Source organism: Balaenoptera physalus (assembly GCF_965194825.1).
Source record: "Balaenoptera physalus genome assembly, chromosome: Y".
In the NCBI taxonomy this organism is placed as follows: Eukaryota; Metazoa; Chordata; class Mammalia; order Artiodactyla; family Balaenopteridae; genus Balaenoptera; species Balaenoptera physalus.
In genome coordinates, this window is record NC_138904.1 from 9,531,057 (window position 1) to 9,603,145 (window position 72,089).

The following is a 72,089-nucleotide window of genomic DNA, read 5'->3' on the forward strand; positions in this document are numbered from 1 at the left end:
TACCAGCACACAAACACACACCCATCACTGTGACTTAACGGTCAGCCTATAGCAGCACACACAAACACACACACCCCTCACTGTGACTCAATACACAGCCTATACCAGCATGCAGACACACACACACACGGCACTGTGACTCAATGAACTATCTATACCAGCACACCCGCACACACACCTCAGTGTGACTCAATGCATAGCCTGTACACACACACACGGGTGACTCTTACTCAGTGCACAGTCTATACCAGCAAACACACACACACACACACAAGAACAGCTCAGTGCCACTCAATGCGCAGCCTATGCAAGCACACACACATGGCTCACTGTCACTCAATGCAGATTCTATACCAGGACACACAAACACACACACACGCACACAAACACGGCTAAACACTGACTCCATGAACATTCTATACAAGCACACACACACACACCCCACTGTGACTTAATGCACAGTCTATACCAGTGTACACACACACACATACGGCTGACTGTGATTCAATGCAGTGTATACCAGCACACAGAACCACAAAACACACCTGACTGTGACTCAATGCACAGTCTATAAGCAACACATACACACATGCACCTGACTGTGACTCAATGCTCAGAATATACCAGCACACACACACACGGTTCACTGTGACTCAATGCAGGGTCTATACCAGCACACACACACACACACACACACACACATCGCTGACTGTGACGCAATGCACCATCCATACCTGCACACACACACACACACAGGTCAATGTGACTCAGTCCACAGCCTATAACAGCACTCACAGACACACACCTCACTGTGACTCAATGCACAGTCTATACCATCATGCACACACACACACACACGGCACACTGTGACTCCATGCACAGTCTATACCAGCACACAGACACACACAAACACACCTGACTGTGACTCAATTCAGGGTCTATACCAGCACACACACAGTCACACACATGGCTGTGACTCAATGCACAGTCTATACCAGCACAAACACACATGGGTTACTGTGACTCAGTGCACAGCCTATACCAGCACACACGCATGCACACACACACACATGAATCACTGTGACTCAATGCACAGATTCTAATGGCACACACACACACAAACACACGCACCTCACTGTGGCTCAATACTCAGCCTATACCAGCACACACATACACAAACACTCCAAAATGTGACCGAATGCACAGCCTATACCAGCGTGCACACACACACACACACGGGTGACGGTGACTCAATGCATCTTCCATACCTGCACACACATACACACACACGAGTGACTGTGACTCAGTGCACAGCCTATAACAGCACACACACACACACACACACTCACACACACACACATAAGGCAAGCTCACTGAGACTTAATGCATAGTCTATACCAGCACACACACGGCTCCCTGTGACTCAGGGTAAAATCTATACCAACACACACACACACACACACACACACACCCATAGCTCATTGTGACTCAATGCAAAGCATATACCAGCAGATGCACACACACATACACCTCATTCGGACTCAAAGTCAGCCTAGAGCAGTGCACACACACACACATACACACACGACTGAATGTGACTCAATGTACAGTCTATCCCAGCACACACACACACACACACACACAAACACCTGTGACTCAATGCACAGTCTATACTAGCACACACTCACACACACACACACATGCACACATCTCAATGTGGCTCAATGCCCAGTCAATACCTGCACACACACACACACACATCTGTAACTCAATGCACAGCCTATACCGGCACCCAGACATGCCTCACTGTGACTCAATGCTCAGCCTATACCAGCACACACACAAACTCAAACACACACTCACAGCTCATGGAGCCTCATTGCAGAGCCTATACCACAACACATACACACACACACATACAGAGACACACACCTCACTGTGACTCAATGCTCAACCTATACTAGCGCACATAAACACACACAACTCACTGTGACTCAGTGCATAGCCTATACCAGCACAGACACACAAACAGCTACTGTGACTCAATGCACAGCCTACACCAGGACAAACACACGCACACATATATGGCTCAATGTGACACCGTGCACAGTCTATACCAGCACAAACACACAGACATGGTTCACTGTGACTCAAAGCATAGCGTAAATTAGCACCCGTGCACACACACACACACACACTGTTCACTGTGATTCCATGCACCATCCTTACTTGCACACACATACAAACACACACAGACGGCTCACTCTGATTCAGTGCAAAGACTATACCAGCACACACACACACACAACTGACTGTGACTCAACACAGAGTCTATACCAGCACATACACACACACACACGTCACTGGGACTCAACGCACAGCCTGCACCAGCACACACACACACACACATATACCTGTGACTCAATGCACCAAGTATACCAGCACACAAACACACTCCCCTCACTGTGATTCAATACACACCCTATACCAGCGTGCAGATACACACACACACGGCACTGTGACTTAATGCACTATCTATACCAGCACACCTGCACACACCCACACATCAGTGTGACTCAATGCATGGCCTGTACACACACACACACTGGTGACTGTGACTCAGTGCAGAGCTTATACCAGCACACACACACACACACACACACAAGAACAGCTCACTGCAACTCAATGCACAGCCTATGCCAGCACACACACATGGCTCACTGTCACTCACTACTGATTCTATACCAGGAGACACAAACACACACAGAGAGCTAACTGTGACTCCATGAACATTCTGTACAAGCACAAACTCACACACACACACACCTCACTGTGACTCAATGTGCAGCCTATACCAGCACATACACACACACACACACCAATCACTCAATGCACAGCCAATAGCAGCACAAACACACACAAATACATGACTCACTGTGACTCTTTTCACATCCGATACCTGAATACACACTCACACACAAACCTCACTGTGACTCAATGCACTGCCTATACCAGCACACACACATAGCTCACTTTGACTCAATTCTCAGTCTATACCAGCACACACACACACACACATGCACGCATATGTTACTGTGAATAAAAGCACAAACTATACCAGCACACACACACACGCATGCACACACACCTGACTCTGACACAATGCAGAGTCTATACCAGCACATACACACACACACAGGTCCAGCTCAGTGTGACTCAATGCATTATCCATACCAGGACATACACACATACACACACTCGGCTCATTGTGGCTCAATACAAAGTTTATATGTGCACACACACACACAAACCTGTGACTCAATGCTCAGCCTATACCAACACACACACACACACATGCATGGCTCAGTGTGACTCAATGCACAGCATATACCAGACCACACAAACAAACACAGCTCACTGTGACTCAGTGCACAGCCTATACCAGCACACACGCAAACAAACACACCTGACTGTGATTCCATGCACAGTCTATAAGTCACACACACATACACACACACATGCAACTCACTGTGATTCAATTCTCAGGCTATACCTGAGCACTCCCACACGGCTCACTATGACTCAATGAGCAGCTTATACCAGCACACACACATGTCTCACTGTGACTCAATGCAGAGTCTCTACCAGCACACACACATGCACACACACACACACCCCCCACTGTGACTCAAGGCACAGTCTATACCTGCATTCACACACACACACACACACGGCTGATTGTGACTCAGTGCAGTCTATACCAGCACACAGAAACACAAAACAGAGCTGACTGGCACTCAATGCACAGTCTATAAGCAGCACATATACACACGCACCTGACTGTGACTCAATGCTCAGACTACACCAGCACACACACACACGGCTCACTGTGACTCAATGCAGGGTCTATAACAGCACACACACACACACACACACATACACACGGCTCAGTGTGGCTCAATGCTCTTTCCATACCAGCAGATACACACACAAACACAAACACACGCACATGTCTCACTGTGGCTCAATGCCCAGTCAATACCTGCACACACACACACACACACATACACACATCTGTGACTCAATGCATAGCCTATACCGGCACACACACAGGCCTCATTGTGACTCAATGCTCAGCCTATACCAGCACACAGACACACAGAAACACACAGTCACAGCTCACGGTGACTCATTGCAGAGCCTATACCACAACACATACACACACACACATACGCACACACACACCTCACTGTGACTCAATGCTCAGCCTATACCAGCACAGACACACAAACAGCTACTGTGACTCAATGCACAGCCTACACCAGGACAAACACATGCACACACACATGGCTCAGTGTGACTCAGTGCGCAGTCTATACCAGCAAAAACACACACAAACATGGCTCACTGTGACTCAAGGCACAGCCTAAATTAGCACCCGTGCACACACTCACACACACACATACACTGCTCACTGTGATTCAATGCACCGTCCACACCTGCACACACATACAAACACACACAGAAGGCTTACGGTGATTCACTGCAAAGCCTATAACAGCACACAGACACACACACTCACACACACATGGTGGTGACTCAATGCAGTCTATACCAGCAACCACACACACACAACTGACTGTGACTCAATACACAGTCTATACAAGCACATACACATACACACATACACGGCTCAGTGCAACTCAATGCACCGTCCTTACTGGCACATACAAACACACACACACCTCACTGTGACTCAATGCACAGCCTGCACCAGCACACACACACACACCTGTGACTCAACACACAGCCTGTACCACACACACACACACACACATACCTGTGACTCAATGCGCAGCACATACCAGCACACACACACACACACCTCACGGTGACTCAATGGTCAGCCTATAGCAGCACACACAGACACACAACCCTCACTGTGACTCATTACACAACTTATACCAGCGTGCTGACACACACACCCACACGGCATTGTGACTCAATGCACTATGTATACCAGCACACATGCACAAACACACACCTCACTGTGACACAATGCACAGCCTGTACCAGCACACACACACACACACACACACACGGCTCATTGTGACTCAATGCACCATCCATACGTGAAACACAAACACATAAAAACACACACAGATGGCTCACTGTGATTTAGGGCAAGACCTTTAACAGCACAGAGACACAGACACTCACACACACAGCTGTGTTGCCATGCACAGTCTATACCAGCACACACACACAGACTGTAACTCAATACACAGTCTATACCAGCACATATACACTCTCACACGGTTCAGTGTAACTCAGTGCACCATCCATACCAGTATATACACACACACACACACCTCAGTGTGACTCAATGCTCAGACTATACCAGCACACAGACACACGCCTCACTGTGACTCAATGCACAGCCTATGCCTTCTAACACATATGGCTCACTGTGACTCAATGAAGAGTCTATACCAACACACACACACACCTCACTGTGATTCAATGTGCAGACTGCACCAGCACACACACACACACACCTATGACTCAATGCGCAACCTATACAAGCACACGCGCACACACACCTCACTGTGACTCAATGGTCAGCATATAGCAGCACACACAGACACACACACCCCTCACTGTGACTCAATGCACAGCCTATACCAGCGTGCAGACACACACACATGGCACTCTGACTCAATGCACTATCTATACAAGCACACTCGCACACACACCTCAGTGTGACTCAATGCAAAGCCTGTAACAGTACACACACATACATACACACACACAGACACACACAAAGCTGTGACTCAATGCACACCCTATAACAGCACATAGACACATCCTAATATAACTCAATGCACAGCCTGTACCAGCACACACACACACAAGCACAGATACAGGGCTCACTGTGACTTGATACACAGCCTATACCAGAACACACACAAACACATACACGCACTCACACATGGCTCACTGTGACACAATGAATCACCTATACCAGCACACACATACACGGCTCATTGTGACTCAATGCACAGCCTATACCATCACACACACACACACACACACCTCGTTGTGACTCAATGCACCGTCCATACCTTTGCGCACACACACACACACACACAATGAACACCTCACTGTTATTCAATGCACATTCTATACAAGCACACACACACACACGTGGTTCTATGTAACTCATGCAAAGTCTGTACCAGCACACAACACACACACACTGCAGACTCTGACTCAATGTAAAGCCTTTCCCATTATGCACACACACACACACACACCCATCACTGTGAGTCAATGCACAACCTATACCAGCACACTCACACACACACACGGCTCAGTGTGACTCAATTCACAGCCTTTACCGGCACACACACACACTCCCACACACACGTCACTGTAACTCAATGCACAGCCTGTACCAGCACACACACACACAGATACCTCACTCTGACCCAATGTGCATCCTGTATCAGCACACAGACACACACACACACCCTCAAACACGTCTCAATGTGACTCAGTGTACAGCTGTACCAAGACACACACACAGATGAACAGCTCACTGAGACTCAAAGCACAGCCTATATCAGGACACACATACTCACATGGCTTACTCTGACTCAATGCACAGTCTATACCAGCACACACACACACAGAAACACACCTGACTGTGACTCAGTGCACAGACTATGCCAGCACCACACAAAAACACACACACACACACACACAAGGCTCAATGTGACTCAGTTTTCAGGCTATACCAGCACTCACACACACACACACACCTCACTGTGACTCAATACACAGTCTATACCATTTTGCACAAACACACACACACGGCTGATTGTGACTTAATGCACAGACTATACCTGCACACAGACACACGCAAACACACCTGACTGTGACACAATTCAGGGTCTATACCAGCACACAGACACACACACTGCTCACTGCGATTCAGTGCACCATCCATATCTGCACACACATACAAACACACACAGATGGCTCACTGTGACTCAGTGCAAAGCCTATAACAGCACACAGACACACACACTCACACACACATGACTGTGACTCATTGCACAGTCTTTACCAGCACACACACACACACACACACACACACACCTGACTGTGACTCAATACACAGTCTATACCAGCACATACACATACACACATACACGGCTCAGTGCAACTCAATGCACCATCCATACCAGCACATACAAACACACACATACCTCACTGTGACTCAATGAGCAGCCTATATCAGCACACACACACACACCTACACATCGGTGTGACTCAATGGTCAGCCTAGAGCAGCACACACAGACACACACCCCTCACTGTGACTCAATACATTATCTATACAAGCACACATGCAAACACACACACCTCAGTGTGACTCAATGCACAGCCCGTACCAGCACACACATACACACACAGACACACACACGGCTCACTCTGACTCAATGCACCATCCATACCTTCACACACACACACATAAAAACACACAAAGACCTCTCACTGTGATTCAGGACAAAGCCTATAACAGCACATAGACACACACACTCACACACACACAGCTGTGACTCAATGCACAGTCTATAGCAGCTCATACACACACACACACGGCTCACTGTAACTCAATGCACCATCCATACCAGCACATACACACACACACACGCACAGACACACCTCAATGTGACTCAATGGTCAGACTATACCAGCACATAGACAGACGGCTCACTGTGACTCAATGCACAGCCTATGCCATCACACACACATGGCTCACTGTGACTCAATGAAGAGTCTATACTGACACATGCACACACACACACACCTTACTGTGCTTCAATGCACAGCCTGCACCAACACACATGCACAACCCTGTGACTCTATGCACAGCCTGTACGAGAACACACACACACACACACACCTGTGACTCAATGCACAGCCTATAGCAGCACACACACACACACACACCTCACTGTGACTCAATGCACAGCCTATAGCAGCGTGCAGACACACACATGCCACTGTGACTCAATGCAATATCTATACCAGCACACCCACACACACACCTCAGTGTGACTCAATGCATAGCCTTACCAGCACACACACACACACACACGCACAGATACAGGGCTCACTGTGACTCAATGCAGAGCCTATACCAAAACACACACAAACACAAACACACACTCAAAATGGCTTACTGTGACTCAGTGAATCGTCTATACCAGCAGACACACACATGGCTCATTGTGACTCAATGCACAGCCTATACCAGCACACACATAAACACACCTCACTGTGACTCAATGCAGCGTCTATACCTGCACACACACATGCACACACACACACACCTCACTGTGACCCAATGCACAGTCTATAACTGCGTGTACACACACACACACACACACACACACGGATGAGTGTGATTCAATGCAGTCTATACCAGCACACAGAACCACAAAACATACCTGACTGTGACTCAATGCACAGTCTATAAGCAGCACATACACACACGCACCTCACTGTGAGTCAACACTCAGAATATACCAGCACACACAGACACGGTTCACTGTGACTCAATGCAGGGTCTATACCAGCACACACACACACACACACACACACATCGCTGACTGTGACTCAGTGCAGCATCCATACCTGCACACACACACACACACACACACACACAGGTCAATGTGACTCAGTCCACAGCCTATACCAGCACGCACACACACACACCTCACTGTGACTCAATGCACAGTCTATACAATCATGCACACACACACACACACACAAACACGGCTCACTGTGACTCCATGCATAGTCTATACCAGCACACAGACACACACAAACACAACTGACTGTGACTCCATTCAGGGTCTATACCAACACACACACACTCACACGCATGGCTGTGACTCAATGCACAGTCTATACCAGCACAAACACACGCGGGTTACTATGACTCAATGCACAGCCTATACCAGCACACACACATGCACACACACACACATGAATCACTGTGACTCAATGCACAGACTCTAAGGGCACAAAACCTCACACACACACCTCACTGTGGCTCAATGCTCATCCTATACCAGACCACAGTTACACAAACACTCCTAACTGTGCCTGAATGCACAACCTATCCCAGCGTGCACACACACACACAGGTGACTGTGACTCAATGCACCCTCCATACCTGCACACAAACACACACGCACACACATAAGTGACTGTGACTCAGTGCACAGCCTATACCAGCACACACACACACACACACACAAGAAAATCTCACTGGGACTCAATGCACAGTCTATACCAGCACACACACATGGCTCCCAGTGACTCAGACCAAAGGCTATACCAACACAAACACACACACACACACACACACACACACAGCTCATTGTGACTCAATGCAAACCATATACCAGCACATGCACACACACACACCTCATTCTGACTCAAAGTCAGCCTATAGCAGTGCAAACACACACACACAGACAGCTGACTGTGACTCAATGTACAGTCTATCCCAGCACACATATACACAACACACAAACACCTGTGACTCAATGCACAGTCTATACCCGCACACACACACACACACACACACACAGACACGGCTCAGTGTGACTCAATGCTCTTTCCATACCAGCACATGCACACACACAAACACAAACACACGCACACGTCTCACTGTGGCTCAATGCCCAGTCAATACCTGCACACACACACACACACACACACATACACACATCTGTGACTCAATGCATAGCCTATACTGGCCCACACACAGGCCTCACTGTGACGCAATGTTCAGCCTATACCAGCACACACACACACAGAAACACACACTCACAGCTCACGGTGACTCATTGCAGAGCCTATACCCCAACACATACACACACACACATACGCAGACACACACCTCACTGTGACTCAATGCTCAGCCTATACCAGCACAGACGCACACACCAACTGTGACTCACTGCACAGTCTATACCAGCACAAACACACACACACATGGCTCACTGTGACTCAAGGCACAGCCTAAATTAACACCCATGCGCACACACACACACACAGACACACACACACTGCTCACTGTGAATCAATGCACCATCCATACCTGCACACACATACAAACACACACAGACGGCTTATTGTGATTCAGTTCAAAGCCTATAACAGCACTCAGACACACACACTCACACACACATGGTTGTGACTCAATGCAGTCTATACTGGTACACACACAGACACAACTGACTTTGACTCAATACAGAGTCTACACCAGCACGTACACATACACACATACACGGCTCAGTGCAACTCAATGCACCGTCCTTACTGGCACATAGAAACACACACACACCTCACTGTGACTCAATGCACAGCCTGCACCAGCACACACACACACACCTGTGACTCAACACGCAGCCTGTACCACACACACACACCCACACATACCTGTGACTCTATGCGCAGCATATATTAGCACACACACACACACACGGCAAACTGTGACTCAATGCACCATCCATACGTGACACACACACACATAAAAACACACACAGACGGCTCACTGTGATTTAGGGCAAAACCTTTAACAGCACAGAGACACAGACACTCACACACACAGCTGTGTTGCAATGCACAGTCTATACCAGCACACACACACAGACTATAACTCAATACGCAGTCTACACCAGCACATATACACACTCACACGGTTCAGTGTAACTCAATGCACCATCCATACCAGTACATACACACACACACACACACCTCAGTGTGACTCAATGCTCAGACTATACCAGCACACAGACACACGGCTCACTGTGACTCAATGCACAGCCTATGCCTTCTAACACATATGGCTCACTGTGACTCAATGAAGGGTCTATACCAACACACACACACACACACACCCCACTCTGACTCAATGTGCAGACTGCACCAGGACACACACACACACCTATGACTCAATGCGCAGCCTATACCAGCACACATGCACACACACCTCACTGTAACTCAATGGTCAGCATATAGCAGCACACACAGACACACACACCCCTCACTGTGACTCAATGCACAGCCTATACCAGCGTGCAGACACACATATATGGCACTCTGACTCAATGCACTATCTATACAAGCACACTCGCACACACAGCTCAGTGTGACTCAATGCAAAGCCTGTAACAGTACACACACATACATACACACACAGAGACACACACAAAGCTGTGACTCAATGCACACCCTAAACCAGCACATACACACACCCTAATATAACTCAATGCACAGCCTATACCAGCAAACACACACACACGCACAGATACAGGGCTCACTGTGACTTGATACACAGCCTATACCAGAAAACACACAAACACAAACACGCGCTCACACATGGCTCACTGTGACTCAATGAATCAACTATACCAGCACACAGACACACACACTGCTCACTGTGATTCAATGAACCATCCATGTCTGCACACACATACAAACACACACAGAAGGCTCACTGTGACTCAGTGCAAAGCCTATAACAGCACACAGACACAAACACTCACACACACAGAACTGTGACTCATTGCACAGTCTACACCAGCACACACACACACACACACACTTGACTGTGACTCAACACACAGTCTATAAACGGCTCAGTGCAACTCAATATACAGTCCATCCCAGCACATACAAACACACACACACCTCACTGTGACTCAATGAGCCGCCTATAGCAGCACACACACAAACACACACATCACTATACTGGCACACACACAGGCCTCACTGTGACTCAATGCTCAGCCTATACCAGGACACACACACACAGAAACACACACTCACAGCTCACGGTGACTCATTGCAGAGCCTATACCACAACACATACACACACACACATATGCAGACACACACCTCACTGTGACTCAATGCTCAGCCTATACCAGCACAGACACACAAACAGCTACTGTGACTCAATGCACAGCCTACAGCAGGACAAACACACGCACACACACATGGCTCAGTGTGACTCAGTGCACAGTATATACCAGCACAAACACACACACACGGGTCACTGTGACTCAAGGCGTAGCCTAAATTAGCACCCGTGCACACACACAAACACACACTGCTCACTGTGATTCAGTGCACCGTCCATACCTGCACACACATACAAACACACAGAAGGCTCACTGTGATTGAGTGCAAAGCCTGTAACAGCACACAGACACACACACTCACACACACACGACTGTGACTCAATGCAGTCCAAACCAGCACACACACACACCTGACTGTGACTCAATACACAGTCTATACCAGCACATACAAACACACACATACACTGCCCAGTTTAACTCAATGCACCGTCCATACCAGCACAAGCACACACACCCACCTCACTGTGACTCAATGCGCAGCCTGCACCAGCACACACACACACACACACACCTGTGACTCAATGCGCATCCTGTACCAGCACACACACACCCACACATACCTGTGACTCAATGTGCAGCAGATACCAGCACACACAGACACACCTCTCACTGTGACTCAATGGTCAGCCAATAGCAGCACACACAGACACACACAACCCGCACTGTGACTGAATACACAGCCTATACCAGCGTGCAGAAACACACACACACAGCAGTTTGACTCAATGCACTATCTATACCAGCACACCCACACACACACCTCAGTGTGACCCAATGCACAGCCTATACCAGCACACACACACACACACACCTCACTGTGACTCAATGCTCAGCCTATACCAACACACACAAACACACACATCTCACTGTGACTCAATGGAGAACGTATACCTGCACAGACACACACACAGCTACTGTGACTCAATGCACAGACTACACCAGATCAAACACACACACACGGCTCAGTGTGACTCAGTGCACAGTCTATATCAGCAGAAACACACACACACGGTTCACTGTGACCCAATGCATAGCCTAATTTAGTACTCGTGCACACACACACACACTGCTCACTGTGATTCAATGAACCATCCATACCTGCACACACATACAAACACACACAGATGGCTCACTGTGATTCAGTGCAAAGCCTATAACAGCACACAGGAACACACACTCACACACACACAACTATGACTCATTGCACAGTCTATACCAGCACACACACACACACACACACACATCCCTCAGTGTGACTCAATGCTCAGCCTATACCAGCACACACACACACGCATGGCTTAGTGTGAATCAATGCACAGCCTATACCAGCCCACACAAACAAACACAACTCACGGTGACTCAGTGCACAGCCTATACCAACACACACACACACAAATACACCTGACTGTGACTCCATGCACAGTCTATAAGTAACACATACACACACACACATGCAACACACTGTGACTTAATGCTCAGGCTATACCTGTGCACCCCCACAAAGCTCACTATGACTCAATGCAAAGCTTATGCCAGCACACACACATGGCTCACTATGACTCAATGCAGAGTCTATAGCAGCATTCACACATGCACACACACACGGCTGATTGTGACTCAATGCAGTCTGTAACAGCACACAGAACCACAAAACACAGCTGACTGTGACTCAATGCACAGTCTATAAGCAGCACATACACAACCGCACCTCACTGTGACTCAATGCTCAGACTATAACAGCACACACACACACGGTTCACTGTGACTCAATGCAGGGTCTATACCAGCACACACACACACACACACGCATTTCTGGCTGTGACTCAATGCACAGTCTATACTAGCACAAACACGGACGGGTCACTGTGACAGAATGCACAGCCTATACCAGCACAGAAGCATGCACACACACACACATGAATCACTGTGACTCAATGCACAGACTTTAATGGCCCACAGGCTTTTACGGCACACAGACACACACACAGACCTCACTGTGGCTCAATGTTTAGCCTATAGCAGCACACAGAGACACACACACCCATAATGGTGAGTGAATGCACAGCCTAAACCAGTGTGCACACACACACACACGACTGACTGTGACTCAATGCACCATCCATATCTGCACAAACACACACACACACACACGGCTCAATGTGACTCAGTCCTCAGGCTATACCAGCACACACACACACACCTCATTGTGATTCAATGCACAGTGTATACCATTGTGCACACACACACACACACACACGGCTGACTGTGACTCAATGCACAGACTATACCTGCACACAGACACACACAAACACACCTGACTGTGACTCAATTCAGGGTCTATACCAGCACACACACAAACACGCATGGCTGTGACTCAATGCACAGCCTATACTAGCATACACGCATGCACACACACACACATGAATCACTGTGACTCAATGCACAGACTTTAACGGAACACACACACATGCACACACACCTCACTGTGGCCCAATGTTCAGCCTATACCAGCACACACATACACAAACACCCCTAACTGTGACTGAATGAACAGCCTATACCAGCGTGCACACACACACACACACACACTGGTGAATGTGACTCAGTGAAGAGCCTATACCAGCACACACACACTAACACACACACACACAAGAACAGGTCACTGGGACTCAATGCACAGTCTATACCAGCATACACACATGGCTCCCTGTGATTCAGTGCAAAGTCTATACCAACACACACACACAAACACACAAGGTCATTGTGACTCAATGCAAAGCTTATAGCAGCACATGCACACACACACACACACACAGCTCACTCTGGCTCAAAGTCAGCCTATACCAGTGTGCACACACACACACACATGGCTGACTGTGACTCAATGTACATTCTACACCAGCACACACACACACACACAAACACACCAGTGACTCAATGCACATTCTATACCAACACACACGCAAACACTTATGGCTCAGGGTGACTCAATGCACTTTCCATACCAGCACATACACACACACACACACATCTGTGACTCCATGCACAGCCTAAACCGGCACACACACACACACACACACACACACACACACACACAACCCACTGTGACTCAATGCTCAGCCTATACCATCGTGCACAGGAACACACACAAGGTTCACTGTGACTCCAAGCACAGTCTATACCAGCACACAGACACACAGAAACACACCTGACTGTGACTCAGTTCAGGGTGTATACCAGCACACACATACTCACACGCATGGCTGTGACTCAATGCACAGTCTATACCAGCACACACAAACACACACATCTCACTGTGACTCAATGGATAGCCTATACCAGCACAGAGACACACACAGCTACTGTGGCTCAATGCACAGCCTACAGCAGGTCAAACACACACACACACGGCTCAGTGTGACTCAGTGCACAGTTTATATCAGCACAAACACACACACACAGCTCACTGCAACCCAATGCACAGCCTAAATTAGCACCCGTGCACACACACACACACACACACACACACACACACACTGCTCACTGTGATTCAATGCACCGTCCATACCTGCACACACATACAAACACACACTGATGGCTCACTGTGATTCAGTGTAAAGCCTATAACAGCATACAGACACACAGACACACACACATGATTGTGACTCTTTGCACAGTCTATACCAGTACACACACACACACACACCTGACTGTGACTCAATGCATAGCCTGCACCAGGACACACACACACATACACCTGTGACTCAATGCGCAACCTATACCAGCACACACACACCGACACATACCTGTGACTCAATGTGCAGCATATACCAGCACGCACACACCCCTCACTGTGACTCAAAGGTCAGCCTATAGCAGCACACACAAACACACCTCTCACTGTGACTCAATACACAGCTTATACCAGTGTGCAGACACACACACACACACGACATTGTGACTCAATGCTCATCCTATACCAGCACACCCACACACACACCTCAGTGTGACTCAATGCACAGCCTAAACCAGCACACACACACACACAGACACACACACATACACACAAGAAGAGCTTAATGGGACCCAATGCACAGTCTACACCAGCACACACGGCTCCCTGTGACTAAGTGTAAAGTCTATACCAACACACACACACAGCTCATTGTGACTCAATGCCTAGGTTATACCAGCACATGCACACACACACACACACCTCACTCTTACTCAAACTCAGCCTATAACAGTGCACACACACACACACGGCTGTGACTCAATGTACAGTCTATAGCAGCACTCACACACACACACAAACACACCTGTGACTCAATGCACAGTCTATACCAACACACACATACACACACAAAAACACAGCTCAGTGTGACTCAATGCACTTTCCATACCAGCAGATACACACACACACACACACACACCTCATTGTAACTCAATGTAGAGTCTATAGCAGCACACACACACACACCCACATCAAAGTGACTCAATGCACAGCCTATACCAGCATGCACACACACGCACACACAGACACCTCACTGTGAGTGAATGCACAACCTATACCAGCACCCACACCCCCCCACACACACACGGCTCACTGTGAATCAATGCACAGCCTATGCCAGCACACACAGACACACTCGGCTCAGTGTGACTAAATGCACCACCCATACCTGCCTGCACACACACACACACACACAGTGACGGCTCAGTGTGCCTCAGTGCACAGCCTATACCAGAGCACACACACACACACATAACTGTGACTCAATGCTCAGCCTACAGCAGTACATACACACACACACACATGCATGGCTTAGGGTGACTGAATGCACTGTCCATACCATCACACACACAAACACACATGCACACACACACACACATGCATGCACACACACACCATGATGTGACTGAATGCTCAGACTATACCAGCACAGACAAACAAGGTTCACTGTGACTCAATGCACAGCCTATGCCAGCACACACACACACCCACATGCACGGCTCAATGTGACTGAATGCACCATCCATACCAGCACATGCACACACCAACACACCTCATTGTGACTCAGTGCTCACACTATACCATCACACACACACATGGCTCACTGTGACTCAATGCACAGCCTATGACAGCACACACACACACACATACACACACAGACGGCTCAATGTGACTCAGTCCATAGCCTATATCAACACACACACACCTCACTGTGACTGAATATTCGGCCTGTAGCAGCACAAACACATACACACAAACGCACAGGTGACTGTGACTCAATGCACAGCCTATGCCAGCACACACACATGGCTCACTGTGACTCAATGCAGATTCAATACCAGGACACACAAACACACACACAGACACACACGGCTAATTGTGACTCAATGAACATTCTATACCAGCACACACACACACACACACCCACATCTCACCGTGACTCAATGCACAGCCTATAACAGCACACTCACATGCACTCAAACACATATGGATCTCTGTGACTCAAAGCACATTTTCTAACAGCAGACACACACACACACGCACCTCAATGGGACTCAATGCACAGCCTATACCAGCACACACACACACACACACACACACACTGCTTACTGTAATTCAAAGCACCATTCTTACCTACACACACACACACACACATTCACAGCTCACTGTGACACAGTGCAATGCCTGTACCAGCACACATACACACACACACATGGCTCACTGTGACTCAATGAACAGCCTATGCCATCACAGGCAGACGCAGACACCCCTCACTGACACTCAATGCACATCGTATACCAGCACACACGTATATACACACACACACACAGCTCACTGTGACTCAATGCACCATCCGTACCTACGCCCACACAAACACACACACACACACGGCTCAATGTGACTCAATGAAATGTCTATACCGGTACACACACACACACACGGCTCTCTGTGTCTCAGTGCACACTCTATACCAGCACACACGCACTCACAAACATCTCACTGTGCCTCAAGCCTATGCCAACACACACACACACTGACATCACTGTCACTCATTGGTCTACCTATACCAGCCCACGAACACACACACCCCTTACTGTGACTCAATGCACTGCCTATAACAGCGTGCATGCACACACACACACACACACACACACACACGGTTGACTGTTAATCAATGCATAGTCTATACCAGCACACACATGCACAAAAACACACCTGACTGTGACTCAATGCACAGTCTATACCAGCACACACACACACGGCTCCCTGTAACTCAGTGCACAGTCTATGCTAGCATGCTCACACACACAGAGAAACACACATGGCTCACTGTGAGTCAATACACAGCCTATACCCGCACACACACACACATACAGTCACTCAAACACAAACAGCTCACTGTGACTCAATGCAAAGCCTATACCAGTAAGTTCACACACACACACACACACACACACACACACCTCACTGTGACTCAATGGTCAGCCTATACCAGCAAACACACACACACACTCGTCTCTGTGACTAAATGAACAGCCTATACCAGCATGCACACACATCACACACATGCTGACTGTGACTCAATGCCCAGCCTATATCTGAACGCACACACACATAAACACACCTGTCTATGACTCAATGCACAGTCTATATGAGCACATACACACACACACACACACACACGTTTTTCTCAGTGTAACTCAATGCACCATCCATAACAGCACATGCACCCACACACATGCACCTCACTATGACTCAATGCTCAGACTATAACAGCACACACACACACGGCTCACTGTGACTCAGTGCATGGTCTATACCAGCACACACACACACACACACAGGTCACTGTGATTCAACGCGCAGCCTGCACCAGCAAACACACATACACACACCTTTGACTCAATGCACAGCCTGTACCAGTGCTCACACACACACACACAAACCTCACTGTGACACAATGTGCAGCCTATACCAGCACAGACACACAAACACAGCTCACTGTGACTCAATGCTCAGCCTATACCAGCACACACATACACACACAGCTCACTGTGACTCAATGCACAGCCTATACCAGGACAAACACACACACACACGGCTCAACGTGACTCAGTGCATAGTCTATACCAGCAAAAAAACAAACACACATGGTGCACTGTGACTCAATGCCCAGCCTAAATTACCACCTGTGCACACACACACAGACCTCACTGTGACTCAATGCTCAGATAATAGTAGTAAACACACACAGACACATGCAACCCTCACTGTGATTCAATGCAAAGCTGATACCACCACACTCACACACACATGAGTATGACTCACTGTTCAGCCTATAGCAGCACACACACACACACAAACACACACACATCACACATGGCTAATTGTGACTCGATGCACAGTCGATACTAGCACAAACAAGCATGGGTCAATTTGATTCAATGCGCACCCTACACCAGCACACGGGCATGCACACACACACATGGCTCACTGTGACTCAATGCAGAGTCTCTACCTGCACACAAACATGCACACACACCACTGTGACTCAATGCACCGTCTATACCTGCGTGCACACACACACACACACACGGCTGACTGTGACTCAATGCAGTCTATACCAGCACACAGAACCACAAAACACACCTGACTGTGACTCAATGCACACTCTATAAGCAGCACATACACCCCCGCACCTCACTGTGACTGAATGTTCAGACTATACCAGCACACACACACGGCTCTCTGTGACTCAATGCACAGTTTATGGCAGCACACACACATGGCTCACTGTGACTCAATGCAGGGTGTATACCAGCACAAACACACACACACACACATCACTGACTGTGATTCAATGCCCTGTCCATACCTGCACACACACACACACACAAACACACACGGCTCAATGTGACCCAGTCCACAGCCTATACCAGCACTCACACGCACACACCTCACTGTGACTCAATGTACAGTCTATACCATTGTGCACACACACACACACACACATGGCTGACTGTGACACAATGTACAGTCTATCCCAGCAGACACACACACACACACACACGTTTCACTGTGGCTCAATGCCCAGCCTATACCGGCACACACACACACACACACACACAAACATCTGTGACTCAATGCACAGCCTATACTGGCACACACCACACCTAACTGTGACTCAATTCTCAGCCTATACCAGCACACTCACATACACAAACACACACACAGCTCAAGGGAACTCAATGCAAAGCCTATACCAGAACACATACACACGCACACACCTACGCAGACACACACCTCACTGTGACTAAATGCTCAGCCTATACCAGCACACACAAAATAAACAGCTCACTGTGAATACATAGCCTAAACCAGCACAGAAACACACACACACACACACGGCTCCCTGAGACTCAATGAACCGTCCATACCTGCAAACAGAAACACACACACACACAGACGGCTCAGTGTGGCTCAGTCCATAGCCTATATCAATACACACACACACACCTGTGTCTCAGTACTCAGCCTGTAGCAGCACATATACTCAAAGATGCACAGTTGAGTGTGACTCAATTCACAGTCTATACCTGCACACACAAACGCGGTCCACTGTGACTCAATGCACAGCTTATAACAGCACACTCGCATGTACTCAAACACATATGGCTCTCTGTGACTCAATGCACAGGCTCTAATAGCAGACACACACACAAAAATGAACAGCTCACTGTGAGTCAAGTCAGAGTCTGTACCAGCACACACACACACACACACACGCACACCTCACTGTGACTCCATGCTCAGCCTATACCAGCACACACAAACAAACACAGCTAACTGTGACTCAGTGCACAGCTTACACCAACACACACAAACACAAACACACCTGACTGTGACTCATCACACAGTCTATAAGCAGCACATACACACACACACAAGCAACTCACTGTGACTCAATGCTCAGGCTATACCTGCGCACTCCCAAACGGCTACCTATGAATCAATGCACAGCTTATGCCAGCACACACACGGCTCACTGTGACTCAATGCAGAGTCTCCACCTGCACACAAACATGCACACACACCACTGTGACTCAATGCACCATCTATACCTGCGTGCACACACACACACGGCTGACTGTGACTCAATGCAGTCTATACCAGCACACAGAACCACAAAACACACCTGACTGTGACTCAGTGCACACTCTATAAGGAGCACATACACCCCCGCACCTCACTGTGACTGAATGTTCAGACTATACCAGCACACACACACGGCTCTCTGTGACTCAATGCACAGTTTATGGCAGCACACACACACGGCTCATTGTGACTCAATGCAGGGTCTATACCAACACACACACACACACACACACATCACTGACTGTGATTCAATGCCCTGTCCATACCTGCACACACACACACACACACACACACACACACATACGGCTCAATGTGACCCAGTCAACAGCCTATACCAGCACTCACATGCACACACCTCACTGTGACTCAAGGTACAGTCTATACCATTGTGCACACACACACACACACACGGCTGACTGTGACACAATGTACAGTCTATCCCAGCAGACACACACACACACACACACACTTTTCACTGTGGCTCAATGCCCAGCCTATACCGGCACACACACACACACACTCACACAAACATCTGTGACTCAGTGCACAGCCTATACTGGCACACACCACACCTAACTGTGACTCAATTCTCAGCCTATACCAGCACACTCACATACACAAACACACACACAGCTCAAGGGAACTCAATGCAAAGCCTATACCAGAACACATACACACACACACACACATATGCAGACACACACCTCACTGTGACTGAATGCTTAGCCTATAGCAGCACACACAAAATAAACAGCTCACTGTGAATACATAGCCTATACCAGCACAGACACACACACACACACACGGCTCCCTGAGACTCAATGAACCATCCATACCTGCAAACAGAAACACACACACACACAGACGGCTCAATGTGGCTCAGTCCATAGCCTATATCAATACACACACACACCTGTGTCTCAGTACTCAGCCTGTAGCAGCACATATACTCACAAACGCACAGTTGACTGTGACTCAATGCACAGTCTATACCTGCACACACAAACACGGTTGACTGTGACTCAATGCACAGCCTGTACCAGCACACTCGCGTACACTCAAACACATATGGCTCTCTATGACTCAATGCACAGGCTCTAACAGCAGACACACACACACACACACACACAAATGAACAGCTCACTGTGAGACAATGCACACTCTATTCCATCACACACACACAAACAGATCAGTGACTCAGTGCACAGTTTATACCAGCACACACACACAAACACGCACACCTAACTTTGACTCCATGCTCAGCCTATACCAGCACACACAAAAAAACACAGCTAACTGTGACTCAGTGCACAGCCTACACCAGCAAACACACACACAAACACACCTGACTCTGACTCAATGCACAGTCTATAAGCAGCACATACACACACACACAAGCAACTCACTGCGACTCAATGCTCAGGCTATACCTGCGCACCCCCAAATGGCTCACTATGACTCAATGCACAGCTTATGCCAGCACACACACATGGCTCACTGTGACTCAATGCATAGTCTATACCTGCACACACACATGCACACACACACACACACACACACACACACGGCTTACTGACTCAATGCAGTCTATACCAGTACACAGAACAACAAAACACACCTGACTGTGACTCAATGCACAGTTTATAAGCAGCACATACACACACACACCTCACTGTAACTCAATGTTCAGACTATACCAGCACACACACACACGGCTAACTGTGACTCAATGCATATCTTATGGCAGCACACACACACAGCTCACTGTGACTCAATGCAGGGTGTATACCAGCACACACACACACAAACAAACACACATCGCTGACTGTGACTCAATGAACCGTCCATACGTGCACACCCACACACACACACGGCCTAATGTGACTTAGTCCACAGCCTATACCAGCACTCACACAGACACACCTCACTGTGACACAATGCACAGTCTATACCATTATACACACACACACACACACACACACACACACGACTCACTGTGACTCAATGCACAGTCTATACCAGCACACAGACACACACAAACACACCTGACTGTGACTCAATTCAGGGTCTATACCAGCACACACACCCTCACACGCATGGCTGTGACTCAATGCACAGTCTATACCAGCACAAACACACGCAGGTTACTGTGACTCAATGCACAACCTATACCAGCACAGAGGCATGCACACAGACCCACACATGAATCACTGTGACTCAAAGCACAGAATCAAACGGCACACACACACACACACACACGCACCTCACTGTGGCTCAATGCTCAACCTATACCAGAACACACATACTCAAACACCCCTAAATGTGACTGAATGCACAGCCTATACCCGCATTCACACACACACACACACACACACACACACACGGGTGACTGTGACTCAATGTACCCTCCAAACCTGCACACACACACACACGCATACACACGAGTGACTGTGACTCAGTGCACAGCCTATACCAGCACACACACACACTAAAAATGCTCACTGGGACTCAATGCACAGTCTTACCAGCACACACACATGGCTCCCTGTGACTCAGAGCAAAGTCTATACCAACACACACACACACACAGAGCTCATTGTGACTCAAGGCAAAGCATGTACCAACAAATGCACGCACACACACACACCTCATTCTGACTCAAAGTCAGCCTATACCCCTGCACACATACACAGACACACAGACGCATGGCTGACTGTGACTCAATGTACAGTCGATCCAAGCATACACAAACACACACACAGAAACAACGGTGACTCAATACACAGTCTATACCAGCACACAAACACGCACACACACCCACACACAAGGCTCAGTGTGACTCAATTCTCTTTCCATACTAGCACATACACACACACAAACACACACACACACACACTTACAGCTCATGGTGACTCATTGCACAGCCTATACTATAACTCATACACACACACACATATGCAGACACACACCTCACTGTGACTCAATGCTCAGCTTATACCAGCACACAAAAACACACACACCTCACTGTGACTAAATGCATAGCCTATACCAGCACAGACACACACACAGCTACTGTGACTCACGGCACAGTCTGTACCAGCACAAACACACACACACATGGCTCACTGTGACTCAAGGCACAGCCTAAATTAACACCCGTGCACACACACACACACACACACACACATACACACTGCTCACTGTGATTCAATGCACCGTCCATACCTGCACACACATACAAACACACACAGACGGCTTACTGTGATTCAGTGCAAAGCCTATAACAGCACACAGACACACACACTCACACACACATGGTTGTGACTCAATGCAGTCTATACCAGCACACACACACACACAACTGACTGTGACTCCACACACAGTCTATACCAGCACATACACATACACACATACACGGCTCAGTGCAACTCAATGCACCATTCTTACTGGCACATACAAACACACATACACCTCACTGTGACTCAATGCACAGCCTGCACCAGCACACACACACACACCTGTGACTCAACACGCAGCCTGTACCACACACACACACCCACACATACCTGTGACTCAATGCGCAGCATATACCAGCACACACACACACACACACACACTTCACTGTGACTCTATGGTCTGCCTATAGCAGCACACACAGACACACAACACTCACTGTGACTCATTACACAACCTATACCAGCGTGCTGACACACACACCCACACGGCATTGTGACTCAATGCACAATGTATACCAGCACACATGCACACACACACACCTCACTGTGACACAATGCACAGCCTGTACCAGCACACACACACACACACACACACACACACGGCTCATTGTGCTCAATGCACCATCCATACGTGAAACACAAACACATAAAAACACACACAGATGGCTCACTGTGATTTAGGGCAAGACCTTTAACAGCACAGAGACACAGACACTCACACACACAGCTGTGTTGCCATGCACAGTCTATACCAGCACACACACACAGACTATAACTCAATACACAGTCTATACCAGCACATATACACTCTCACACGGTTCAGTGTAACTCAGTGCACCATCCATACCAGTACATACACACACACACACACACCTCAGTGTGACTCAATGCTCAGACTATACCAGCACACAGACACACGCCTCACTGTGACTCAATGCACAGCCTATGCCTTCTAACACATATGGCTCACTGTGACTCAATGAAGAGTCTATACCAACACACACACACACCTCACTGTGATTCAATGTGCAGACTGCACCAGCACACACACACACACACCTATGACTCAATGCGCAACCTATACAAGCACACGCGCACACAGACCTCACTGTGACTCAATGGTCAGCATATAGCAGCACACACAGACACACACACCCCTCACTGTGACTCAATGCACAGCCTATACCAGCGTGCAGACACACACACATGGCACTCTGACTCAATGCACTATCTATACAAGCACACTCGCACACACACCTCAGTGTGACTCAATGCAAAGCCTGTAACAGTACACACACATACATACACACACACAGACACACACAAAGCTGTGACTCAATGCACACCCTATAACAGCACATAGACACATCCTAATATAACTCAATGCACAGCCTGTACCAGCACACACACACACAAGCACAGATACAGGGCTCACTGTGACTTGATACACAGCCTATACCAGAACACACACAAACACATACACGCACTCAAACATGGCTCACTGTGACACAATGAATCACCTATACCAGCACACACATACACGGCTCATTGTGACTCAATGCACAGCCTATACCATCACACACACACACACACACACCTCGTTGTGACTCAATGCACCGTCCATACCTTTGCGCACACACACACACACACACAATGAACACCTCACTGTTATTCAATGCACATTCTATACAAGCACACACACACACACGTGGTTCTATGTAACTCATGCAAAGTCTGTACCAGCACATAACACACACACACTGCAGACTCTGACTCAATGTAAAGCCTTTCCCATCATGCACACACACACACACACACCCATCACTGTGAGTCAATGCACAACCTATACCAGCACACTCACACACACACACGGCTCAGTGTGACTCAATTCACAGCCTTTACAGGCACACACACACACTCCCACACACACGTCACTGTAACTCAATGCACAGCCTGTACCAGCACACACACACACAGATACCTCACTCTGACCCAATGTGCATCCTGTATCAGCACACAGACACACACACACACACTCAAACACGTCTCAATGTGACTCAGTGTACAGCTGTACCAAGACACACACACAGATGAACAGCTCACTGAGACTCAAAGCACAGCCTATATCAGGACACACATACACACATGGCTTACTCGGACTCAATGCACAGTCTATACCAGCACACACACACACAGAAACACACCTGACTGTGACTCAGTGCACAGACTATGCCAGCACCACACAAAAACACACACACACACACACACACAAGGCTCAATGTGACTCAGTTTTCAGGCTATACCAGCACTCACACACACACACACACCTCACTGTGACTCAATACACAGTCTATACCATTTTGCACAAACACACACACACGGCTGATTGTGACTTAATGCACAGACTATACCTGCACACAGACACACGCAAACACACCTGACTGTGACACAATTCAGGGTCTATACCAGCACACAGACACACACACTGCTCACTGCGATTCAGTGCACCATCCATATCTGCACACACATACAAACACACACAGATGGCTCACTGTGACTCAGTGCAAAGCCTATAACAGCACACAGACACACACACTCACACACACATGACTGTGACTCATTGCACAGTCTTTACCAGCACACACACACACACACACACACACACACACCTGACTGTGACTCAATACACAGTCTATACCAGCACATACACATACACACATACACGGCTCAGTGCAACTCAATGCACCATCCATACCAGCACATACAAACACACACATACCTCACTGTGACTCAATGAGCAGCCTATATCAGCACACACACACACACCTACACATCGGTGTGACTCAATGGTAAGCCTAGAGCAGCACACACAGACACACACCCCTCACTGTGACTCAATACATTATCTATACAAGCACACATGCAAACACACACACCTCAGTGTGACTCAATGCACAGCCCGTACCAGCACACACATACACACACAGACACACACACGGCTCACTCTGACTCAATGCACCATCCATACCTTCACACACACACACATAAAAACACACAAAGACCTCTCACTGTGATTCAGGACAAAGCCTATAACAGCACATAGACACACACACTCACACACACACAGCTGTGACTCAATGCACAGTCTCTAGCAGCTCATACACACACACACACGGCTCACTGTAACTCAATGCACCATCCATACCAGCACATACACACACACACACGCACAGACACACCTCAATGTGACTCAATGGTCAGACTATACCAGCACATAGACAGACGGCTCACTGTGACTCAATGCACAGCCTATGCCATCACACACACATGGCTCTCTGTGAATCAATGAAGAGTCTATACTGACACATGCACACACACACACACCTTACTGTGCTTCAATGCACAGCCTGCACCAACACACATGCACAACCCTGTGACTCTATGCACAGCCTGTACGAGAACACACACACACACACACACACACCTGTGACTCAATGCACAGCCTATAGCAGCACACACACACACACACACCTCACTGTGACTCAATGCACAGCCTATAGCAGCGTGCAGACACACACATGCCACTGTGACTCAATGCAATATCTATACCAGCACACCCACACACACACCTCAGTGTGACTCAATGCATAGCCTTACCAGCACACACACACACACACACGCACAGATACAGGGCTCACTGTGACTCAATGCAGAGCCTATACCAAAACACACACAAACACAAACACGCACTCAAAATGGCTTACTGTGACTCAGTGAATCGTCTATACCAGCAGACACACACATGGCTCATTGTGACTCAATGCACAGCCTATACCAGCACACACATAAACACACCTCACTGTGACTCAATGCAGCGTCTATACCTGCACACACACATGCACACACACACACACCTCACTGTGACCCAATGCACAGTCTATAACTGCGTGTACACACACACACACACACACACACACACACACACGGATGAGTGTGATGCAATGCAGTCTATACCAGCACACAGAACCACAAAACATACCTGACTGTGACTCAATGCACAGTCTATAAGCAGCACATACACACACGCACCTCACTGTGAGTCAACACTCAGAATATACCAGCACACACAGACACGGTTCACTGTGACTCAATGCAGGGTCTATACCAGCACACACACACACACACACACATCGCTGACTGTGACTCAGTGCAGCATCCATACCTGCACACACACACACACACACACACACACACACACAGGTCAATGTGACTCAGTCCACAGCCTATACCAGCACGCACACACACACACCTCACTGTGACTCAATGCACAGTCTATACCATCATGCACACACACACACACACACAAACACGGCTCACTGTGACTCCATGCATAGTCTATACCAGCACACAGACACACACAAACACAACTGACTGTGACTCCATTCAGGGTCTATACCAACACACACACACTCACACGCATGGCTGTGACTCAATGCACAGTCTATACCAGCACAAACACACGCGGGTTACTATGACTCAATGCACAGCCTATACCAGCACACACACATGCACACACACACACATGAATCACTGTGACTCAATGCACAAACTCTAAGGGCACAAACACTCACACACACACCTCACTGTGGCTCAATGCTCATCCTATACCAGCCCACAGTTACACAAACTCTCCTAACTGTGCCTGAATACGCAACCTATACCAGCGTGCACACACACACACAGGTGACTGTGACTCAATGCACCCTCCATACCTGCACACAAACACACACGCACACACATAAGTGACTGTGACTCAGTGCACAGCCTATACCAGCACACACACACACACACACAAGAAAATCTCACTGGGACTCAATGCACAGTCTATACCAGCACACACACATGGCTCCCAGTGACTCAGACCAAAGGCTATACCAACACAAACACACACACACACACACACACACACACACAGCTCATTGTGACTCAATGCAAACCATATACCAGCACATGCACACACACACACCTCATTCTGACTCAAAGTCAGCCTATAGCAGTGCAAACACACACACACAGACAGCTGACTGTGACTCAATGTACAGTCTATCCCAGCACACATATACACAACACACAAACACCTGTGACTCAATGCACAGTCTATACCCGCACACACACACACACACACACACACAGACACGGCTCAGTGTGACTCAATGCTCTTTCCATACCAGCACATGCACACACACAAACACAAACACACGCACACGTCTCACTGTGGCTCAATGCCCAGTCAATACCTGCACACACACACACACACACACATACACACATCTGTGACTCAGTGCATAGCCTATACTGGCCCACACACAGGCCTCACTGTGACTCAATGTTCAGCCTATACCAGCACACACACACACAGAAACACACACTCACAGCTCACGGTGACTCATTGCAGAGCCTATACCCCAACACATACACACACACACATACGCAGACACACACCTCAGTGTGACTCAATGCACAGCCCGTACCAGCACACACATACACACACAGACACACACACGGCTCACTCTGACTCAATGCACCATCCATACCTTCACACACACACACATAAAAACACACAAAGACCTCTCACTGTGATTCAGGACAAAGCATATAACAGCACATAGACACACACACTCACACACACACAGCTGTGACTCAATGCACAGTCTATAGCAGCTCATACACACACACACACGGCTCACTGTAACTCAATGCACCATCCATACCAGCACATACACACACACACACGCACAGACACACCTCAATGTGACTCAATGGTCAGACTATACCAGCACATAGACAGACGGCTCACTGTGACTCAATGCACAGCCTATGCCATCACACACACATGGCTCACTGTGACTCAATGAAGAGTCTATACTGACACATGCACACACACACACACCTTACTGTGCTTCAATGCACAGCCTGCACCAACACACATGCACAACCCTGTGACTCTATGCACAGCCTGTACGAGAACACACACACACACACACACCTGTGACTCAATGCACAGCCTATAGCAGCACACACACACACACACACCTCACTGTGACTCAATGCACAGCCTATAGCAGCGTGCAGACACACACATGCCACTGTGACTCAATGCAATATCTATACCAGCACACCCACACACACACCTCAGTGTGACTCAATGCATAGCCTTACCAGCACACACACACACACACACGCACAGATACAGGGCTCACTGTGACTCAATGCAGAGCCTATACCAAAACACACACAAACACAAACACACACTCAAAATGGCTTACTGTGACTCAGTGAATCGTCTATACCAGCAGACACACACATGGCTCATTGTGACTCAATGCACAGCCTATACCAGCACACACATAAACACACCTCACTGTGACTCAATGCAGCGTCTATACCTGCACACACACATGCACACACACACACACCTCACTGTGACCCAATGCACAGTCTATAACTGCGTGTACACACACACACACACACACACACACGGATGAGTGTGATGCAATGCAGTCTATACCAGCACACAGAACCACAAAACATACCTGACTGTGACTCAATGCACAGTCTATAAGCAGCACATACACACACGCACCTCACTGTGAGTCAACACTCAGAATATACCAGCACACACAGACACGGTTCACTGTGACTCAATGCAGGGTCTATACCAGCACACACACACACACACACACACCTCACTGTGAGTAAATGTGCAGACTGCACCAGCACACACACACACACACCTATGACTCAATGCGCAGCCTATACAAGCACACACGCACACACACCTCACTGTGACACAATGGTCAGCATATAGCAGCACACACAGACACACACTCCCTTCACTGTGACTCAATGCACAGCCTATACCAGCGTGCAGACACACACACATGGCACTCTGACTCAATGCACTATCTATACAAGCACACTCGCATACACACCTCAGTGTGACTCAATGCAAAGCCTGTAACAGTCCACACACATACATACACACACGCACACACACACAAAGCTGTGACTCAATGCACACCCTAAACCAGCACATAGACACATCCTAATATAACTCAAAGCACAGCCTATACCAGCACACACACACACAAGCACAGATACAGGGCTCACTGTGACTTGATACACAGCCTATACCAGAACACACACAAACACATACACGCACTCAAACATGGCTCACTGTGACACAATGAATCACCTATACCAGCACACACATACACGGCTCATTGTGACTCAATGCACAGCCTATACCATCACACACACACACACACACACCTCGTTGTGACTCAATGCACCGTCCATACCTGTGCGCACACACACACACACACACAATGAACACCTCACTGTTATTCAATGCACATTCTATACAAGCACACACACACACACGTGGTTCTATGTAACTCATGCAAAGTCTGTACCAGCACATAACACACACACACTGCAGACTCTGACTCAATGTAAAGCCTTTCCCATCATGCACACACACACACACACACCCATCACTGTGAGTCAATGCACAACCTATACCAGCACACTCACACACACACACGGCTCAGTGTGACTCAATTCACAGCCTTTACCGGCACACACACACTCCCACACACACATCACTGTAACTCAATGCACAGCCTGTACCAGCACACACACACATAGATACCTCACTCTGACCCAATGTGCATCCTGTATCAGCACACAGACACACACACACACACTCAAACACGTCTCAATGTGACTCAGTGTACAGCTGTACCAAGACACACACACAGATGAACAGCTCACTGAGACTCAAAGCACAGCCTATATCAGGACACACATACACACATGGCTTACTCGGACTCAATGCACAGTCTATACCAGCACACACACACACAGAAACACACCTGACTGTGACTCAGTGCACAGACTATGCCAGCACCACACAAAAACACACACACACACACACACACAAGGCTCAATGTGACTCAGTTTTCAGGCTATACCAGCACTCACACACACACACACACCTCACTGTGACTCAATACACAGTCTATACCATTTTGCACAAACACACACACACGGCTGATTGTGACTTAATGCACAGACTATACCTGCACACAGACACACGCAAACACACCTGACTGTGACACAATTCAGGGTCTATACCAGCACACAGACACACACACTGCTCACTGCGATTCAGTGCACCATCCATATCTGCACACACATACAAACACACACAGATGGCTCACTGTGACTCAGTGCAAAGCCTATAACAGCACACAGACACACACACTCACACACACATGACTGTGACTCATTGCACAGTCTTTACCAGCACACACACACACACACACACACACCTGACTGTGACTCAATACACAGTCTATACCAGCACATACACATACACACATACACGGCTCAGTGCAACTCAATGCACCATCCATACCAGCACATACAAACACACACATACCTCACTGTGACTCAATGAGCAGCCTATATCAGCACACACACACACACCTACACATCGGTGTGACTCAATGGTCAGCCTAGAGCAGCACACACAGACACACACCCCTCACTGTGACTCAATACATTATCTATACAAGCACACATGCAAACACACACACCTCAGTGTGACTCAATGCACAGCCCGTACCAGCACACACATACACACACAGACACACACACGGCTCACTCTGACTCAATGCACCATCCATACCTTCACACACACACACATAAAAACACACAAAGACCTCTCACTGTGATTCAGGACAAAGCCTATAACAGCACATAGACACACACACTCACACACACACAGCTGTGACTCAATGCACAGTCTCTAGCAGCTCATACACACACACACACGGCTCACTGTAACTCAATGCACCATCCATACCAGCACATACACACACACACACGCACAGACACACCTCAATGTGACTCAATGGTCAGACTATACCAGCACATAGACAGACGGCTCACTGTGACTCAATGCACAGCCTATGCCATCACACACACATGGCTCTCTGTGAATCAATGAAGAGTCTATACTGACACATGCACACACACACACACCTTACTGTGCTTCAATGCACAGCCTGCACCAACACACATGCACAACCCTGTGACTCTATGCACAGCCTGTACGAGAACACACACACACACACACACACACCTGTGACTCAATGCACAGCCTATAGCAGCACACACACACACACACACCTCACTGTGACTCAATGCACAGCCTATAGCAGCGTGCAGACACACACATGCCACTGTGACTCAATGCAATATCTATACCAGCACACCCACACACACACCTCAGTGTGACTCAATGCATAGCCTTACCAGCACACACACACACACACACGCACAGATACAGGGCTCACTGTGACTCAATGCAGAGCCTATACCAAAACACACACAAACACAAACACGCACTCAAAATGGCTTACTGTGACTCAGTGAATCGTCTATACCAGCAGACACACACATGGCTCATTGTGACTCAATGCACAGCCTATACCAGCACACACATAAACACACCTCACTGTGACTCAATGCAGCGTCTATACCTGCACACACACATGCACACACACACACACCTCACTGTGACCCAATGCACAGTCTATAACTGCGTGTACACACACACACGGATGAGTGTGATGCAATGCAGTCTATACCAGCACACAGAACCACAAAACATACCTGACTGTGACTCAATGCACAGTCTATAAGCAGCACATACACACACGCACCTCACTGTGAGTCAACACTCAGAATATACCAGCACACACAGACACGGTTCACTGTGACTCAATGCAGGGTCTATACCAGCACACACACACACACACACACATCGCTGACTGTGACTCAGTGCAGCATCCATACCTGCACACACACACACACACACACACACACACACAGGTCAATGTGACTCAGTCCACAGCCTATACCAGCACGCACACACACACACCTCACTGTGACTCAATGCACAGTCTATACCATCATGCACACACACACACACACACAAACACGGCTCACTGTGACTCCATGCATAGTCTATACCAGCACACAGACACACACAAACACAACTGACTGTGACTCCATTCAGGGTCTATACCAACACACACACACTCACACGCATGGCTGTGACTCAATGCACAGTCTATACCAGCACAAACACACGCGGGTTACTATGACTCAATGCACAGCCTATACCAGCACACACACATGCACACACACACACATGAATCACTGTGACTCAATGCACAAACTCTAAGGGCACAAACACTCACACACACACCTCACTGTGGCTCAATGCTCATCCTATACCAGCCCACAGTTACACAAACACTCCTAACTGTGCCTGAATACGCAACCTATACCAGCGTGCACACACACACACAGGTGACTGTGACTCAATGCACCCTCCATACCTGCACACAAACACACACGCACACACATAAGTGACTGTGACTCAGTGCACAGCCTATACCAGCACACACACACACACACACAAGAAAATCTCACTGGGACTCAATGCACAGTCTATACCAGCACACACACATGGCTCCCAGTGACTCAGACCAAAGGCTATACCAACACAAACACACACACACACACACACACACACACACAGCTCATTGTGACTCAATGCAAACCATATACCAGCACATGCACACACACACACCTCATTCTGACTCAAAGTCAGCCTATAGCAGTGCAAACACACACACACAGACAGCTGACTGTGACTCAATGTACAGTCTATCCCAGCACACATATACACAACACACAAACACCTGTGACTCAATGCACAGTCTATACCCGCACACACACACACACACACACACACAGACACGGCTCAGTGTGACTCAATGCTCTTTCCATACCAGCACATGCACACACACAAACACAAACACACGCACACGTCTCACTGTGGCTCAATGCCCAGTCAATACCTGCACACACACACACACACACACATACACACATCTGTGACTCAGTGCATAGCCTATACTGGCCCACACACAGGCCTCACTGTGACTCAATGTTCAGCCTATACCAGCACACACACACACAGAAACACACACTCACAGCTCACGGTGACTCATTGCAGAGCCTATACCCCAACACATACACACACACACATACGCAGACACACACCTCAGTGTGACTCAATGCACAGCCCGTACCAGCACACACATACACACACAGACACACACACGGCTCACTCTGACTCAATGCACCATCCATACCTTCACACACACACACATAAAAACACACAAAGACCTCTCACTGTGATTCAGGACAAAGCATATAACAGCACATAGACACACACACTCACACACACACAGCTGTGACTCAATGCACAGTCTATAGCAGCTCATACACACACACACACGGCTCACTGTAACTCAATGCACCATCCATACCAGCACATACACACACACACACGCACAGACACACCTCAATGTGACTCAATGGTCAGACTATACCAGCACATAGACAGACGGCTCACTGTGACTCAATGCACAGCCTATGCCATCACACACACATGGCTCACTGTGACTCAATGAAGAGTCTATACTGACACATGCACACACACACACACCTTACTGTGCTTCAATGCACAGCCTGCACCAACACACATGCACAACCCTGTGACTCTATGCACAGCCTGTACGAGAACACACACACACACACACACCTGTGACTCAATGCACAGCCTATAGCAGCACACACACACACACACACCTCACTGTGACTCAATGCACAGCCTATAGCAGCGTGCAGACACACACATGCCACTGTGACTCAATGCAATATCTATACCAGCACACCCACACACACACCTCAGTGTGACTCAATGCATAGCCTTACCAGCACACACACACACACACACGCACAGATACAGGGCTCACTGTGACTCAATGCAGAGCCTATACCAAAACACACACAAACACAAACACGCACTCAAAATGGCTTACTGTGACTCAGTGAATCGTCTATACCAGCAGACACACACATGGCTCATTGTGACTCAATGCACAGCCTATACCAGCACACACATAAACACACCTCACTGTGACTCAATGCAGCGTCTATACCTGCACACACACATGCACACACACACACACCTCACTGTGACCCAATGCACAGTCTATAACTGCGTGTACACACACACACACACACACACACACGGATGAGTGTGATGCAATGCAGTCTATACCAGCACACAGAACCACAAAACATACCTGACTGTGACTCAATGCACAGTCTATAAGCAGCACATACACACACGCACCTCACTGTGAGTCAACACTCAGAATATACCAGCACACACAGACACGGTTCACTGTGACTCAATGCAGGGTCTATACCAGCACACACACACACACACACACACATCGCTGACTGTGACTCAGTGCAGCATCCATACCTGCACACACACACACACACACACAGGTCAATGTGACTCAGTCCACAGCCTATACCAGCACGCACACACACACACCTCACTGTGACTCAATGCACAGTCTATACCATCATGCACACACACACACACACACACAAACACGGCTCACTGTGACTCCATGCATAGTCTATACCAGCACACAGACACACACAAACACAACTGACTGTGACTCCATTCAGGGTCTATACCAACACACACACACTCACACGCATGGCTGTGACTCAATGCACAGTCTATACCAGCACAAACACACGCGGGTTACTATGACTCAATGCACAGCCTATACCAGCACACACACATGCACACACACACACATGAATCACTGTGACTCAATGCACAGACTCTAAGGGCACAAAACCTCACACACACACCTCACTGTGGCTCAATGCTCATCCTATACCAGCCCACAGTTACACAAACACTCCTAACTGTGCCTGAATGCACAACCTATCCCAGCGTGCACACACACACACAGGTGACTGTGACTCAATGCACCCTCCATACCTGCACACAAACACACACGCACACACATAAGTGACTGTGACTCAGTGCACAGCCTATACCAGCACACACACACACACACACAAGAAAATCTCACTGGGACTCAATGCACAGTCTATACCAGCACACACACATGGCTCCCAGTGACTCAGACCAAAGGCTATACCAACACAAACACACACACACACACACACACACACAGCTCATTGTGACTCAATGCAAACCATATACCAGCACATGCACACACACACACCTCATTCTGACTCAAAGTCAGCCTATAGCAGTGCAAACACACACACACAGACAGCTGACTGTGACTCAATGTACAGTCTATCCCAGCACACATATACACAACACCCAAACACCTGTGACTCAATGCACAGTCTATACCCGCACACACACACACACACACACACAGACACGGCTCAGTGTGACTCAATGCTCTTTCCATACCAGCACATGCACACACACAAACACAAACACACGCACACGTCTCACTGTGGCTCAATGCCCAGTCAATACCTGCACACACACACACACACACACATACACACATCTGTGACTCAATGCATAGCCTATACTGGCCCACACACAGGCCTCACTGTGACGCAATGTTCAGCCTATACCAGCACACACACACGCAGAAACACACACTCACAGCTCACGGTGACTCATTGCAGAGCCTATTCCCCAACACATACACACACACACATACGCAGACACACACCTCACTGTGACTCAATGCTCAGCCTATACCAGCACAGACGCACACACCAACTGTGACTCACTGCACAGTCTATACCAGCACAAACACACACACACATGGCTCACTGTGACTCAAGGCACAGCCTAAATTAACACCCATGCGCACACACACACACAGACACACACACACTGCTCACTGTGAATCAATGCACCGTCCATACCTGCACACACATACAAACACACACAGACGGCTTATTGTGATTCAGTTCAAAGCCTATAACAGCACACAGACACACACACTCACACACACATGGTTGTGACTCAATGCAGTCTATACTGGTACACACACAGACACAACTGACTTTGACTCAATACAGAGTCTACACCAGCATGTACACATACACACATACACGGCTCAGTGCAACTCAATGCACCGTCCTTACTGGCACATAGAAACACACACACACCTCACTGTGACTCAATGCACAGCCTGCACCAGCACACACACACACACCTGTGACTCAACACGCAGCCTGTACCACACACACACACCCACACATACCTATGACTCAATGCGCAGCATATACCAGCACACACACACACACACACCTCACTGTGACTCAATGGTCAGCCTATAGCAGCACACACAGACACACAACCATCACTGTGACTCATTACACAACCTATACCAGCGTGCTGACACACACACCCACACGGCATTGTGACTCAATGCACTATGTATACCAGCACACATGCACACACACACACCTCACTGTGACACAATGCACAGCCTGTACCAGCACACACATACACACACACGGCTCACTGTGACTCAATGCACCATCCATACGTGACACACACACACATAAAAACACACACAGACGGCTCACTGTGATTTAGGGCAAAACCTTTAACAGCACAGAGACACAGACACTCACACACACAGCTGTGTTGCAATGCACAGTCTATACCAGCACACACACACAGACTATAACTCAATACGCAGTCTGCACCAGCACATATACACACTCACACGGTTCAGTGTAACTCAATGCACCATCCATACCAGTACATACACACACACACACACACCTCAGTGTGACTCAATGCTCAGACTATACCAGCACACAGACACACGGCTCACTGTGACTCAATGCACAGCCTATGCCTTCTAACACATATGGCTCACTGTGACTCAATGAAGGGTCTATACCAACACACACACACACACACACCCCACTCTGACTCAATGTGCAGACTGCACCAGGACACACACACACACCTATGACTCAATGCGCAGCCTATACCAGCACACATGCACACACACCTCACTGTAACTCAATGGTCAGCATATAGCAGCACACACAGACACACACACCCCTCACTGTGACTCAATGCACAGCCTATACCAGCGTGCAGACACACATATATGGCACTCTGACTCAATGCACTATCTATACAAGCACACTCGCACACACAGCTCAGTGTGACTCAATGCAAAGCCTGTAACAGTACACACACATACATACAGAGACACACACAAAGCTGTGACTCAATGCACACCCTAAACCAGCACATACACACACCCTAATATAACTCAATGCACAGCCTATACCAGCAAACACACACACACGCACAGATACAGGGCTCACTGTGACTTGATACACAGCCTATACCAGAAAACACACAAACACAAACACGCGCTCACACATGGCTCACTGTGACTCAATGAATCAACTATACCAGCACACAGACACACACACTGCTCACTGTGATTCAATGAACCATCCATGTCTGCACACACATACAAACACACACAGAAGGCTCACTGTGACTCAGTGCAAAGCCTATAACAGCACACAGACACACACACTCACACACACACAACTGTGACTCATTGCACAGTCTACACCAGCACACACACACACACACACACTTGACTGTGACTCAACACACAGTCTATAAACGGCTCAGTGCAACTCAATATACAGTCCATCCCAGCACATACAAACACACACACACCTCACTGTGACTCAATGAGCCGCCTATAGCAGCACACACACAAACACACACATCACTATACTGGCACACACACAGGCCTCACTGTGACTCAATGCTCAGCCTATACCAGGACACACACACACAGAAACACACACTCACAGCTCACGGTGACTCATTACAGAGCCTATACCACAACACATACACACACACACATATGCAGACACACACCTCACTGTGACTCAATGCTCAGCCTATACCAGCACAGACACACAAACAGCTACTGTGACTCAATGCACAGCCTACAGCAGGACAAACACACGCACACACACATGGCTCAGTGTGACTCAGTGCACAGTATATACCAGCACAAACACACACACACGGGTCACTGTGACTCAAGGCGTAGCCTAAATTAGCACCCGTGCACACACACAAACACACACTGCTCACTGTGATTCAGTGCACCGTCCATACCTGCACACACATACAAACACACAGAAGGCTCACTGTGATTGAGTGCAAAGCCTGTAACAGCACACAGACACACACACTCACACACACACGACTGTGACTCAATGCAGTCCAAACCAGCACACACACACACCTGACTGTGACTCAATACACAGTCTATACCAGCACATACAAACACACACATACACTGCCCAGTTTAACTCAATGCACCGTCCATACCAGCACAAGCACACACACCCACCTCACTGTGACTCAATGCGCAGCCTGCACCAGCACACACACACACACACACCTGTGACTCAATGCGCATCCTGTACCAGCACACACACACCCACACATACCTGTGACTCAATGTGCAGCAGATACCAGCACACACAGACACATCTCTCACTGTGACTCAATGGTCAGCCAATAGCAGCACACACAGACACACACAACCCGCACTGTGACTGAATACACAGCCTATACCAGCGTGCAGAAACACACACACACAGCAGTTTGACTCAATGCACTATCTATACCAGCACACCCACACACACACCTCAGTGTGACCCAATGCACAGCCTATACCAGCACACACACACACACACACCTCACTGTGACTCAATGCTCAGCCTATACCAACACACACAAACACACACATCTCACTGTGACTCAATGGATAACGTATACCTGCACAGACACACACACAGCTACTGTGACTCAATGCACAGACTACACCAGATCAAACACACACACACGGCTCAGTGTGACTCAGTGCACAGTCTATATCAGCAGAAACACACACACACGGTTCACTGTGACCCAATGCACAGCCTAATTTAGCACTCGTGCACACACACACACACTGCTCACTGTGATTCAATGAACCATCCATACCTGCACACACATACAAACACACACAGATGGCTCACTGTGATTCAGTGCAAAGCCTATAACAGCACACAGGAACACACACTCACACACACACAACTATGACTCATTGCACAGTCTATACCAGCACACACACACACACACACACACATCCCTCAGTGTGACTCAATGCTCAGCCTATACCAGCACACACACACACGCATGGCTTAGTGTGAATCAATGCACAGCCTATACCAGCCCACACAAACAAACACAACTCACGGTGACTCAGTGCACAGCCTATACCAACACACACACACACAAATACACCTGACTGTGACTCCATGCACAGTCTATAAGTAACACATACACACACACACATGCAACACACTGTGACTTAATGCTCAGGCTATACCTGCGCACCCCCACAAAGCTCACTATGACTCAATGCAAAGCTTATGCCAGCACACACACATGGCTCACTATGACTCAATGCAGAGTCTATAGCAGCATTCACACATGCACACACACACGGCTGATTGTGACTCAATGCAGTCTGTAACAGCACACAGAACCACAAAACACAGCTGACTGTGACTCAATGCACAGTCTATAAGCAGCACATACACAACCGCACCTCACTGTGACTCAATGCTCAGAATATAACAGCACACACACACACGGTTCACTGTGACTCAATGCAGGGTCTATACCAGCACACACACACACACACACACGCATTTCTGGCTGTGACTCAATGCACAGTCTATACTAGCACAAACACGGACGGGTCACTGTGACAGAATGCACAGCCTATACCAGCACAGAAGCATGCACACACACACACATGAATCACTGTGACTCAATGCACAGACTTTAATGGCCCACAGGCTTTTACTGCACACAGACACACACACAGACCTCACTGTGGCTCAATGTTTAGCCTATAGCAGCACACAGAGACACACACACCCATAATGGTGAGTGAATGCACAGCCTAAACCAGTGTGCACACACACACACACGACTGACTGTGACTCAATGCACCATCCATATCTGCACAAACACACACACACACACACGGCTCAATGTGACTCAGTCCTCAGGCTACACCAGCACACACACACACACCTCATTGTGATTCAATGCACAGTGTATACCATTGTGCACACACACACACACACACACGGCTGACTGTGACTCAATGCACAGACTATACCTGCACACAGACACACACAAACACACCTGACTGTGACTCAATTCAGGGTCTATACCAGCACACACACAAACACGCATGGCTGTGACTCAATGCACAGCCTATACTAGCATACACGCATGCACACACACACACATGAATCACTGTGACTCAATGCACAGACTTTAACGGAACACACACACATGCACACACACCTCACTGTGGCCCAATGTTCAGCCTATACCAGCACACACATACACAAACACCCCTAACTGTGACTGAATGAACAGCCTATACCAGCGTGCACACACACACACACACACTGGTGAATGTGACTCAGTGAAGAGCCTATACCAGCACACACACACTAACACACACACACACAAGAACAGGTCACTGGGACTCAATGCACAGTCTATACCAGCATACACACATGGCTCCCTGTGATTCAGTGCAAAGTCTATACCAACACACACACACAAACACACAAGGTCATTGTGACTCAATGCAAAGCTTATACCAGCACATGCACACACACACACACACACAGCTCACTCTGGCTCAAAGTCAGCCTATACCAGTGTGCACACACACACACACATGGCTGACTGTGACTCAATGTACATTCTACACCAGCACACACACACACACACAAACACACCAGTGACTCAATGCACATTCTATACCAACACACACGCAAACACTTATGGCTCAGGGTGACTCAATGCACTTTCCATACCAGCACATACACACACACACACACATCTGTGACTCCATGCACAGCCTAAACCAGCACACACACACACACAGACACACACACATACACACAAGAAGAGCTTAATGGGACCCAATGCACAGTCTACACCAGCACACACGGCTCCCTGTGACTAAGTGTAAAGTCTATACCAACACACACACACAGCTCATTGTGACTCAATGCCTAGGTTATACCAGCACATGCACACACACACACACACCTCACTCTTACTCAAACTCAGCCTATAACAGTGCACACACACACACACGGCTGTGACTCAATGTACAGTCTATAGCAGCACTCACACACACACACAAACACACCTGTGACTCAATGCACAGTCTATACCAACACACACATACACACACAAAAACACGGCTCAGTGTGACTCAATGCACTTTCCATACCAGCACATACACACACACACACACACACCTCATTGTAACTCAATGTAGAGTCTATAGCAGCACACACACACACACCCACATCAAAGTGACTCAATGCACAGCCTATACCAGCATGCACACACACGCACACACAGACACCTCACTGTGAGTGAATGCACAACCTATACCAGCACCCACACCCCCCCACACACACACGGCTCACTGTGAATCAATGCACAGCCTATGCCAGCACACACAGACACACTCGGCTCAGTGTGACTAAATGCACCACCCATACCTGCCTGCACACACACACACACACACAGTGACGGCTCAGTGTGCCTCAGTGCACAGCCTATACCAGAGCACACACACACACACATAACTGTGACTCAATGCTCAGCCTACAGCAGTACATACACACACACACACATGCATGGCTTAGGGTGACTGAATGCACTGTCCATACCATCACACACACAAACACACATGCACACACACACACACATGCATGCACACACACACCATGATGTGACTGAATGCTCAGACTATACCAGCACAGACAAACAAGGTTCACTGTGACTCAATGCACAGCCTATGCCAGCACACACACACACCCACATGCACGGCTCAATGTGACTGAATGCACCATCCATACCAGCACATGCACACACCAACACACCTCATTGTGACTCAGTGCTCACACTATACCATCACACACACACATGGCTCACTGTGACTCAATGCACAGCCTATGACAGCACACACACACACACATACACACACAGACGGCTCAATGTGACTCAGTCCATAGCCTATATCAACACACACACACCTCACTGTGACTGAATATTCGGCCTGTAGCAGCACAAACACATACACACAAACGCACAGGTGACTGTGACTCAATGCACAGCCTATGCCAGCACACACACATGGCTCACTGTGACTCAATGCAGATTCAATACCAGGACACACAAACACACACACAGACACACACGGCTAACTGTGACTCAATGAACATTCTATACCAGCACACACACACACACACACCCACATCTCACCGTGACTCAATGCACAGCCTATACCAGCACACTCACATGCACTCAAACACATATGGATCTCTGTGACTCAAAGCACATTTTCTAACAGCAGACACACACACACACGCACCTCAATGGGACTCAATGCACAGCCTATACCAGCACACACACACACACACACACACACACACACTGCTTACTGTAATTCAAAGCACCATTCTTACCTACACACACACACACACACACATTCACAGCTCACTGTGACACAGTGCAATGCCTGTACCAGCACACATACACACACACACATGGCTCACTGTGACTCAATGAACAGCCTATGCCATCACAGGCAGACACAGACACCCCTCACTGACACTCAATGCACATCGTATACCAGCACACACGTATGTACACACACACACACAGCTCACTGTGACTCAATGCACCATCCGTACCTACGCCCACACAAACACACACACACACACGGCTCAATGTGACTCAATGAAATATCTATACCGGTACACACACACACACACGGCTCTCTGTGTCTCAGTGCACACTCTATACCAGCACACACGCACTCACAAACATCTCACTGTGCCTCAAGCCTATGCCAACACACACACACACTGACATCACTGTCACTCATTGGTCTACCTATACCAGCCCACGAACACACACACCCCTTACTGTGACTCAATGCACTGCCTATAACAGCGTGCATGCACACACACACACACACACACACACACACGGTTGACTGTTAATCAATGCATAGTCTATACCAGCACACACATGCACAAAAACACACCTGACTGTGACTCAATGCAGAGTCTATACCAGCACACACACACACGGCTCCCTGTAACTCAGTGCACAGTCTATGCTAGCATGCTCACACACACAGAGAAACACACATGGCTCACTGTGAGTCAATACACAGCCTATACCCGCACACACACACACATACACTCACTCAAACACAAACAGCTCACTGTGACTCAATGCAAAGCCTATACCAGTAAGTTCACAAACACACACACACACACACACACCTCACTGTGACTCAATGGTCAGCCTATACCAGCAAACACACACACACACTCGTCTCTGTGACTAAATGAACAGCCTATACCAGCATGCACACACATCACACTCATGCTGACTGTGACTCAATGCCCAGCCTATATCTGAACGCACACACACATAAACACACCTGTCTATGACTCAATGCACAGTCTATATGAGCACATACACACACACACACACACACACACACGTTTTTCTCAGTCTAACTCAATGCACCATCCATAACAGCACATGCACCCACACACATGCACCTCACTATGACTCAATGCTCAGACTATAACAGCACACACACACACGGCTCACTGTGACTCAGTGCATGGTCTATACCAGCACACACACACACACACAGGTCACTGTGATTCAACACGCAGCCTGCACCAGCAAACACACACACACACACCTTTGACTCAATGCACAGCCTGTACCAGTGCTCACACACACACACACAAACCTCACTGTGACACAATGTGCAGCCTATACCAGCACAGACACACAAACACAGCTCACTGTGACTCAATGCTCAGCCTATACCAGCACACACATACACACACAGCTCACTGTGACTCAATGCACAGCCTATACCAGGACAAACACACACACACACGGCTCAAAGTGACTCAGTGCATAGTCTATACCAGCAAAAAAACAAACACACATGGTGCACTGTGACTCAATGCCCAGCCTAAATTACCACCTGTGCACACACACACAGACCTCACTGTGACTCAATGCTCAGATAATAGTAGTAAACACACACAGACACATGCAACCCTCACTGTGACTCAATGCAAAGCTGATACCACCACACTCACACACACATGAGTATGACTCACTGTTCAGCCTATAGCAGCACACACACACACACAAACACACACACATCACACATGGCTAATTGTGACTCGATGCACAGTCGATACTAGCACAAACAAGCATGGGTCAATTTGATTCAATGCGCACCCTACACCAGCACACGGGCATGCACACACACACATGGCTCACTGTGACTCAATGCAGAGTCTCTACCTGCACACAAACATGCACACACACCACTGTGACTCAATGCACCGTCTATACCTGCGTGCACACACACACACACACACGGCTGACTGTGACTCAATGCAGTCTATACCAGCACACAGAACCACAAAACACACCTGACTGTGACTCAATGCACACTCTATAAGCAGCACATACACCCCCGCACCTCACTGTGACTGAATGTTCAGACTATACCAGCACACACACACGGCTCTCTGTGACTCAATGCACAGTTTATTGCAGGACACACACATGGCTCACTGTGACTCAATGCAGGGTGTATACCAGCACAAGCACACACACACACACATCACTGACTGTGATTCAATGCCCTGTCCATACCTGCACACACACACACACACAAACACACACGGCTCAATGTGACCCAGTCCACAGCCTATACCAGCACTCACACGCACACACCTCACTTTGACTCAATGTACAGTCTATACCATTGTGCACACACACACACACATGGCTGACTGTGACACAATGTACAGTCTATCCCAGCAGACACACACACACACACACACGTTTCACTGTGGCTCAATGCCCAGCCTATACCGGCACACACACACACACACACACACACAAACATCTGTGACTCAATGCACAGCCTATACTGGCACACACCACACCTAACTGTGACTCAATTCTCAGCCTATACCAGCACACTCACATACACAAACACACACACAGCTCAAGGGAACTCAATGCAAAGCCTATACCAGAACACATACACACGCACACACATACGCAGACACACACCTCACTGTGACTAAATGCTCAGCCTATACCAGCACACACAAAATAAACAGCTCACTGTGAATACATAGCCTAAACCAGCACAGAAACACACACACACACACACGGCTCCCTGAGACTCAATGAACCGTCCATACCTGCAAACAGAAACACACACACACACAGACGGCTCAATGTGGCTCAGTCCATAGCCTATATCAATACACACACACACACCTGTGTCTCAGTACTCAGCCTGTAGCAGCACATATACTCAAAGATGCACAGTTGACTGTGACTCAATTCACAGTCTATACCTGCACACACAAACGCGGTCCACTGTGACTCAATGCACAGCTTATAACAGCACACTCGCATGTACTCAAACACATATGGCTCTCTGTGACTCAATGCACAGGCTCTAATAGCAGACACACACACAAAAATGAACAGCTCACTGTGAGTCAAGTCACAGTCTGTACCAGCACACACACACACGCACACCTCACTGTGACTCCATGCTCAGCCTATACCAGCACACACAAACAAACACAGCTAACTGTGACTCAGTGCACAGCTTACACCAACACACACAAACACAAACACACCTGACTGTGACTCATCACACAGTCTATAAGCAGCACATACACACACACACAAGCAACTCACTGTGACTCAATGCTCAGGCTATACCTGCGCACTCCCAAACGGCTACCTATGAATCAATGCACAGCTTATGCCAGCACACACACGGCTCACTGTGACTCAATGCAGAGTCTCCACCTGCACACAAACATGCACACACACCACTGTGACTCAATGCACCATCTATACCTGCGTGCACACACACACACGGCTGACTGTGACTCAATGCAGTCTATACCAGCACACAGAACCACAAAACACACCTGACTGTGACTCAGTGCACACTCTATAAGGAGCACATACACCCCCGCACCTCACTGTGACTGAATGTTCAGACTATACCAGCACACACACACGGCTCTCTGTGACTCAATGCACAGTTTATGGCAGCACACACACACGGCTCATTGTGACTCAATGCAGGGTCTATACCAACACACACACACACACACATCACTGACTGTGATTCAATGCCCTGTCCATACCTGCACAAACACACACACACACACACACACATACGGCTCAATGTGACCCAGTCAACAGCCTATACCAGCACTCACATGCACACACCTCACTGTGACTCAAGGTACAGTCTATACCATTGTGCACACACACACACACACACGGCTGACTGTGACACAATGTACAGTCTATCCCAGCAGACACACACACACACACACACACTTTTCACTGTGGCTCAATGCCCAGCCTATACCGGCACACACACACACACACTCACACAAACATCTGTGACTCAGTGCACAGCCTATACTGGCACACACCACACCTAACTGTGACTCAATTCTCAGCCTATACCAGCACACTCACATACACAAACACACACACAGCTCAAGGGAACTCAATGCAAAGCCTATACCAGAACACATACACACACACACACACACATATGCAGACACACACCTCACTGTGACTGAATGCTTAGCCTATAGCAGCACACACAAAATAAACAGCTCACTGTGAATACATAGCCTATACCAGCACAGACACACACACACACACACGGCTCCCTGAGACTCAATGAACCATCCATACCTGCAAACAGAAACACACACACACACAGACGGCTCAATGTGGCTCAGTCCATAGCCTATATCAATACACACACACACCTGTGTCTCAGTACTCAGCCTGTAGCAGCACATATACTCACACACGCACAGTTGACTGTGACTCAATGCACAGTCTATACCTGCACACACAAACACGGTTGACTGTGACTCAATGCACAGCCTGTACCAGCACACTCGTGTACACTCAAACACATATGGCTCTCTATGACTCAATGCACAGGCTCTAACAGCAGACACACACACACACACACACACAAATGAACAGCTCACTGTGAGACAATGCACACTCTATTCCATCACACACACACAAACAGATCAGTGACTCAGTGCACAGTTTATACCAGCACACACACACAAACACGCACACCTAACTTTGACTCCATGCTCAGCCTATACCAGCACACACAAAAAAACACAGCTAACTGTGACTCAGTGCACAGCCTACACCAGCAAACACACACACAAACACACCTGACTCTGACTCAATGCACAGTCTATAAGCAGCACATACACACACACACAAGCAACTCACTGCGACTCAATGCTCAGGCTATACCTGCGCACCCCCAAATGGCTCACTATGACTCAATGCACAGCTTATGCCAGCACACACACATGGCTCACTGTGACTCAATGCATAGTCTATACCTGCACACACACATGCACACACACACACACACACACACACGGCTTACTGACTCAATGCAGTCTATACCAGTACACAGAACAACAAAACACACCTGACTGTGACTCAATGCACAGTTTATAAGCAGCACATACACACACACACCTCACTGTAACTCAATGTTCAGACTATACCAGCACACACACACACGGCTAACTGTGACTCAATGCATATCTTATGGCAGCACACACACACAGCTCACTGTGACTCAATGCAGGGTGTATACCAGCACACACACACACAAACAAACACACATCGCTGACTGTGACTCAATGAACCGTCCATACGTGCACACCCACACACACACACGGCCTAATGTGACTTAGTCCACAGCCTATACCAGCACTCACACAGACACACCTCACTGTGACACAATGCACAGTCTATACCATTATACACACACACACACACACACACACACACACACGACTCACTGTGACTCAATGCACAGTCTATACCAGCACACAGACACACACAAACACACCTGACTGTGACTCAATTCAGGGTCTATACCAGCACACACACCCTCACACGCATGGCTGTGACTCAATGCACAGTCTATACCAGCACAAACACACGCAGGTTACTGTGACTCAATGCACAACCTATACCAGCACAGAGGCATGCACACAGACCCACACATGAATCACTGTGACTCAAAGCACAGAATCAAACGGCACACACACACACACACACGCACCTCACTGTGGCTCAATGCTCAACCTATACCAGAACACACATACTCAAACACCCCTAAATGTGACTGAATGCACAGCCTATACCCACATTCACACACACACACACACACACACACACACACACGGGTGACTGTGACTCAATGTACCCTCCAAACCTGCACACACACACACACGCATACACACGAGTGACTGTGACTCAGTGCACAGCCTATACCAGCACACACACACACTAGAAATGCTCACTGGGACTCAATGCACAGTCTTACCAGCACACACACATGGCTCCCTGTGACTCAGAGCAAAGTCTATACCAACACACACACACACACAGAGCTCATTGTGACTCAAGGCAAAGCATGTACCAACAAATGCACGCACACACACACACCTCATTCTGACTCAAAGTCAGCCTATACCCCTGCACACATACACAGACACACAGACGCATGGCTGACTGTGACTCAATGTACAGTCGATCCAAGCATACACAAACACACACACAGAAACAACGGTGACTCAATACACAGTCTATACCAGCACACAAACACGCACACACACCCACACACAAGGCTCAGTGTGACTCAATTCTCTTTCCATACTAGCACATACACACACACAAACACACACACACACACACTTACAGCTCATGGTGACTCATTGCACAGCCTATACTATAACTCATACACACACACACATATGCAGACACACACCTCACTGTGACTCAATGCTCAGCTTATACCAGCACACAAAAACACACACACCTCACTGTGACTAAATGCATAGCCTATACCAGCACAGACACACACACAGCTACTGTGACTCACGGCACAGTCTGTACCAGCACAAACACACACACACATGGCTCACTGTGACTCAAGGCACAGCCTAAATTAACACCCGTGCACACACCCACACACACACACACACTGCTCACTGTGATTCAATGCACCGTCCATACCTGCACACACATACAAACACACACAGACGGCTTACTGTGATTCAGTGCAAAGCCTATAACAGCACACAGACACACACACTCACACACACATGGTTGTGACTCAATGCAGTCTATACCAGCACACACACACACACAACTGACTGTGACTCCACACACAGTCTATACCAGCACATACACATACACACATACACGGCTCAGTGCAACTCAATGCACCATTCTTACTGGCACATACAAACACACATACACCTCACTGTGACTCAATGCACAGCCTGCACCAGCACACACACACACACCTGTGACTCAACACGCAGCCTGTACCACACACACACACCCACACATACCTGTGACTCAATGCGCAGCATATACCAGCACACACACACACACACACACACACTTCACTGTGACTCTATGGTCTGCCTATAGCAGCACACACAGACACACAACACTCACTGTGACTCATTACACAACCTATACCAGCGTGCTGACACACACACCCACACGGCATTGTGACTCAATGCACAATGTATACCAGCACACATGCACACACACACACCTCACTGTGACACAATGCACAGCCTGTACCAGCACACACACACACACACACACACACACACGGCTCATTGTGCTCAATGCACCATCCATACGTGAAACACAAACACATAAAAACACACACAGATGGCTCACTGTGATTTAGGGCAAGACCTTTAACAGCACAGAGACACAGACACTCACACACACAGCTGTGTTGCCATGCACAGTCTATACCAGCACACACACACAGACTATAACTCAATACACAGTCTATACCAGCACATATACACTCTCACACGGTTCAGTGTAACTCAGTGCACCATCCATACCAGTACATACACACACACACACACACCTCAGTGTGACTCAATGCTCAGACTATACCAGCACACAGACACACGCCTCACTGTGACTCAATGCACAGCCTATGCCTTCTAACACATATGGCTCACTGTGACTCAATGAAGAGTCTATACCAACACACACACACACACCTCACTGTGATTCAATGTGCAGACTGCACCAGCACACACACACACACACCTATGACTCAATGCGCAACCTATACAAGCACACGCGCACACACACCTCACTGTGACTCAATGGTCAGCATATAGCAGCACACACAGACACACACACCCCTCACTGTGACTCAATGCACAGCCTATACCAGCGTGCAGACACACACACATGGCACTCTGACTCAATGCACTATCTATACAAGCACACTCGCACACACACCTCAGTGTGACTCAATGCAAAGCCTGTAACAGTACACACACATACATACACACACACAGACACACACAAAGCTGTGACTCAATGCACACCCTATAACAGCACATAGACACATCCTAATATAACTCAATGCACAGCCTGTACCAGCACACACACACACAAGCACAGATACAGGGCTCACTGTGACTTGATACACAGCCTATACCAGAACACACACAAACACATACACGCACTCAAACATGGCTCACTGTGACACAATGAATCACCTATACCAGCACACACATACACGGCTCATTGTGACTCAATGCACAGCCTATACCATCACACACACACACACACACACCTCGTTGTGACTCAATGCACCGTCCATACCTGTGCGCACACACACACACACACACAATGAACACCTCACTGTTATTCAATGCACATTCTATACAAGCACACACACACACACGTGGTTCTATGTAACTCATGCAAAGTCTGTACCAGCACATAACACACACACACTGCAGACTCTGACTCAATGTAAAGCCTTTCCCATCATGCACACACACACACACACACCCATCACTGTGAGTCAATGCACAACCTATACCAGCACACTCACACACACACACGGCTCAGTGTGACTCAATTCACAGCCTTTACCGGCACACACACACTCCCACACACACGTCACTGTAACTCAATGCACAGCCTGTACCAGCACACACACACATAGATACCTCACTCTGACCCAATGTGCATCCTGTATCAGCACACAGACACACACACACACACTCAAACACGTCTCAATGTGACTCAGTGTACAGCTGTACCAAGACACACACACAGATGAACAGCTCACTGAGACTCAAAGCACAGCCTATATCAGGACACACATACACACATGGCTTACTCGGACTCAATGCACAGTCTATACCAGCACACACACACACAGAAACACACCTGACTGTGACTCAGTGCACAGACTATGCCAGCACCACACAAAAACACACACACACACACACACACAAGGCTCAATGTGACTCAGTTTTCAGGCTATACCAGCACTCACACACACACACACACCTCACTGTGACTCAATACACAGTCTATACCATTTTGCACAAACACACACACACGGCTGATTGTGACTTAATGCACAGACTATACCTGCACACAGACACACGCAAACACACCTGACTGTGACACAATTCAGGGTCTATACCAGCACACAGACACACACACTGCTCACTGCGATTCAGTGCACCATCCATATCTGCACACACATACAAACACACACAGATGGCTCACTGTGACTCAGTGCAAAGCCTATAACAGCACACAGACACACACACTCACACACACATGACTGTGACTCATTGCACAGTCTTTACCAGCACACACACACACACACACACACACCTGACTGTGACTCAATACACAGTCTATACCAGCACATACACATACACACATACACGGCTCAGTGCAACTCAATGCACCATCCATACCAGCACATACAAACACACACATACCTCACTGTGACTCAATGAGCAGCCTATATCAGCACACACACACACACCTACACATCGGTGTGACTCAATGGTCAGCCTAGAGCAGCACACACAGACACACACCCCTCACTGTGACTCAATACATTATCTATACAAGCACACATGCAAACACACACACCTCAGTGTGACTCAATGCACAGCCCGTACCAGCACACACATACACACACAGACACACACACGGCTCACTCTGACTCAATGCACCATCCATACCTTCACACACACACACATAAAAACACACAAAGACCTCTCACTGTGATTCAGGACAAAGCCTATAACAGCACATAGACACACACACTCACACACACACAGCTGTGACTCAATGCACAGTCTCTAGCAGCTCATACACACACACACACGGCTCACTGTAACTCAATGCACCATCCATACCAGCACATACACACACACACATGCACAGACACACCTCAATGTGACTCAATGGTCAGACTATACCAGCACATAGACAGACGGCTCACTGTGACTCAATGCACAGCCTATGCCATCACACACACATGGCTCTCTGTGAATCAATGAAGAGTCTATACTGACACATGCACACACACACACACCTTACTGTGCTTCAATGCACAGCCTGCACCAACACACATGCACAACCCTGTGACTCTATGCACAGCCTGTACGAGAACACACACACACACACACACACACCTGTGACTCAATGCACAGCCTATAGCAGCACACACACACACACACACCTCACTGTGACTCAATGCACAGCCTATAGCAGCGTGCAGACACACACATGCCACTGTGACTCAATGCAATATCTATACCAGCACACCCACACACACACCTCAGTGTGACTCAATGCATAGCCTTACCAGCACACACACACACACACACGCACAGATACAGGGCTCACTGTGACTCAATGCAGAGCCTATACCAAAACACACACAAACACAAACACGCACTCAAAATGGCTTACTGTGACTCAGTGAATCGTCTATACCAGCAGACACACACATGGCTCATTGTGACTCAATGCACAGCCTATACCAGCACACACATAAACACACCTCACTGTGACTCAATGCAGCGTCTATACCTGCACACACACATGCACACACACACACACCTCACTGTGACCCAATGCACAGTCTATAACTGCGTGTACACACACACACGGATGAGTGTGATGCAATGCAGTCTATACCAGCACACAGAACCACAAAACATACCTGACTGTGACTCAATGCACAGTCTATAAGCAGCACATACACACACGCACCTCACTGTGAGTCAACACTCAGAATATACCAGCACACACAGACACGGTTCACTGTGACTCAATGCAGGGTCTATACCAGCACACACACACACACACACACATCGCTGACTGTGACTCAGTGCAGCATCCATACCTGCACACACACACACACACACACACACACACACAGGTCAATGTGACTCAGTCCACAGCCTATACCAGCACGCACACACACACACCTCACTGTGACTCAATGCACAGTCTATACCATCATGCACACACACACACACACACAAACACGGCTCACTGTGACTCCATGCATAGTCTATACCAGCACACAGACACACACAAACACAACTGACTGTGACTCCATTCAGGGTCTATACCAACACACACACACTCACACGCATGGCTGTGACTCAATGCACAGTCTATACCAGCACAAACACACGCGGGTTACTATGACTCAATGCACAGCCTATACCAGCACACACACATGCACACACACACACATGAATCACTGTGACTCAATGCACAAACTCTAAGGGCACAAACACTCACACACACACCTCACTGTGGCTCAATGCTCATCCTATACCAGCCCACAGTTACACAAACACTCCTAACTGTGCCTGAATACGCAACCTATACCAGCGTGCACACACACACACAGGTGACTGTGACTCAATGCACCCTCCATACCTGCACACAAACACACACGCACACACATAAGTGACTGTGACTCAGTGCACAGCCTATACCAGCACACACACACACACACACAAGAAAATCTCACTGGGACTCAATGCACAGTCTATACCAGCACACACACATGGCTCCCAGTGACTCAGACCAAAGGCTATACCAACACAAACACACACACACACACACACACACACACACAGCTCATTGTGACTCAATGCAAACCATATACCAGCACATGCACACACACACACCTCATTCTGACTCAAAGTCAGCCTATAGCAGTGCAAACACACACACACAGACAGCTGACTGTGACTCAATGTACAGTCTATCCCAGCACACATATACACAACACACAAACACCTGTGACTCAATGCACAGTCTATACCCGCACACACACACACACACACACACAGACACGGCTCAGTGTGACTCAATGCTCTTTCCATACCAGCACATGCACACACACAAACACAAACACACGCACACGTCTCACTGTGGCTCAATGCCCAGTCAATACCTGCACACACACACACACACACACATACACACATCTGTGACTCAGTGCATAGCCTATACTGGCCCACACACAGGCCTCACTGTGACTCAATGTTCAGCCTATACCAGCACACACACACACAGAAACACACACTCACAGCTCACGGTGACTCATTGCAGAGCCTATACCCCAACACATACACACACACACATACGCAGACACACACCTCAGTGTGACTCAATGCACAGCCCGTACCAGCACACACATACACACACAGACACACACACGGCTCACTCTGACTCAATGCACCATCCATACCTTCACACACACACACATAAAAACACACAAAGACCTCTCACTGTGATTCAGGACAAAGCCTATAACAGCACATAGACACACACACTCACACACACACAGCTGTGACTCAATGCACAGTCTATAGCAGCTCATACACACACACACACGGCTCACTGTAACTCAATGCACCATCCATACCAGCACATACACACACACACACGCACAGACACACCTCAATGTGACTCAATGGTCAGACTATACCAGCACATAGACAGACGGCTCACTGTGACTCAATGCACAGCCTATGCCATCACACACACATGGCTCACTGTGACTCAATGAAGAGTCTATACTGACACATGCACACACACACACACCTTACTGTGCTTCAATGCACAGCCTGCACCAACACACATGCACAACCCTGTGACTCTATGCACAGCCTGTACGAGAACACACACACACACACACACACACACCTGTGACTCAATGCACAGCCTATAGCAGCACACACACACACACACACCTCACTGTGACTCAATGCACAGCCTATAGCAGCGTGCAGACACACACATGCCACTGTGACTCAATGCAATATCTATACCAGCACACCCACCCACACACCTCAGTGTGACTCAATGCATAGCCTTACCAGCACACACACACACACACACGCACAGATACAGGGCTCACTGTGACTCAATGCAGAGCCTATACCAAAACACACACAAACACAAACACGCACTCAAAATGGCTTACTGTGACTCAGTGAATCGTCTATACCAGCAGACACACACATGGCTCATTGTGACTCAATGCACAGCCTATACCAGCACACACATAAACACACCTCACTGTGACTCAATGCAGCGTCTATACCTGCACACACACATGCACACACACACACACCTCACTGTGACCCAATGCACAGTCTATAACTGCGTGTACACACACACACACACACACACACACGGATGAGTGTGATGCAATGCAGTCTATACCAGCACACAGAACCACAAAACATACCTGACTGTGACTCAATGCACAGTCTATAAGCAGCACATACACACACGCACCTCACTGTGAGTCAACACTCAGAATATACCAGCACACACAGACACGGTTCACTGTGACTCAATGCAGGGTCTATACCAGCACACACACACACACACACACACACATCGCTGACTGTGACTCAGTGCAGCATCCATACCTGCACACACACACACACACACACACACACAGGTCAATGTGACTCAGTCCACAGCCTATACCAGCACGCACACACACACACCTCACTGTGACTCAATGCACAGTCTATACCATCATGCACACACACACACACACACAAACACGGCTCACTGTGACTCCATGCATAGTCTATACCAGCACACAGACACACACAAACACAACTGACTGTGACTCCATTCAGGGTCTATACCAACACACACACACTCACACGCATGGCTGTGACTCAATGCACAGTCTATACCAGCACAAACACACGCGGGTTACTATGACTCAATGCACAGCCTATACCAGCACACACACATGCACACACACACACATGAATCACTGTGACTCAATGCACAGACTCTAAGGGCACAAAACCTCACACACACACCTCACTGTGGCTCAATGCTCATCCTATACCAGCCCACAGTTACACAAACACTCCTAACTGTGCCTGAATGCACAACCTATCCCAGCGTGCACACACACACACAGGTGACTGTGACTCAATGCACCCTCCATACCTGCACACAAACACACACGCACACACATAAGTGACTGTGACTCAGTGCACAGCCTATACCAGCACACACACACACACACACAAGAAAATCTCACTGGGACTCAATGCACAGTCTATACCAGCACACACACATGGCTCCCAGTGACTCAGACCAAAGGCTATACCAACACAAACACACACACACACACACACACACACAGCTCATTGTGACTCAATGCAAACCATATACCAGCACATGCACACACACACACCTCATTCTGACTCAAAGTCAGCCTATAGCAGTGCAAACACACACACACAGACAGCTGACTGTGACTCAATGTACAGTCTATCCCAGCACACATATACACAACACACAAACACCTGTGACTCAATGCACAGTCTATACCCGCACACACACACACACACACACACAGACACGGCTCAGTGTGACTCAATGCTCTTTCCATACCAGCACATGCACACACACAAACACAAACACACGCACACGTCTCACTGTGGCTCAATGCCCAGTCAATACCTGCACACACACACACACACACACATACACACATCTGTGACTCAATGCATAGCCTATACTGGCCCACACACAGGCCTCACTGTGACGCAATGTTCAGCCTATACCAGCACACACACACACAGAAACACACACTCACAGCTCACGGTGACTCATTGCAGAGCCTATACCCCAACACATACACACACACACATACGCAGACACACACCTCACTGTGACTCAATGCTCAGCCTATACCAGCACAGACGCACACACCAACTGTGACTCACTGCACAGTCTATACCAGCACAAACACACACACACATGGCTCACTGTGACTCAAGGCACAGCCTAAATTAACACCCATGCGCACACACACACACAGACACACACACACTGCTCACTGTGAATCAATGCACCGTCCATACCTGCACACACATACAAACACACACAGACGGCTTATTGTGATTCAGTTCAAAGCCTATAACAGCACACAGACACACACACTCACACACACATGGTTGTGACTCAATGCAGTCTATACTGGTACACACACAGACACAACTGACTTTGACTCAATACAGAGTCTACACCAGCACGTACACATACACACATACACGGCTCAGTGCAACTCAATGCACCGTCCTTACTGGCACATAGAAACACACACACACCTCACTGTGACTCAATGCACAGCCTGCACCAGCACAAACACACACACCTGTGACTCAACACGCAGCCTGTACCACACACACACACCCACACATACCTATGACTCAATGCGCAGCATATACCAGCACACACACACACACACACCTCACTGTGACTCAATGGTCAGCCTATAGCAGCACACACACACACACAACCATCACTGTGACTCATTACACAACCTATACCAGCGTGCTGACACACACACCCACACGGCATTGTGACTCAATGCACTATGTATACCAGCACACATGCACACACACACACCTCACTGTGACACAATGCACAGCCTGTACCAGCACACACATACACACACACGGCTCACTGTGACTCAATGCACCATCCATACGTGACACACACACACATAAAAACACACACAGACGGCTCACTGTGATTTAGGGCAAAACCTTTAACAGCACAGAGACACAGACACTCACACACACAGCTGTGTTGCAATGCACAGTCTATACCAGCACACACACACAGACTATAACTCAATACGCAGTCTACACCAGCACATATACACACTCACACGGTTCAGTGTAACTCAATGCACCATCCATACCAGTACATACACACACACACACACACCTCAGTGTGACTCAATGCTCAGACTATACCAGCACACAGACACACGGCTCACTGTGACTCAATGCACAGCCTATGCCTTCTAACACATATGGCTCACTGTGACTCAATGAAGGGTCTATACCAACACACACACACACACACACCCCACTCTGACTCAATGTGCAGACTGCACCAGGACACACACACACACCTATGACTCAATGCGCAGCCTATACCAGCACACATGCACACACACCTCACTGTAACTCAATGGTCAGCATATAGCAGCACACACAGACACACACACCCCTCACTGTGACTCAATGCACAGCCTATACCAGCGTGCAGACACACATATATGGCACTCTGACTCAATGCACTATCTATACAAGCACACTCGCACACACAGCTCAGTGTGACTCAATGCAAAGCCTGTAACAGTACACACACATACATACAGAGACACACACAAAGCTGTGACTCAATGCACACCCTAAACCAGCACATACACACACCCTAATATAACTCAATGCACAGCCTATACCAGCAAACACACACACACGCACAGATACAGGGCTCACTGTGACTTGATACACAGCCTATACCAGAAAACACACAAACACAAACACGCGCTCACACATGGCTCACTGTGACTCAATGAATCAACTATACCAGCACACAGACACACACACTGCTTACTGTGATTCAATGAACCATCCATGTCTGCACACACATACAAACACACACAGAAGGCTCACTGTGACTCAGTGCAAAGCCTATAACAGCACACAGACACACACACTCACACACACACAACTGTGACTCATTGCACAGTCTACACCAGCACACACACACACACACACTTGACTGTGACTCAACACACAGTCTATAAACGGCTCAGTGCAACTCAATATACAGTCCATCCCAGCACATACAAACACACACACACCTCACTGTGACTCAATGAGCCGCCTATAGCAGCACACACACAAACACACACATCACTATACTGGCACACACACAGGCCTCACTGTGACTCAATGCTCAGCCTATACCAGGACACACACACACAGAAACACACACTCACAGCTCACGGTGACTCATTACAGAGCCTATACCACAACACATACACACACACACATATGCAGACACACACCTCACTGTGACTCAATGCTCAGCCTATACCAGCACAGACACACAAACAGCTACTGTGACTCAATGCACAGCCTACAGCAGGACAAACACACGCACACACACATGGCTCAGTGTGACTCAGTGCACAGTATATACCAGCACAAACACACACACACGGGTCACTGTGACTCAAGGCGTAGCCTAAATTAGCACCCGTGCACACACACAAACACACACTGCTCACTGTGATTCAGTGCACCGTCCATACCTGCACACACATACAAACACACAGAAGGCTCACTGTGATTGAGTGCAAAGCCTGTAACAGCACACAGACACACACACTCACACACACACGACTGTGACTCAATGCAGTCCAAACCAGCACACACACACACCTGACTGTGACTCAATACACAGTCTATACCAGCACATACAAACACACACATACACTGCCCAGTTTAACTCAATGCACCGTCCATACCAGCACAAGCACACACACCCACCTCACTGTGACTCAATGCGCAGCCTGCACCAGCACACACACACACACACACACCTGTGACTCAATGCGCATCCTGTACCAGCACACACACACCCACACATACCTGTGACTCAATGTGCAGCAGATACCAGCACACACAGACACACCTCTCACTGTGACTCAATGGTCAGCCAATAGCAGCACACACAGACACACACAACCCGCACTGTGACTGAATACACAGCCTATACCAGCGTGCAGAAACACACACACACAGCAGTTTGACTCAATGCACTCTCTATACCAGCACACCCACACACACACCTCAGTGTGACCCAATGCACAGCCTATACCAGCACACACACACACACACACCTCACTGTGACTCAATGCTCAGCCTATACCAACACACACAAACACACACATCTCACTGTGACTCAATGGATAACGTATACCTGCACAGACACACACACAGCTACTGTGACTCAATGCACAGACTACACCAGATCAAACACACACACACGGCTCAGTGTGACTCAGTGCACAGTCTATATCAGCAGAAACACACACACACGGTTCACTGTGACCCAATGCACAGCCTAATTTAGCACTCGTGCACACACACACACACTGCTCACTGTGATTCAATGAACCATCCATACCTGCACACACATACAAACACACACAGATGGCTCACTGTGATTCAGTGCAAAGCCTATAACAGCACACAGGAACACACACTCACACACACACAACTATGACTCATTGCACAGTCTATACCAGCACACACACACACACACACACACATCCCTCAGTGTGACTCAATGCTCAGCCTATACCAGCACACACACACACGCATGGCTTAGTGTGAATCAATGCACAGCCTATACCAGCCCACACAAACAAACACAACTCACGGTGACTCAGTGCACAGCCTATACCAACACACACACACACAAATACACCTGACTGTGACTCCATGCACAGTCTATAAGTAACACATACACACACACACATGCAACACACTGTGACTTAATGCTCAGGCTATACCTGCGCACCCCCACAAAGCTCACTATGACTCAATGCAAAGCTTATGCCAGCACACACACATGGCTCACTATGACTCAATGCAGAGTCTATAGCAGCATTCACACATGCACACACACACGGCTGATTGTGACTCAATGCAGTCTGTAACAGCACACAGAACCACAAAACACAGCTGACTGTGACTCAATGCACAGTCTATAAGCAGCACATACACAACCGCACCTCACTGTGACTCAATGCTCAGACTATAACAGCACACACACACACGGTTCACTGTGACTCAATGCAGGGTCTATACCAGCACACACACACACACACACGCATTTCTGGCTGTGACTCAATGCACAGTCTATACTAGCACAAACACGGACGGGTCACTGTGACAGAATGCACAGCCTATACCAGCACAGAAGCATGCACACACACACACATGAATCACTGTGACTCAATGCACAGACTTTAATGGCCCACAGGCTTTTACGGCACACAGACACACACACAGACCTCACTGTGGCTCAATGTTTAGCCTATAGCAGCACACAGAGACACACACACCCATAATGGTGAGTGAATGCACAGCCTAAACCAGTGTGCACACACACACACACGACTGACTGTGACTCAATGCACCATCCATATCTGCACAAACACACACACACACACACGGCTCAATGTGACTCAGTCCTCAGGCTATACCAGCACACACACACACACCTCATTGTGATTCAATGCACAGTGTATACCATTGTGCACACACACACACACACACACGGCTGACTGTGACTCAATGCACAGACTATACCTGCACACAGACACACACAAACACACCTGACTGTGACTCAATTCAGGGTCTATACCAGCACACACACAAACACGCATGGCTGTGACTCAATGCACAGCCTATACTAGCATACACGCATGCACACACACACACATGAATCACTGTGACTCAATGCACAGACTTTAACGGAACACACACACATGCACACACACCTCACTGTGGCCCAATGTTCAGCCTATACCAGCACACACATACACAAACACCCCTAACTGTGACTGAATGAACAGCCTATACCAGCGTGCACACACACACACACACACACTGGTGAATGTGACTCAGTGAAGAGCCTATACCAGCACACACACACTAACACACACACACACAAGAACAGGTCACTGGGACTCAATGCACAGTCTATACCAGCATACACACATGGCTCCCTGTGATTCAGTGCAAAGTCTATACCAACACACACACACAAACACACAAGGTCATTGTGACTCAATGCAAAGCTTATACCAGCACATGCACACACACACACACACACAGCTCACTCTGGCTCAAAGTCAGCCTATACCAGTGTGCACACACACACACACATGGCTGACTGTGACTCAATGTACATTCTACACCAGCACACACACACACACACAAACACACCAGTGACTCAATGCACATTCTATACCAACACACACGCAAACACTTATGGCTCAGGGTGACTCAATGCACTTTCCATACCAGCACATACACACACACACACACATCTGTGACTCCATGCACAGCCTAAACCGGCACACACACACACACACACACACACACACACACACAACCCACTGTGACTCAATGCTCAGCCTATACCATCGTGCACAGGCACACACACAAGGTTCACTGTGACTCCAAGCACAGTCTATACCAGCACACAGACACACAGAAACACACCTGACTGTGACTCAGTTCAGGGTGTATACCAGCACACACGTACTCACACGCATGGCTGTGACTCAATGCACAGTCTATACCAGCACACACAAACACACACATCTCACTGTGACTCAATGGATAGCCTATACCAGCACAGAGACACACACAGCTACTGTGGCTCAATGCACAGCCTACAGCAGGTCAAACACACACACACACGGCTCAGTGTGACTCAGTGCACAGTTTATATCAGCACAAACACACACACACAGCTCACTGCAACCCAATGCACAGCCTAAATTAGCACCCGTGCACACACACACACACACACACACACTGCTCACTGTGATTCAATGCACCGTCCATACCTGCACACACATACAAACACACACTGATGGCTCACTGTGATTCAGTGTAAAGCCTATAACAGCATACAGACACACAGACACACACACATGATTGTGACTCTTTGCACAGTCTATACCAGTACACACACACACACACACCTGACTGTGACTCAATGCATAGCCTGCACCAGGACACACACACACATACACCTGTGACTCAATGCGCAACCTATACCAGCACACACACACCGACACATACCTGTGACTCAATGTGCAGCATATACCAGCACGCACACACCCCTCACTGTGACTCAAAGGTCAGCCTATAGCAGCACACACAAACACACCTCTCACTGTGACTCAATACACAGCTTATACCAGTGTGCAGACACACACACACACACGACATTGTGACTCAATGCTCATCCTATACCAGCACACCCACACACACACCTCAGTGTGACTCAATGCACAGCCTAAACCAGCACACACACACACACAGACACACACACATACACACAAGAAGAGCTTAATGGGACCCAATGCACAGTCTACACCAGCACACACGGCTCCCTGTGACTAAGTGTAAAGTCTATACCAACACACACACACAGCTCATTGTGACTCAATGCCTAGGTTATACCAGCACATGCACACACACACACACACCTCACTCTTACTCAAACTCAGCCTATAACAGTGCACACACACACACACGGCTGTGACTCAATGTACAGTCTATAGCAGCACTCACACACACACACAAACACACCTGTGACTCAATGCACAGTCTATACCAACACACACATACACACACAAAAACACGGCTCAGTGTGACTCAATGCACTTTCCATACCAGCACATACACACACACACACACACACCTCATTGTAACTCAATGTAGAGTCTATAGCAGCACACACACACACACCCACATCAAAGTGACTCAATGCACAGCCTATACCAGCATGCACACACACGCACACACAGACACCTCACTGTGAGTGAATGCACAACCTATACCAGCACCCACACCCCCCCACACACACACGGCTCACTGTGAATCAATGCACAGCCTATGCCAGCACACACAGACACACTCGGCTCAGTGTGACTAAATGCACCACCCATACCTGCCTGCACACACACACACACACACAGTGACGGCTCAGTGTGCCTCAGTGCACAGCCTATACCAGAGCACACACACACACACATAACTGTGACTCAATGCTCAGCCTACAGCAGTACATACACACACACACACATGCATGGCTTAGGGTGACTGAATGCACTGTCCATACCATCACACACACAAACACACATGCACACACACACACACATGCATGCACACACACACCATGATGTGACTGAATGCTCAGACTATACCAGCACAGACAAACAAGGTTCACTGTGACTCAATGCACAGCCTATGCCAGCACACACACACACCCACATGCACGGCTCAATGTGACTGAATGCACCATCCATACCAGCACATGCACACACCAACACACCTCATTGTGACTCAGTGCTCACACTATACCATCACACACACACATGGCTCACTGTGACTCAATGCACAGCCTATGACAGCACACACACACACACATACACACACAGACGGCTCAATGTGACTCAGTCCATAGCCTATATCAACACACACACACCTCACTGTGACTGAATATTCGGCCTGTAGCAGCACAAACACATACACACAAACGCACAGGTGACTGTGACTCAATGCACAGCCTATGCCAGCACACACACATGGCTCACTGTGACTCAATGCAGATTCAATACCAGGACACACAAACACACACACAGACACACACGGCTAACTGTGACTCAATGAACATTCTATACCAGCACACACACACACACACACCCACATCTCACCGTGACTCAATGCACAGCCTATACCAGCACACTCACATGCACTCAAACACATATGGATCTCTGTGACTCAAAGCACATTTTCTAACAGCAGACACACACACACACGCACCTCAATGGGACTCAATGCACAGCCTATACCAGCACACACACACACACACACACACACACACACTGCTTACTGTAATTCAAAGCACCATTCTTACCTACACACACACACACACACACATTCACAGCTCACTGTGACACAGTGCAATGCCTGTACCAGCACACATACACACACACACATGGCTCACTGTGACTCAATGAACAGCCTATGCCATCACAGGCAGACACAGACACCCCTCACTGACACTCAATGCACATCGTATACCAGCACACACGTATGTACACACACACACACAGCTCACTGTGACTCAATGCACCATCCGTACCTACGCCCACACAAACACACACACACACACGGCTCAATGTGACTCAATGAAATATCTATACCGGTACACACACACACACACGGCTCTCTGTGTCTCAGTGCACACTCTATACCAGCACACACGCACTCACAAACATCTCACTGTGCCTCAAGCCTATGCCAACACACACACACACTGACATCACTGTCACTCATTGGTCTACCTATACCAGCCCACGAACACACACACCCCTTACTGTGACTCAATGCACTGCCTATAACAGCGTGCATGCACACACACACACACACACACACACACACGGTTGACTGTTAATCAATGCATAGTCTATACCAGCACACACATGCACAAAAACACACCTGACTGTGACTCAATGCAGAGTCTATACCAGCACACACACACACGGCTCCCTGTAACTCAGTGCACAGTCTATGCTAGCATGCTCACACACACAGAGAAACACACATGGCTCACTGTGAGTCAATACACAGCCTATACCCGCACACACACACACATACACTCACTCAAACACAAACAGCTCACTGTGACTCAATGCAAAGCCTATACCAGTAAGTTCACAAACACACACACACACACACACACCTCACTGTGACTCAATGGTCAGCCTATACCAGCAAACACACACACACACTCGTCTCTGTGACTAAATGAACAGCCTATACCAGCATGCACACACATCACACTCATGCTGACTGTGACTCAATGCCCAGCCTATATCTGAACGCACACACACATAAACACACCTGTCTATGACTCAATGCACAGTCTATATGAGCACATACACACACACACACACACACACACACACGTTTTTCTCAGTCTAACTCAATGCACCATCCATAACAGCACATGCACCCACACACATGCACCTCACTATGACTCAATGCTCAGACTATAACAGCACACACACACACGGCTCACTGTGACTCAGTGCATGGTCTATACCAGCACACACACACACACACAGGTCACTGTGATTCAACACGCAGCCTGCACCAGCAAACACACACACACACACCTTTGACTCAATGCACAGCCTGTACCAGTGCTCACACACACACACACAAACCTCACTGTGACACAATGTGCAGCCTATACCAGCACAGACACACAAACACAGCTCACTGTGACTCAATGCTCAGCCTATACCAGCACACACATACACACACAGCTCACTGTGAATCAATGCACAGCCTATACCAGGACAAACACACACACACACGGCTCAAAGTGACTCAGTGCATAGTCTATACCAGCAAAAAAACAAACACACATGGTGCACTGTGACTCAATGCCCAGCCTAAATTACCACCTGTGCACACACACACAGACCTCACTGTGACTCAATGCTCAGATAATAGTAGTAAACACACACAGACACATGCAACCCTCACTGTGACTCAATGCAAAGCTGATACCACCACACTCACACACACATGAGTATGACTCACTGTTCAGCCTATAGCAGCACACACACACACACCAACACACACACATCACACATGGCTAATTGTGACTCGATGCACAGTCGATACTAGCACAAACAAGCATGGGTCAATTTGATTCAATGCGCACCCTACACCAGCACACGGGCATGCACACACACACATGGCTCACTGTGACTCAATGCAGAGTCTCTACCTGCACACAAACATGCACACACACCACTGTGACTCAATGCACCGTCTATACCTGCGTGCACACACACACACACACACGGCTGACTGTGACTCAATGCAGTCTATACCAGCACACAGAACCACAAAACACACCTGACTGTGACTCAATGCACACTCTATAAGCAGCACATACACCCCCGCACCTCACTGTGACTGAATGTTCAGACTATACCAGCACACACACACGGCTCTCTGTGACTCAATGCACAGTTTATGGCAGCACACACACATGGCTCACTGTGACTCAATGCAGGGTGTATACCAGCACAAGCACACACACACACACATCACTGACTGTGATTCAATGCCCTGTCCATACCTGCACACACACACACACACAAACACACACGGCTCAATGTGACCCAGTCCACAGCCTATACCAGCACTCACACGCACACACCTCACTGTGACTCAATGTACAGTCTATACCATTGTGCACACACACACACACACACATGGCTGACTGTGACACAATGTACAGTCTATCCCAGCAGACACACACACACACACACACGTTTCACTGTGGCTCAATGCCCAGCCTATACCGGCACACACACACACACACACACACAAACATCTGTGACTCAATGCACAGCCTATACTGGCACACACCACACCTAACTGTGACTCAATTCTCAGCCTATACCAGCACACTCACATACACAAACACACACACAGCTCAAGGGAACTCAATGCAAAGCCTATACCAGAACACATACACACGCACACACATACGCAGACACACACCTCACTGTGACTAAATGCTCAGCCTATACCAGCACACACAAAATAAACAGCTCACTGTGAATACATAGCCTAAACCAGCACAGAAACACACACACACACACACGGCTCCCTGAGACTCAATGAACCGTCCATACCTGCAAACAGAAACACACACACACACAGACGGCTCAATGTGGCTCAGTCCATAGCCTATATCAATACACACACACACACCTGTGTCTCAGTACTCAGCCTGTAGCAGCACATATACTCAAAGATGCACAGTTGACTGTGACTCAATTCACAGTCTATACCTGCACACACAAACGCGGTCCACTGTGACTCAATGCACAGCTTATAACAGCACACTCGCATGTACTCAAACACATATGGCTCTCTGTGACTCAATGCACAGGCTCTAATAGCAGACACACACACAAAAATGAACAGCTCACTGTGAGTCAAGTCACAGTCTGTACCAGCACACACACACACACACACGCACACCTCACTGTGACTCCATGCTCAGCCTATACCAGCACACACAAACAAACACAGCTAACTGTGACTCAGTGCACAGCTTACACCAACACACACAAACACAAACACACCTGACTGTGACTCATCACACAGTCTATAAGCAGCACATACACACACACACAAGCAACTCACTGTGACTCAATGCTCAGGCTATACCTGCGCACTCCCAAACGGCTACCTATGAATCAATGCACAGCTTATGCCAGCACACACACGGCTCACTGTGACTCAATGCAGAGTCTCCACCTGCACACAAACATGCACACACACCACTGTGACTCAATGCACCATCTATACCTGCGTGCACACACACACACGGCTGACTGTGACTCAATGCAGTCTATACCAGCACACAGAACCACAAAACACACCTGACTGTGACTCAGTGCACACTCTATAAGGAGCACATACACCCCCGCACCTCACTGTGACTGAATGTTCAGACTATACCAGCACACACACACGGCTCTCTGTGACTCAATGCACAGTTTATGGCAGCACACACACACGGCTCATTGTGACTCAATGCAGGGTCTATACCAACACACACACACACACACATCACTGACTGTGATTCAATGCCCTGTCCATACCGGCACAAACACATACACACACACACACACATACGGCTCAATGTGACCCAGTCAACAGCCTATACCAGCACTCACATGCACACACCTCACTGTGACTCAAGGTACAGTCTATACCATTGTGCACACACACACACACACACGGCTGACTGTGACACAATGTACAGTCTATCCCAGCAGACACACACACACACACACACACTTTTCACTGTGGCTCAATGCCCAGCCTATACCGGCACACACACACACACACTCACACAAACATCTGTGACTCAGTGCACAGCCTATACTGGCACACACCACACCTAACTGTGACTCAATTCTCAGCCTATACCAGGACACTCACATACACAAACACACACACAGCTCAAGGGAACTCAATGCAAAGCCTATACCAGAACACATACACACACACACACACACATATGCAGACACACACCTCACTGTGACTGAATGCTTAGCCTATAGCAGCACACACAAAATAAACAGCTCACTGTGAATACATAGCCTATACCAGCACAGACACACACACACACACACGGCTCCCTGAGACTCAATGAACCATCCATACCTGCAAACAGAAACACACACACACACAGACGGCTCAATGTGG